This window comes from Puccinia triticina, chromosome 2A, assembly GCF_026914185.1.
Source record: "Puccinia triticina chromosome 2A, complete sequence".
Taxonomy (NCBI): Eukaryota; Fungi; Basidiomycota; class Pucciniomycetes; order Pucciniales; family Pucciniaceae; genus Puccinia; species Puccinia triticina.
The window spans coordinates 1,086,318-1,147,265 of NC_070559.1; the positions used below are offsets into that span (position 1 = coordinate 1,086,318).

A 60,948-nucleotide genomic window follows, 5' to 3' on the forward strand; every position below is an offset into this window, starting at 1 on the left:
TCTCCAGATCCAGAGGAAGGACGGCCCGCTGGCCAAAAACTATCTCGTAGGGGGAATACCCTGTAGTGCGCTTGGTCGAGATGCGGTTGGCGAAGAGAACCAAAGGGAGAAACTTCCTGCAATTCTTGCCGCTTTCCCCAGCTAGCTTCACCAGCGCGGCTTTGAGAGGACCGTGCCCGCGCTCGACCATGCCCTGCCCCTCCGGGTAATAAGGTGTAGAGACTCTATGCTTCCCTGGCAAGGCTCGCAGCATCTCCGCTAGTGCGCCGCCGAATTCGGAACCTCCGTCAGTCGAATATGCTTGCGCCAATCCGTAGCGCATCGTTCAATGTTCCTGAAGGAAGGCGGCGACCGCCTCCGAAGTGAGATTGTTGATGATTTTCGCCTCAACCCAGCCCGAGAAATCATCTCGAGCGACAATCAAATACTTGGCGCCACTCGCCTTCAGGTGAACCGCATCCATGGATACTCGACCAAAAACCGTCGCCTCGCCCGTTGGGTAGCGTATCTCCTGAGGGCGTCGCAAGTCCTTCTTCTGACACGCTTCGCAAGTTTGACACCACTTGACCACCGCTTCCTTCAGCGAAGGCCACCAAAAACGCTCGGCCACCCGCCGGTACGTTTCTGTGGAGCCCCTATGGCCCAATTCCTCATGAAGCTTCATCAGTATTTCGTGCTGCTTTGACGGGATGGTCACCACGATTCTAGGCAGAGGACTTCCCCTCTTCATCAGACGTCCGGCTTGTAGAAAGAAATCCGCAGACCGCCGCTTCAGCGCCCTAAATTCTTTGGGACTCATTCCCTCTGGCTTGAGCAAAGTACCCAGAAAACACTCCAGATCGCGCCAATACCCTTGCTGGTATCCATCGTAGCGACCATCCTTTCCCAGCGCAGAGTATGAATGCCTTGCCCGGATATTGGGGGCCTCCTCGTCGAAATCCGACGGCGGGTCTGAGTCACCATCCTCCCACGGACGGCGCGAGAGTCCATCTGGCATAGTGAATGATTTTCCCGGTTTGTGGCCGATTTCGAAAGAAAAAAGCTGGATAAAGGCTACCCAACGAGTCATGGGGGCGTTGGGAAGACTAGGAGCATTGATCATTTCAATCAGTGAATGGGCATCCACCTGTAGTTCGAAGTGCTGCCCCCATAAGATCGTCTGAAGCTTCTTGAGCACCCAGGCGACGCCGCACAGCTCGAGCTTGGGCTGAGAATAGCGAGATTCCACGTCCGAAAAGAGCAAAGATTCGTAAAGGGCGGGCCTGTCTAAGCCGTTCTCATCTTCTTGGGTAAGTACCGCACCTGCCGCGTGAAAACTCGAGTCCACGGCCAGCTTGATCTTGCCCGCCTCAGGCCCGTATTGAATCTTAACCAAAACTATATCGCGGCCTACCACAACCTTAAGCTTCTGAAATGCTGCTTCGCACTCCGCCGTCCAGTCCCAATCAGCGTCCTTGCGCGTCAATCGTCGTAACGGCAGGCAAGTCTCAGATAGAGACAGGATAAAAATTCGCACGTAGACTACGACTCCCAAGAAGCCCCGCACCTCTGTCGCGTTTACTGGGGTTGGCCAGGAGAGAATCTTGTTAATCTTCGCTTTCGCCATCCGTCTCCCTTCCTTGCATACTACATGCCCCACAATGTCCAATGCTGGCACACATGCGGCCAGCTTCGACGCCGAGACCGTCAACCCAGACTCTTCGATACGAAAGAGGACCCGCTCCAGTGTTGTTGCGTACTCCCATATAAAACGCCGAATTCCCGGGTGCCAATGGAGCCGCTCATTATCATAGTCAGACGGTGGGCCTTTGATGCCCCCATCGTCTATGAAGATTCCCGCATGATCTGGAATCTCCTCCTGGAGAATCCACACCATTTGTGCCTGGTAGACGGCTACGGAGTTGGTGGCTCCTTGAGGTAGACGCGTGAGCTGAAATCGTCCGAGTGGCGTATCAAAAGTCGTGAGCGGTCGAGAAATCGGGTCCAAGGCGCGCTCATTGTAGCCACCCATTATGTCCCCCAAACCGTAGCAGGATCTTCCCGCAAACGACTCCACAAATTCCTCCGTAGCGGGTGGAACGCCCGCGTCTTTGACAGTCACTTTATTAAGGGCTTGGAGGTTGTGTACTACTCGAATTTTGCCGTTGCTCTTCAGAACACAAAAGACCGGACTTGTGTAGCTTGAAGTGGATTGCTTGTACAAACCAGTCTCGACGCGTTCCCAGATGACCCGAATGTACTCTTCCAGCTTTGCGGCCGGTATTGGAATGCGTTTCTTCTGCCAGGGTAAGTGCTCTACTACGGGGATGATGTAGGGTAACCCATAAGAGTCCTTTAACAACCCCCGCTCTCGTTCCGTGAATGCTATAGCGCCGTTCCTTTCGGCTAAGACGTTCTTGATGACGTTAAGTTTGTCCGGGTATAACCACCCATCGGGTCCAAAGTTCACGACCCGCAGACGCTCCTTGGTTACGCGTCCCTTAGGAACAAAAGCTCCCGCCATTGATCTCGGCAGTTTGCAATACGGGTCCCGGGAAAGTGGCGGCCTGCGAAGCAGCGGGTTAATTTCCTGGGGCATTGGTTGGTTGACAGGCCGGACTTTGCGAGCTACCGGTTTATATTTGGCCGCAAACACCAGGAATTCTCCCGCCCTCCATGAGTCCAGCAACGCCAACTGCTCCTGATAGCGCAGTCCACTCTCCATCAACGCCCAAGTTCGATGCTCCCTCCGATCTTCAAACGGCGATTTATCTGAATAGGAAAAGCCAGAATTTTGGGGACCGCTCACGACTGTGGCACGTGATAGTGTCTCGAAAGCTTTGGTAGCAAGTACCCTCGGAGGTGCATATTGGTAAGAACTTACTTCTATTCCAATGTCTTTCCGCGGCAACCCAAACTCCAACCTTCCTCCTTCACAATCCAAAACCAAGGGCGCTAGTTTACCCTCTTCGCGGAGAAAGTCCTCGACCGCCGAGCCGGGCTCCGCATCTGCAGAGGGTACATGGCAAAAGCGTCCAAGGCTCACATGTGTGGCGACGTAATGTTTTCGACTTGGTGTAGAAGGACCCTTGGAGGTGCATAACTGGGAGGAACTTACTTCTAGTTCTCCCAACCTCCGCGCCACTACTCTTCCCTCCTCCGTCGTTCCATAATTCGCTAGTTTCACCTCATCGCGGAGGATCTTTAGTTTTCCCTTGTTGCGGAGGCTCGGGAGTTTAGACTCATCGCGGAGTATTACTAGATTAATCTCATTGCAGAGGACGTCATAGGACGTATCTAGTTTATTCTTGTTACGGAGCCGTGAAAGATCTGAGCCTGACGATAGTTTTTCCTCATTACGGAGGCGTGAAGTAACGGCTAGTTTATTCTTGTCGCGGAGACTCGTGGACAGAATTGCCAAGCCATCTAGAGGGGAAGAACACGAGGGAAAACCGGTGGGGCTCACAACTGTGGCGCATGGTAGAGTTTTCGACGACAAGGTGGCATCTTGCCCGGAGGTGCACGATTGGGAGGAACTTACTTTTAGTTCTCCCTGCCTCCGCGGGCACCCATTCTCCTCCGCTACATCCAACATCATTAGACCTTCGCGCAGAGACCCAGAAACTTGAGGAAACTTAAGAGAAACTTGGGGAGAATTGATTGAGAGCGCTGAATCGGCCGCAGGAAATATTTTTGCTGAGTTTTGAGTGATTTTTGAATGTTTTTTGAAATTTTTGGATTGGTTTTCTTGTTGAACATGGGAAGAGAAAGAGAAATAAGACCTGTGAGTTCCTTGAGAGAAAGTTGATCCAGCGGCAAGATTTCGGAACTCTAGATTAGATCTGCCGCCTCCCGAATCAACCGCATCTACAAAAAATGACGGCCCTCCAAAGGGTCATCGCGAGCCTTTCCCTTGTGAGAAAGAACCGCCTTGCGCCCATGGCCGGGAAAGTCGCGCTCCCAGCGTCCGGAATCCACCGAGCATAAAGAGACTTCGATCTTGCGGCCCGTCGAATCCGGCAAGAGGATCCGCTCGCCCACTTGGTTGTCGAAATTCAAGGTTGCATTGAAATCCATGAGGAACGGTCGGCCGAAAATAAGGGGCCCATCCATACGTGTGATCCAGAAATGACACGAGCCGACAATTGTCTTTCCCACTCGAATTGGGACGTCTTCCGCGACCCCAACGAGTTCACACGCCTGGTTTCCGAGCCCGTACACCGCAGAACTAAAATTTACGCAAGGACTAATGTTAAACTTATTAGCCATGGCGTCCAAAATCAAATTTAACTGGGAACCCGAGTCGATTAACGGGAGGGCGTTACTCTCCTTGTTGCCGACCAAACACGGCATGTAACCTAGTGGACAAGAATAAAGCCTCATCCCGTCGATCCGCCCTTCGCCTTCCGAGTCCTCTGCCAGCGTTCCAGATGACACCCTCATCTCATCCGCCCCGACCTCGACGCGCCGTCGTGAAACCCACTTCTTCATACCTTCGGCTACTGACGGGGCCACGGCCAACAACTCGGATACAGTGACGTTCGGCACGTTGACGTCAAACATCTTCTTGAGTATCACGTCCGCCGCATTGGGGTGGTCCTTGGAGATACCACGCTCAAAGCGCACCTTAGGGGTCGGCGGGATTGTCTTGGACGTCGACGGCGCGGCGGGACTGTCCTTCGGCGTATCTTCGGTAGGGGGAGCCGCAGGCACCCGCTCAAACAACTCGGATTCAGCATCCATTCCATCTGTATCTGACCCTGATTTCGGGGCTGGAACCGTACGCATCGGTCGCCGCGCCGCAGAGGGAGGGACCGCTGGAGTCTTGAAAGGCTTGGGAGCCTCATGCTTCTTCTTTGCGGGATCAGACTGATACGTTCCCGAGAACGACTGAGAGGAAATAGAAGGTGGTTGCCACGGGTCCAGAGAACCGCACGCCGCTCTAAACTCCTGATCTGGGACGCTAGCCGTTGCTGCCTTTGGGTTGTACGAGGCTACCACATGGCGGATCGGGCGCGATGAATCAACGGGAATAAGCGCGCCATTGGGGAGGAAGAAACTGCCCCCCCTCTGCTCCACCAACTTTTCTTCCTTGTCCTTCTGTAGTTCGACGCATCGGCCAAGACCGTGGCCCTCCCTATGAAAATAGTAACAGACTATAGGGCTGCGGGGCGTCGAAGGTCTTGCCTGAGCTGCAAACTTTTGCTCCAACCGCTGTTCAAAGGACTGGAGCATACGTTCGATTTCGTCCACCGTAGCGGGCGCCCTTACTTGACTCGGGGCCTCCTTAGGACGTCGATCAGACTCCATCTTCTGCATTACATTGTTTGCTTGCTTGAAGGAGCCGACTAGAACGGGAACTTCGGCACGCGAGCCTTCGAACGTAAGCGCCGTCTGAGTCTTCATCACCTCCTTGACGGCTTTCTTCAAGATCTCGAAGGTCGGTAACTTAAATCTATTATCCTGAGTTGTGATCATGGTCTTGTCCTTGATTAGCTGATCGCGAATCCTCTCCTGAACGCCGGCCGAAAACGATTGATAGTAGAGACGTTTGATTTCTTCTACCGAGTCAATATGGTCCTTGCGCAGTAGATACGACTGGATCGGCTGCCAGGTTTTGCGAAATCCCTGAAAGTCCACAACTGACGCGACTCCGCCCTTGGCCTTCCATCCCTGAACCAACTCCTCCAGATCCTGAGTCGTAAAGCGGGCCGTATCAATCCTGCCCCAGTGAGACTTCATAGCCGCCTTCAGCAGTGCCCAGTTTGGCGGCTCGAAACCATCAAGAGTCTCGACAATGTCCTTGACCTCAGCTCCTCGAATAAAGAAACGCACTTGTTGCGCCATGTCGAGCTCAGAAGCGCCATCGAGCCTAGCCGCCAGCTGATAGTCGGCCAAGAAACGTTCTACGTTGGTGCCATTGAAACCCAGAGTTTTATCCTGGGGTTTGATCTTGATCATCCTGGAATCTTCGGCCATCGAGGGAATCCTAAAGAGACAGGGGGAGTTTCTGGCTCACAGGTGTGGCGGCGTAATGTTGCGACTATAGTAGTGAGAACCCGGGAGGTGCACAATTGGAGGGACTTACTTCTAGTCTCCTTGCCCTCGCCGTTGAACCCTAAAGAAAAAGAAAAGAAACCTTAAAGTAAGAACAAAGACCGCCAAGCGTCTCGAAACCGTCCAAATCGGCGAGACTGTAAATCTTGAGGTCGCTGGTTTGATCCCGGCTCGGGGGACCAAATATGGAACTCTGGCCGGTGCTAGGCCGGCAGCAGTTCGAGGAGGGGAAAGAAATAAAAGAAAAGAGACTAAGGAATATGCCCTCCGGGTGTTTGGCCGATAAAGAGCGCCGAGATTCGTGTAGCGTTGGGGGGGGGTTTGATTTTACGACGGCTAGAGATGCACGTCGGCGATTTTGTTTGAGAGAGGAGCCGGGGATACTGCCGGCGGGGTTGTGATCTAAACCAGAGAGTTGGAAGAGATCGGCGTTGCGGGGAAATTGAACTTTAACGAGCTGATACTTCGGGCAGACAGTTGCCAAGACTTATAACTTTGAATTTTTGATGGAGAAACTGAAAATTATGGTTCAGAGTAGGTCCATGCCGCTCCAAAGCCTGAGTTCAAACTGAACTCAAACCTTGGAGTTGGTGACATGTAGCAGACATCTCATCACAACCTAGCGCGCACGCGCGCGCAACAACAACACGAGACAAAAGACAGAAACAAACCCAAACAAAACAGAAACAAAACAAACCAACCCTCCTCATACAAAACCTATCCAACGCGCGCAATGTGAAAGAGGAAATAACAAAACATGATGAAAGATAAACTTAAAAGAAAACAGGACCAAGAAAGCCAAAACACAAGGAAGAGGGGGGGGGGAAGAAGACCTGAAACGCCTCGAGGATGCGCGCCACGCCGCGCCGTTGAACTTGAGGAGGCCTCGAGGGCTGAAAGCTGAATCTTGATGTCTTGAGTCTTGACGTCCTCTGGCGCGCGCCGTGCGCGGCAAAAAGCTTGATTCCTCCGCGTGTACCAGATTGCCCACCACAGCGTGTGGATGAAAGGGTTGCTGCAACATGTGCCTTTGTGCCCGAGGCCATCCAAGACAACAGCAAGTATGCAAAGAAGTGAAAACAGAGAGGCCATCTTGCAACCTGACGGTGAAGTATCTAGATGGCTACAGAGGCCCCTAAACTGTGAAAAAAATTCAAGAAACTGCTGTCAGTTGAAATCCAAGTTTATTAAAGCCTTGGATTCACAAAACAAAAATTCAAGGGTTTCCCCTACAAATTTCCAAAAATCCCCAAAAAAATCAAGGGTTTCCCCTCTACAACTCCCAGAAAAAAAAAATGAAGGGTTCTCCCTCACAAATACCAAAATCAACACAAAAACTAAAATATTACAAAAACCAAAAATAGAACAATAATCTGCACCCAGCCACCTAAAAACAGCAAGCTGATGCACCGTGGCCCACCATCCATCCCTGTCTAGCAGGGTTAAAAATGGTGAGAGGATGACCCCCAGCGCGCCGCATTGAAGGCATTATGCAAAGGGGGCCAACGAGTTTAGCCCCTCAAACTGCGCAAGTGCAACAGCGGAGGGGGTGAGGACAAACGGCACACTGGAATTACAGCGGCAGAGGACGCCCTGGCAATTAATCAAAACCACAAGGACCAGCTTTTATATCCAACTTTGGTTAGCCTTGCCCTTCCCCTCGACTCCACCTATGGTTGATAACCATCTGCAACCGCCCCACCGCATCCGCCACTGTATGTTCGACCCACATGGCACTGACTACATGTATGTACATCAAACCCTGACAGTGGATTGTCCAGCTTACTCTCTCATCATCATCTTGCTCTACAAGACCCTTGGTCCGACAGTAGTGAAGTACTTAAAATTTGACTGGACCGCTGGGGAGGTCACCAAGGTCTAAACACGCCTAACTTGCTGCTGGTTGCTCATACCACTGTGACTTGCCACTGCCTGCCCCTCACCGTGTCTCCACCTCCTTGCCCGTGGCCAGTCTCTACCGCCACCACTTGTTTCCAATCACTACTCAACTAACTAACCGCTTTGTTACCAATTCAACCAATTCAGCCCTCACCACCGCCTTCCAATCAATATCAAACTACTTGCCAATTGTAGCTCTTGTTTGAGACAGGCATTTGCGAGGTATCTTTCTGGATAATCAAAGCATGGCCCGTTGGCTCTGGTTGACACAAAGTAAGAAATTACACTCCAGAAGACATCATGTGAGAGACTGAATTGGTTTGATTTTGCTTCTCTGTACAAAAAGCTTGGGGGTGATCCTGCAATCAATGATGGGAAGTTACATACGTTACGATATCTGAAGCGATTTTCGTAACGTAACTTTTTCCGTTATCTTCTCACCAGTTAAAGTTTTTTTTAACTTGAAGCAAGACCGGGCTCAGGAAACGTAACTTATGATTTTTCATTCCTCCTGAGCCCGGCAGTAACTTAACTTTCTTTTGACAAAAAAAGTGAAATAACGCTCTGGAGCGAGCTTGCTGCCGTCAGTTCAGTGCGCTGCGGCTGTCCTGTCGGATTACACGTAAACCGACAGTACGACTGCGGCGCGTACAAACCCAGCTCGCTCTGGAGCAAGCTTGCTGCCGTCAGTTCAGTGCGCCGCGGCTGTACTGTCGGATTACACGTAAACCGACATTACAACTGCGGCACGTACAAACCCAGCTCGCTCTAAAGCGAGCTGGCTGCCGTGAATAACGTAACTTTTCTAAAAAATAAAGAATAAAAAAAACCAGATAACGTAACTCAAGTGAGAAAAAAAGAAGGAAAAATACACCTAACACAACTTGAAAAAGTTAGAAGAAACTTCAACGATAACGTGCTTTTTTTAGTTACGTTAACGTTACTTTGCATTATCTATAACGTAACCTCCCATTGTTGCTGCAATTGATGAATCTGACGGCAATCTTTGGCCAGACCTTGGTTTTGGGGTTGATACGTCAAAGCCAATATACCAATTTTTAGAACAACAACAATGGAGGAAAGAAGGCTAACTAGGTTGTCTTGTGAGGTTTTTTCCATCACACTCATTGAAGACTATTGATTCCATATTATTAAGCTTGATAAAAGAAAATCCCTTTTTCCTCTCTTTGCAAAGATGGAAACAATTCTTCAACTAGGATCTGTTTCTGTTGATTGATCCAACTGTTGACCTGAAAATTGAGTTCCATAACAACTATCTTTCAAACACTAACCAATTGATCAACATTGGCAACTTTGTTCCAAACTCAAAAGTAAGCCAAGTCTCCACTACTTCTTCAAATATTGATAACAATATAGCTGGTTTAATAATTCAACCAATATCTATTTTTTTCCTGTTGATAAAATGTTCAGTCCACAAAGCCATCAGTCATCCAATTAGTGGCCCCAAGTCATCCATCCCAAGCCAAAACTATACATGCTTGTTATGGTCAATCACGGTTAGACTCCTCTACCTCTTTTTCTCAAAACTTTGTTGATTCTTATTGTCATCGGCAGGAAAGAAAACTGAAGCCTATCTTTTGTACACATGTAGATGTTCCCAACCCTTGTCAAAATTGCTTGTTGAATTCTTTCTATAATTGGTTGATCAGGTAACATATAGTTTCACAAAAACTGAAACAAAATGTATTGACAATGAATATTGGGGAGAACCCTGCTGACATACTGCCAACAACCACTATGCCACAAAAAGCCTAAACCCTCTCTGAATCCAAAATAAATAAATAAATAAAAATGGGGATTAATGACAGAGCCAATTTTTTGATTCCGGCAACATCAAATGGCAATCTAGACCTAACAACGGAGAAAGGAGCAGACGAAGAGGTGGAGTTTGTGGGGCCACATCCGGCGCAAGGCTCCGTGAGCCACTGGTACACAATCATGATGTTTGAGCAAGCCGGACCGATCAATTTGAGTGCCAATCCAGACCTACCCAACCGCGCTGGGTTCTCTTTATGCTGATTCAGTTGCCAACTTGACTTGAAACCTGCCGGCATGACGCCCGAGATGCTGAGGCGATCAGCTCTATCTATTTGAATTAAAATCTGAACAGCCTAAAGTTCAAGCAGACCGTCTTGGATCACCATCTCCACAATCACCACCGGACCTCTGCCTCTTCCTATGAATGCACCAGGAAAAAAAATAGTCACTTGATGGCAAGTGACATGATGCAGCTTTGGTTTCTGCTCCAGAGCTACTCCAGCGCTGCTCCAAGTCTGCTCCACCAGCACTTGTAGAGCTTGCAGGACTGCAAAAGAGCACTCAATGTGGCACAGTCAGCTGATCCTAATTTTTTTCCCAGGAAAAGCTGATGCTCATCATAAGCTGAGCAGTAGGCATTGACTGAGCCTGGGCCAAAGCTGAGCATTGGCTGAGCCTGGGCCAAAGCTGAGCATTGGATATTCCAAGCCTGATACAAACTCAAGTGTCAGCTGGACCAAGAATATTCCAAATCTGAGCATCAGCTTAGCCAACAATGGTCCAAAGCTGAGCATCATCTTGGAAAAGGCTTGTGCAGAGCTTAGGATCAGCTGGGACAATACTGTTCCAAAGATTAACACCAGCTGGGCCAAAACTTTTCAAAAGCTGAGCATCAGCTGAGCCAATGCTGGTACAAAGCTGAGCATTGGCTGAGCCAAGGCTGTTCTAAAGCTGAGTATCAGATGTTTTAAGACTATTCAAAAGATTAATATCACCTGAGCCAAGGCTGTTCCACAGCTGAGCATCAGCTGAGCATCAGCTGAGCCAAGGCTGGTCCACAGCTGAGCATCAGCTGAGCCAAGGCTGGTCCACAGCTGAGAATCAGCTGAGCCAAGGCTGGTCCACAGCTGAGCATCAGCTGAGACAAGGCTGGCCCACAGCTGAGCATTGTCTTAGCCAAGGTTGGTCCACAGCTGAGCATCAGCTGAGCCAAGGCTGGTCCACAGATGAGCATAAGCTGTTACAGGAGTGGTCAGACTCAGAATCTGAGCATTGGCTGGGCCGAGATTTATCCAAAGCTGAAAATCAGCTGAGCCAATACTGGTCCAAAGCTGAGCATTGGCTGGGCCAATGATAGTTGTCAGACACTGAGACACTAAGTTCATGTGTCTACAATGCACAATACATGTCTTATAACCTAATGGTTAAAGACTGCTTTAATAATTGACTCATGTACATGAAGTCAAGAGTTCAATTCCCTGTCATTACATTAAGTATGTACCTTTTATTCATATGTACTATTATTATGTACTCACTACATATTTCACATTCTTTTGAATATGTAATTAACCTTATTTCACACTGATTACATATTTTGTACATACAGAGAGAGATAATCTTATCTCTCTGTGTATTCATCCTGATTAAGCTCAATGTATGTACAAATGGGGAGATTACATACCCATTTATGTAAATCCCCTTCTGAATTCCGTGATCACTCCTCCTTGGAGTTAAGGATCCCTCAGGACCTTGACTCAAAGGAGGGAGCTGATCCCTGCAATATAAAAAGGGAGGTCTCTCACCTGTAGAGATTCTCCCACCCAGATTATTGCCATACAAACCCGTGTACCTTACTGAAATTACAGTGAGTAAGGTTTTACATAATCTACACTAACCTTTTTCTTCCCTTACAGCTCTTCCTTCTCTTCGTGTATCTTCCCCCTAGGTACAGGTGTAGTTATCACACCTGTAACCTAGAAGATAAGTGATCTCATCCTTATAACTCAACGGCGCTTGGCTTCATTTTCGCCGCGTCCCCTTACATATGTAAGGGTGCCAGTCCCTCCGCTCTTCGGCGTCGAGTAGGACTTCTTTCCACTGGCCTTAGGCTATAGTGTGACCCAGAAAAAACCCAACTCCGCTACATAATTGCGGCAGTTTGTAATCTAAAACCCATCAACGCCTTGTCACATAAGAGACGGGCGCTGACAATAGTCCTAGTATGAGTCTAAGATGAGCCATGAGTGGAAAAAAGCTGAAACGCAGCTGGGCCAGGACTGGTTCTGATCTGGGCAACAAAGCTGAGCATGAGCTGGGCAACAGAGCTGAGCATAAGCTTGGAGCTAAAGCTGAGTATCAGCTGACCAGAAATGGGGATCAGTGGTGCCCATTGAAAACTGAGGATCTCCTGTGGAAATTCTGAAAGTGGTTAGATGGTGGGTAGATGTTGGGTAGATGTTGGGTAGATGATTGGTAGATGGTGGGTAGATGATGGGTAGCCCGCTGGAGCTGGCATGATTTCACTTGTCATCAAGTGACCATTTTTTTTTCCTGGTGATGGGGTCCACCTCTGGTCGGATTCCTACTTCTCAACTGACAGCCGGTACAATATCATCATGCCACTTTCTAAAGTGCTGAGGCCCTTTATCTCCGCGGCAAACTCTTCACCACCGGCACCGAGGCCATCTACCTCTGCGGAGACATTTTCACCCTTCACCACTGGCGCCGAGGCCATCTACCTCTGTGGCAACCTCTTTGCCACTGGCACTTTCCCCTCCTATCACCCCAAAGACCCCTTGTTTTCCTTCAGAGATTTGAGAGTGATGCACTGCTTGGCTGCTATCTTGCCTGGTTCAGGATTGGCAGGGAGTAAGAGAACTGCGAGGACTGGAACCGGGTCGTGGGTGCCCACAAGTTCTGAAAAATGTGCCTGCGTTTACGTAAGTCTTGTTGATCTCACAAATCAATCTCCCTCTTGACTGATATTTTTCCTTTGTTCCTGTAGAGGCTGGGCATGTCGTAAATGCTGGGCCAGATGAACCTGCCTGTCAACATGGCCCAGTCGATGGTCTATCTGAAGATGGCAGCCCAGTTAGCGAACAAAGCGCCACTGCCCGCGCCCGACAAGCTCGCCTGGGAGCCCTCCGGCGTCCGTTGCCGCAAGACCATTTGCAGGGTTGACCAGGCCCATCGAGCCACCAAGCCCCAAGCCCTTGTATCCAATAATAACACAGGAATACTCTCAGGCTGTATGGTTTTATAAAACTTACTATTTTACAAGTGATAAAGATACTTTGATTTTGTCTTAGGCATCTTTTGTTGATCTGTCTCTGAAGTTTTGTGTGGATTTCTGTAATCCAAAGCATGTATTCAATTGAGATGAGAAGTGTGGTTGATATTTTCTTACAAGAATCATGTTATGCAATTAATCAAAGCTTAGTAAACCAGTATTTCTGGCTGATGCAAGCAACACTCTTGACATAAAAATTGAAAATGTGAGTTTGGAGTCTGAGTTGAATCGTTGAACTGGAGGCACATAATTTTCTCAGGGTTCTAGCATTATATTGAGGAAACTGTTTGGGGTAGGTTTTGATGTGTGGCTGTTTCCCCTGCAGCGGCGTAGCCGCCTTGGCCTCTAGTGCAATATTACAAAGGCCCCTTTGTAATATTGCATATCAACTGGCAGCAGTTTCTTGAGTTTTTTTCACAGTGCTACCTCCCCATGGCCAGCGTTTGAGAACTTTGGGGGTTCAGCCCAAACCTTGCCGCAGTGGATTTGCTCTGAGTAACAGTTGGTATCTCAAAGGAATCCGCGCCTTGCAGTACTGGCACTAGGCACTTGTTCTATTGATGACAAGAAAAATGTGTTAGACTTTTATTGCACTTGTAAGGGTAATAATATGAAATTGTAGGTAGTATATAATTGGGAGTAATGTGGAGTGATATGGTGTGATGAGGGGGGAATAAATGGCTGGATAGGGGCCTCCTTTTATACCCATGGGTGAGGGATTTGAACTCAAGGGGAACAGGCTCTGGTGGGCTAAATAGCTAATGGGGTACATCCCTACAACATATAGTTTGACAGCACAGCCTCAAAGGGACTTACCCTAAAGAAAAAGGGTGCTACCTACAACTGAAAGGGTACAACCCCACAGGGTATTATAAATACAATCAAAAGTATGCATATTTATTATGCATATGTAATGCAAAGTCAGCTTGAACAAAAATAAGTAAGATAAACATTCCTCATGACAGGTTGAAATCTGTGTAACTCCTAACACCAGGGGAGATATGTTCCCACTCCCCAGGGAGTGCCAGAGCTGAATTTTATGTGAGTTTTGGTCGGATGTGAGCCTGATGTGGATTAGTAACTCATCCCCAAAATAGTAAATTGGATGGAGAAGTTAGTGAAAAGTCAGTCACAATTGATTTGCAAGTCAACACAATGTTGTGTAGAATTCTTTTGTTTTCTATGTACAACTGTAGGAAGAAATATGATGAAATGATATTTCACCGAAGTCCAACTCATCAATTGCTCCTGTTTACTGATTTTTAAGGATAGCAAAGCAAAATTCCCATTCTCAAAAGTAATTCCTCCGAAAAAATGGGTTTCTTGTAATTCACATTATATGCCCTGATGTACAAAATTAAACTAAAAGTTGACTTGGTATTATTGGGTTTAGATTTTTGGAATGTGGTAATGTTGCAGTCATTGAAATTGAAACCCATTTTCTTGGAAATGCGGGAATTAATTTGAATTTGGCTGATAAAAATGACAAAAGACTGTTTTAATAGGGCGAAAGTCTGAGTTAAGTCAAGGTTGGATTGCGGTGCCAATTCACTTTGGCCATATATCCTGTCCTCCTCACGAAAATGATCTAGTGAATTTTGTATTTTTTTGCTTTTCAAAATTCACATGTGCACATGCAAGTTAACCTTTTTGCACTTTTCTAATAGTCACCCGGATGTACGCGCGTACATTGAGGTGGAAATATCACAGGATGGGCCTTTCACAGCCACATGAAAAGTAAAAAATTTGTTTTGAGACACCAATTGTCCCCCTGATGTACGCGAGTACATGAGGGGGAAAAAATCACAGGCTGGGCCTTTCACATCTCCATGGAAAGGACACACTGGTCATGGAGCCAAGAAAGGACTATATTCTGGATGAGTTCTGGATGAATTAAAGATGAGTTCTGGATGATTTTTTGGCAAGTTATGGTTTATTTCAGGATGATTTCCAACTGATTTCCACGCTGACTTCCATTCTTGTTCATACCTATTCAATATTGCTTTACCAAAGGCCTCCAGCACAGTTATGGAAAAAAGTTACGGTAAGGCACTCCCTGGGGAGTGGGAACATATCTCCCCTGGTGTAAACCAGTGGAGATAGAGGGGTCATTCCAGTGGATGACTATGGGTTGATTTGTGTGAAAATTCCATTGCTGGGTTTAATTTTACAATATCTTTCAAGTATAAATAATAAAAGGAAATTGTTATATTTCTCTGTATAGAAACACAGGAATAAATAACACATTGGCAGAGAGTTTCCTCTCTCCCAGCTAGGTGAGCCCTTTTCCGTTTCATTCTCTCTTTCTTCCCTTCATTACTAGTTGTAATTACTCAAAGTATTTTCCTCTCTCCCTGCTAGCCCTTGAAATCCAAAGCCCCACCGTTTGGAACTTGAGCTTGTTGGCTCCGGCCCATCCCAAGTGCTGTTTCCTCCTCTCTGCAGGGAGGGTCCACCGGAAACTTACAGCTTATCCCATCAGTATGTGTTTAAATCACTGCTAAGGGGAAAGAGAAATATGAATTACTGAGTTGGAGCGGAAGGAGTTGAGGGAGAAGGGAAAAGGTTCAAAATAGCCCCAATTGTTGAGTTTGGGGTTTGGCCAAATGCAACAATGGAATTAGGTGTGGTAACTGATCTGGGGGACCTGTTCTTGGGTAAAAGGTCCCTTTTACTCATACCCCAGTTTTAGCTGGGCTGACCTGTGGTCTGATGACAATCTGATGGCTCAGGTACAATCCCCTGGGAACCACATAGATAATGCACAAGGCAAGGGCTAACTCAAGAGTGGGAAGTGGGGAAGTGTTCACACAAGGAATGTTCTCACTCAAGACCAGTAGCATTTGAGGCATTCAGGCAGAAGAGGAATCCCTGTATTTGGCCCAAGAGGTCCGGCCCAAGGCTCGCTATCCTTTGTAGCACCCTGCGGATTTTCAGTCTCTGTGCTGTCTGGACTAGCAGATGGCTGACATCTACCATCAAAATCTTGAATCCATTTTACACCAATCTGGCCCTTTGCCACCCAAGTACCAGCTGCCCCATGGCTAGCCCAGCACCCACAAGTAAAACCAGCCACCTGGAGGAGTTTTGACTACCTGTACAGTGAAGGTTTACAGGCCTGTGGATGGAATAAAGAAAGAAAGTATTTTCAGCCACACAAGCCTGCAAGCTTTGCAGGCATGGCTGTACTCAATTCTTGCCAAAGTGCCCAGTGAAACCAAATCACAATCTTTTGGAGTGTACAGTTGTCCACACTCCAAGGAGATTGGATTGGGAAGAACTTCACTTCATTGCCACAGCTCCAAATTTTGTTTGCACAAACAAAAGTGCCAAAGTCAAGTTCTGTATACTCCAATTTAGCCCACTGTTTGGAGTGTATGTGTGTCCTCTTGAAATAAGATTGGAGCAAAAAAAGGTCCACCCCACAAGCCTCTCTGAGATACAGAGACCTTTTGGCGCCTAAATTAAGTCCCTCTGTTGAAGAGGGGATACTGGTGGACTTCCCGCCAATCTGGAAACCCAGATTTTCCCAGATTTTGCAGGGAAATCTAAGCAGATCTAGGATTTGGGACAATTGAGCCCAGATTTCCCTGCAAAATCTGGAACAATCTGAGTTCCCAGATTGACAGGAAGTCCTCCACTGTCTCAAACGGATCCTCCAAAGGAGGGACTTACTCACTATGTAGACCCTGAAAGGTTAGCAAATTAGCCATTTTGGTGAGGATTTTTTTAAAATAAAACTCACACACACAAGTGTGTTGACATTTTTGATCTAGTTTTAATGTCTTGGATAGCCCAAGCTGTCCAAATCTTTTGACTATTTTTTAAAATCCTCACTCCCTCTTGTTGACCTGCAATCAGAATTGTTACATCATTGGTTTTGGATTCTGTGCAGTAAAAGATGTGTAATAAGTGCCTGTACCATTGGTTACAATCCCCAAAAATAAGGTTGACCGTGGGCAACCAATGTAATATTGGTCTCCCAAACCAATATTATATTGGTGGGGCCCACCAACACATTATCCCTTTGTTGTAATGTATTGCTGGGCCCTGCCAACATTGGATTGGTTGCAGAGACCAATATTATATTGGTAAACCTTACTGTGGGGGTTCCAACCAATACAGCCCCCTTCACAGTGATAGGGCAAGGAAATTCAAATTTTCAAAATTCATTTCTCACAAAATTTATGAGAACTCACCATCATCAAATGGTAGTCTGGACTTGGAGCCCAAATGTGAAGAATTTCAACAATTGACCCCTCCCCTATTCTTCACTTTTTGTGTAAAGCACCAGAAAGTTAGCCATTGGAGGACTTCCTGCCAATCTGGAAACCCAGATTTTCCCAGGTTTTGCAGGGAAATCTATGCAGATCTAGGAATTGGGACAATTGAGCCCAGATTTCCCCACAAAATCTGGAAAAATCTGAGTTCCCAGATTGACAGGAAGTCCTCAAAATTGAAGCCCATGGTAGGATGAAGCAGAACACATGTCAGTCATAAAAAAGAAATTCAATTGTCACTCAAGGCCCTGAAAAACAGCCCTAATGGAGGACATCCTGTCAATGGGGGAGTTCAAAGTTGACTCCTGCACTGTTTCAGGACCAAAATTCAGGAAAAAAAATGGACCTGAATTCCTTCCTGCAAACCCGATTTCCTTCACAAGGAGGGGATGCAGAAAGGGCCTTCCTGAATCAGGGGACACCCCAAATTCCTGAATCCATGGCCTCCAATAGAGAAAAATCTCTTTTGGACACACCTCATCAGATCCATGGCCTCAACTGACCGTTCATCGAGTCAATAACAGATGCAGTCCACAGAATACTCCCCAGTACACCCCACCCAATGACCACAGCTCACTTTAACCAATCCCCACCACTCAATGACCCGATGACCCGACCGGGTCATCGAGTGGTTACTCTCCACTCGATGGCCGGACCCGGTCAGCGAGTGGACACCCGCTCCACTCAACAATAGCCTCGGCCATCAAGTGAAGTGGGTATCCACTCGATGACCGAGTCAATCATCAAGTGGGTGTGTATCCACTTGATGACCCAGTCCGGTCATCGAGTGGATACAGACTCCACTTGATGACCGGATGACCGGGCCATCGAGCAGATACACACCCAACTCAATGGCCCGGTCACCCGGTCATCGAGTGGAGTGTGTACCATCAACTCGATGGCCCGGTCACCCGGTCATTGAGTTGGGTATGTATCCGCTCAACGACCGGGTGACCGGGCCATCGAGTGGATGGTACACACTCCACTCGATGGCCCGGTCACCCGGTCATCGAGTGGATGGTACACACTCCACTCGATGGCCCGGTCACCCGGTCATCGAGTGGATGGTACACACTCCACTTGATGGCCCGGTCACCCGGTCGTTGAGCGGATACACACCCAACTCAATGGCCCGGGCACCCGGTCATCGAGTGGAGTTGTTGACCGGATGACCGGGCCATTGAGTTGGGTGTGTATCCGCTCAACGACCGGGTGACCGGGCCATCGAGTGGAGTGTGTACCATCCACTCGATGACCGGGTGACCGGGCCATTGAGTTGGGTGTGTATCCGCTCAACGACCGGGTGACCGGGCCATCGAGTGGAGTGTGTACCATCCACTCAATGGCCCGGTCACCCGGTCATTGAGTTGGGTATGTATCCGCTCGACGACCGGGTGACTGGGCCATCGAGTGGATGGTACACACTCCACTCGATGGCCCGGGGTGCCGGGCCATCGAGTTGCAAGCCCGTCTGGGCACTCACCAAAGTTTGGCCAAAAAAAGGCCAAGCGCGCGTGGCCGACGCTAAAGCCCGCTTGGCCGATCCTCAAGCCCACCTGGCACACTCCCAACCCCCGCTTGGCATATCGCAAAGTGGGCGGGGTTCGGCACAAAGCCCCGCTGGGCCGATTTCAAGCGAGGGTGCCACGCACGCCAAACGGAGTGCCGGCCATCAAGGAGAGAAGTTTCCCTCCTCAATGGTCGGTCTACAAACCGGTCATCGAGAAGGGAAGACTCCCTTCTTGATGATCAATACAAGTATTGTCCACCGCGAAGGGAGTCTTTCCTCCCCGATGACCAGCCTACAGACCAACCATCGAGAAGGCAAAGCTCCCTTGTCGATGTCCGATGTGCGATGTCGAGAAGGGAGAACGTTTCCCCTCCTCGAGGGCACATTTTCCTTTCCTGTTGAGGCAGAGACGAGGGCTGGTGTCCCATGACCGGCGTGTTGCCATTGGCCCAGAGCTTGATCTCGGCCAAGTGGGACTTGGCTGTGTGCCAAGCTGTGCCCCCCGCGCAAGCTGCCCGATCAAGCCCGCTGGGCACATACCCAACCTCCGGAGGCACTCGGCCAAGCGGGAGTTGGGTATGTGCCCAGACGCGCTTGCAACACCATACACACTCCACTCAATGGCCCGGTCACCCGGTCATTGAGTTGGGTATGTATCCGCTCGACGACCGGGTGACCGGGCCATCGAGTGGAGTGTGTACCATCCACTCAATGACCGGGTGACCGGGCCATCGAGTGGAGTGTGTACCATCCACTCAATGGCCCGGTCACCCGGTTGTCGAGCGGATACACACCCAACTCAATGGCCCGGTCACCCGGTCATCAAGTTGGGTATGTATCCGCTCGACGACCGGGTGACCGGGCCATCGAGTGGATGGTACACACTCCACTCGATGGCCCGGTCACCCGGTCGTTGAGCGGATACGCACCCAACTCGATGGCCCGGGCACCAACCTCCAGAGGCACTCGGCCAAGCGGGAGTTGGGTATGTGCCCAGACGCGCTTGCAACACCATACACACTCCACTCGATGGCCCGGTCACCCGGTCATCGAGTTGGGTATGTATCCGCTTGATGACCGGGTGAGGTATGTATCCGCTCAACAACCGGGTGACCGGGCCATCGAGTGGATGGTACACACTCCACTTGATGGCCCGGTCACCCGGTCATTGAGTGGATGGTACACACTCCACTCGATCGCCCGGTCACCCGGTCGTTGAGCGGATACACACCCAACTCGATGGCCCGGGCACCCGGTCATTGAGTGGAGTTGTTGACCGGATGACCGGGCCATCAAGTTGGGTGTGTATCCGCTCGACGACCGGGTGACCGGGCCATTGAGTGGAGTGTGTACCATCCACTCGATGACCGGGTGACCGGGCCATCGAGCGGATACATACCCAACTCGATGACCGGGTGACCGGGCCATTGAGTTGATGGTACACACTCCACTCAATGACCGGGTGACCGGGCCATTGAGTTGGGTGTGTATCTGCTCGATGGCCCGGTCATCCGGTCATCAAGTGGAGTCTGTATCCACTTGATGACTGGGTGACCGGGCCATTGAGTGAATGGTACACACTCCACTTGATGATCAACCCGGTCATCAAGTGGAGTCTGTATTAACCCAAAGACTGGGTGACCTGGCCATCAAGCACTCAATGACCGGGTCAGGTCATTGAGTGGTGGATTATTGGTTAGCCACTTGTGAATTGACGACCCGACCGGGTCATCAAGTGGGGTTTATGTACAAATGGACAGTGTTGACCGGCCATCCAATGCAATTGATGGCCGGTCTGGACTCTGGGCCAGCCATTGGTGAGATGGGCAAGTTTTGGACTTACCTTTTTTCCTGCTTGTGTGGGTCCTGAATTGAATCCCCCAAAATGGGGGATTCAAAGTTGCAGAAAGTTCTGGAGATTTTTGGCTGGGACTTTTTTTTTCCTGAATTTAGCTGCTCCTGAAACAGTGCAGGAGTCAACTTTGAACCCCCCCAATCTGGGAACTCAGATTTTTCCAGATTTTGCAGGGAAATGGAGGACTTCCCGTCATTTTTGCATAAATCTGGAATTTCAGATTTTGCAGGGGAATCTGGAATTTGGGACTCTGGATGGCTTTGGGGATCTTCAGGGACCTAGATTTCCCTGCAAAATCTGAAATCTGGCGGCTTAGATCTGACTTTCCAGATCAACAGGAAGTCCTCCAATGGAGGACTTCCCATCAATCTGGGAACCCCTTCCAGACCCAGATCTGAGCCAAATTTTGCAGGGAAATTTGGGCTTTGAGACTCTGGGAGGCTCTCAGATTGCTCCCAGATTGCGACGGGAAGTCCTCCAATCTGGGCTCAATTGGCCCAAATCCTAGATCTGCCTAGATTTCCCTGCAAAATCTGGCAAAATCTGGCAAAATCTGGGTTTCCAGATCAGCGGGAAGTCCTCCAATACAACACTGGGTCGCTACGCTATTTCAGCGCTACGCGTTAGCGTAGCAGCAAAAAGCGCCCATCTATTTTGCATAGCATTAGCGAGCTGTTAGCGCCGCTACGCTGCGCTAATTTTCAGCGGCGCTAACAGCGCGCCAATTCTTTGTTAGCGTTAGCGCGCCGCTACAGTCGCTACGCTACGCTGCGCTGCGCTACAGCGCTTTTAGCGGAAAAAAGCCCTTTTTTCCCGCTAAAGGCGCTGTAGCGCAGCGTAGCGCGCGCTCTTTTGCGCCCTGCATGTGTAGCGTTAGCGCAATTGCGCGCATCTGCGCTAACGCTACGCTATCAGCTAAAATAGCTGCGCACCGTGTGCGCGTAGCGTTAGCGCATATGCGTGCAATTGCGCTAACGCTACGCTAAAAAATACCGCATTTGCGCTGCGCCACGCTACGCTAACCGCTATGGTTAGCGTAGCGACCCAGTGTTGTCCAATATATACAAAGATTCTTCATGATCTTGTACATCTTGTGTTCCCACAAAGCTTCTTTTCCCAGTGGCAAATAGTGTGTCCAGAAAGGATTGAAAATGACATTCTTCTATTTCTCTACCCTAGCGGGGTACACACCACGCACAAGTCCCTTCGAAGGACCCTGCGGGACGACATCCCCCTCCACCAAAACCACCTGAAGCAGCCAAAGGCAAAATCAGCCTCACTTGTGATGGCCGGACCCCGACACTGCCAGGCAATGCCTCGGTGCCAAGAATTGGTACCCAATCGGATCTCGTCGGGTAGATCCGAAATGGCCGGGTTCGGAGTACATAGTTGTATGCTTGTAGCATTCCCCCCCGTGGGAGCTTTGGTTGAGGAGCGAATACCCGGCGTGTAAGCACAGCCCTCTGGGCCCGGGCCGTGGCGTAATCAATCCCAGAACCCAGCACTGAACCACGACGAGCACGATGGCCAACTTGCAACAGAGCGAACAGCATCAGCACATCCAGCCACTCTCAGCATCAACCCATTCTTCTTCCTCTTCTTCAGTCCTTGCACCTAGCTCAGGTCACTCCCCATTCGCCCGCGCAGCCGATTTCAACCATGACTCATACTTGCCAAGCTCAATAGCCAACTCCCGATTCGCGCCTTCTAATTCTGCCTACAACTTTGCTTCCTTACTCAATCCTGCATCCTCACCGAATCCCGCGACGCCAGCCAGCTCTAATGGTCACCTTCCTTCTCCCTACCCTAATCAAACTCACTCGCCTTCTGCAAACTTGAATCACACGCAAAATAATCTCGCTCCAAATGTCCCCGCCCATCATCCCAACCGATCTCCTGCGAACAATGCCGCCAGAACTGGTCAAACTTTAGATGAGATGTATGCTGTCCCCGAAAACTACTTAGAGATCGAAGTGCGGAATCCCATGACTTATGGTAAGTATCATTCTTTCAACGCCAATCGCGTAAATACACAGACAAACGCATTAATTCACAACAGAAAAGAATAAAAGAAACTGATGAGTAGGTGCTTTCTTTCATAATTTAAATCAACTGATTTTGAACGCGGTGAAATCTAAAGATAATATCCGAAAGCCGTACACAGATTATGAGATCACATGTCGAACAAACATCCCAGCGTTCAAAGTAAAATACTCATCGGTCCGACGAAGATATTCTGACTTTGAAGCGTTCAGAGATATCTTAGAACGAGAGACCACTCGAGTGAATATTCCTTCCTTGCCGGGCAAAGTCTTTACTAATCGGTAAGTTTCAGCCCCTCCTGATCATCAGAATAAGCTACCAATTCAACCATATGTAAATCTTTCCACTTTTCACTCTGGGGGAGAAAAAATGAAGTTTCAGCGACGAAGTGATTGAAACAAGACGAGAAGGACTCGAAAGGTTCTTGCAAATCGTAGCTGGCCATCCGCTTCTACAGGTATGCAGACCATCGGTTCCATTTCAATATTCTTAAACGTCGAATGATTAAAAATTGAAGCTGACTTAATCTGCTGGTTTTGTGCAACAAAAGACCGGATCGAAGGTCCTTTGTGCATTCTTACAAGACCCCCAATGGAATCCACACAATTGGTGACATCCCTGTTTTATGAGCCGGTGACTTCAATTACCTTATTTACTCCCTACCTTCCTTTCTATAGTCCTTTTCCCCTGCATTTCTTTGTGATTTCTCACAATTCCAAAGCATTTTTTGCCCTCGTGTATTCTATCTTAGAGCCTTGCTTTAGCTCTCCCCCCATTTTTCTTTTTTCCTGATTGAATCATGAAGTTGTTTTCTTTTTTTTTACTTATCTCTGATCTTGTCATCATCGTGTCTCTCCCCCTTGACGACCGGTGTAGACCGGTAATCGAGGTTATTGTTGTGTTGGGTTCCTATGTATTTTTGTTATCGAGGTCGGAGCCCCGGATTAGAATTTTACCGCCCCGCCTTACTATTTATGTAGGCGGGTGGGGGTTGAGTTTTGAGCGCGGGGCTGTAAAGTGCTGCCACAGCCGCATTCTCAGCCCGCGCTGGAGATACTCTTAGATCAAAAAGAGAGCAATGGCTTGACCACGAGTGCAGTCTGACAAGCTTAACACAAGTATTCCTCTGAAGGAGAGACTTGCCTCTAAAGTGGCATGTCTCGCCCTGCAGAATTGAGACAAATGGCAGGGAGGATACCACATTCCCCCATTTTCCCCACCATCTCCCCCTAGACTTCTGATTCTCACTGTGCCTTTGACACCATGAAAATCACCAGGTTCTTAGCTTATTTTCACCCATTTCAAACTCCTAAATATCCATCCCCCCTGGCAAGAAACATCCTGTAAATGTTGTTACATGATGGATGTCTGTAACCAATCCACCCCCTTTGAGCCTGTGCAAGCTCAGGGAATTTCAAATTTTGAGCTCAAAAATGCCCCAAAGACCCCTTCAGAACCAGTCCAGAGTATGTGGATAGGGCTAGTAGTTATGAGGGGCAGTAAGTTGAAAAAAATCAGGGAATGAAAGCTGAGATAGCAGGCTACAAGTCTGTGTTGGATTTTCATCTTCCTTCTGCCTCACTCTCTCTTCCCAGACTTCCTTGAATCCTTGTATCCTCACACTCATGCTTGTCACACTCACAGTGGTTGTCTTTTATTGCTTGGTCATGCTGCTTTTCTTGCTGATAATTTAGACTTTGATCCCTGCTCAGATTAGACTGATAGCTTTCCTTGATTACTGCTTTCCTTGTGTGTGCGCGTGCTCTGCCTGTGACAGATACTAGTTTCCTGTGATTTTCTTCTCTGAGATTCTAGATTGTTTAATTCATTTCTAGACTCCTGGGGTTCTCAAACTCCACCTCTCACCGCAGCTGACCATCTCCACCACATCCCTGTCCCCTCCCCATCCCGGCTGCTGCATTGTGTGTGCCAGCTGGCATGAGATTTTGTCAATCCATGGATGGTTGCATATATCCAATGCACACTTTCAGATCATCCAGTGGATGCTCAGAGACCATCGAACAGATTTATTCTGGGGAAACGTCTGGGATCAAGCAGTTAGAATTATATCCCACAGATGCTCCCTGCAGTGCAAGAGTGGTAAATCAGAAAATATGTCCCAAAGCACATCCAAATGATGTCTGCCACAACCCGTGGTGTAGCTGGTATACACTCTGTCCATCTGAGCCCCTGCGCACCCTAGAGGTTGTGTGTTTGACTTGGGCTGCCCAATCTCCACTCTCCTCACCAAACCTCTAACCTCTCCTCCTCCACCCCCACCACACCCTCCATGTGAACCAGAAACCTGCCCCCTGCTGCATTGGCTGTGCCAACTGGCCTGAAATTTTGGAAATCCAAGGATGGTTGCATATGTCCAATGGACACTTGCATACCATGCAGCAGACTCTTGGGGATCATCTGGGGGATGTATTCTGGAGAAACATCCAGAATCAAGCAATTATAATTTTATCCCGTGGAGGCTTCCTGCAGTGCAAGAGCAGGAAATCTGTGGAAATGTCCAAAAGGAATTTCAATTGACATACACCACAACCTGTGCAGTGCGGTGGGCAGACAGGTTGGTCCAACTAAATGAGAACCATTCATATATACCTGTCTGATGGCCTTGTCAGACAGCACTACAAACATTATGTACTTTACATGCATATATAGCAGTTCAATGTCATGGTATAGCGGTTCAACATACAGCGGTTGCATTTTTTTTAGTACTACACACCAGGGGAGATATGTTCCCACTCCCCAGGGAGTGCCAGAGCTGAATTTGATGTGATTTTTGGTCGGATGTGAGCCTGATGTGCATCAGTAACTCATCCCTAAATGAATGGAAGTGGATGCAGAAGTGAGTCAAAAGTCAGTCAGAATTGATTTGGGAGTCAACACAATGTTGTGTAGAATTCTTTCATTTTCTAGGTACAACTAGAGGAAAAAATATGATGAAATGATATTTCACCCAAGTCCAACTCATCAATTGCTCCTGTTTGATGATGTCAAAGGATAGGAAAGCAAAATTGCCATTCTTGAATGTAATTCCTGTAAAAAAAATGAGTTTCTTGTAATTCACATTATATGCCCTCATGTACAAAATTAAAGTAAAAGTCAACTTGGTATTATTGGGTTTAGAATTTTGGAATGTGGTAATGTTGCAGTAAAATTAGTGAAACCCATTTTCTTGGAAATGCTGTAATTAATTTGAATTTGGCTAAAAAAATGGTGATAAACTATTGTATTGGGGTGAAAGTCTGAGGTAAGTCAAGGTTGGATTGCAGTGCCACCCCAGTTTGGCGACATATCCTGGCCTCTTCACAAAAATGATTGTGTGATTTTTTTTTTTTTTTTTGCTTTTCAAAATCCACATGTGCACATGCAAGTGAACTTTTTTGCACTTTGCTAATAGTCACCCTATTGTACGCGCGTACATTGAGGTGGAAATATCACAGGATGGGCCTTTCACAGCCACATGAAAAGTAAAAACTTTGTGTTGAGACACCAATTGTCCCCCTGATGTACGCGAGTACATGAGGGGGATAATATGACATACTGCACCTTTCACATCCCCATGAAAAGGACACACTGGTCATGGAGCCAAGAAAGGATTATATTTTGGATGAGTTCCAGATGAGTTCTGGATTATTCCTTGGTAAGTTATGGTTTCTTTCAGGATGATTTCCAACTGATTTCAAGCTGACTTCCAGTCTTGTTCATACGTATTCAATATTTCTTTACCAAAGGCCTCCAGCACAGTTATGGAAAAAAGTTACGGTAAGGCACTCCCTGGGGAGTGGGAACATATCTCCCCTGGTGAAAAATGAAAATTATTGAATTGAAAAAGAATTTGACTTGGTATTGTTCAAAATTTACAGCTCATTAAGCACACAATGCATCTTTGAAAATTTGCCATTAGCAGGATTTTGCTCCATTATCTGGAATATAAGTTGGTTTGCATCAGTGTGTAATGCCACAATCAGTGAGGAGAGTGTTTTTTATGAGATAATATTCAATCAAGAACAATTGGGGACCATTCAATTTACATTTGCAGCATTTTTCCACCCCAATGTGCATGCTTGCAGCCTAAATAGCAGGATTTTCACCTGTTTTTGCTATTTTACACCAGTGTGTAATGCCACAATCAGTGAGAGGAGTACTTTTTATGGAATATTATTCAACGGATGTACTTTGCGCACTGCGAAAAACTTGTCGCGCACTGCAGGGGGTGTCCACTCGACGTCCCGGCCACAGTGCGCGGAAGCTCAAAACGCTTCACGCACTGCAAATGAAAAAGCTTGAAAATCCCCTTTTTTTTTTCTGCCAGCCGGCAGAGGGGATTTTTCTTGCCCCTCCTTCATTTTCTTGGGGTATTTGGACCCCTCAGCATGACGTAGAAAAAGGATGATAAAGAAATACAAAAACTAGGCAGAGCGCCTCCCCGGGGCGCACCCCCCCTGAATTTTCAACCTGCCAAAAGTCCATGGATCGGGTACAAAGCCCCTCGAAAACAGAGTTCGAGGGGCAGAAGTACATTCCCCATGACTTCGCCATGCCAATGGCCGGCACAGGTTGGTCCCGGAGCGGAGTACAACATGCAAACTCCCCCAATGACCGGCCAGCACCCAGGGGGAGTGCAAATCACCGGTCATTGAGTGGATTAAGCAGTCCTCTCGATGACTGGAACGGTCCCGGTCATCAAGAGGGCTAAATGGTCATCTCGATGACCGGGAACGTTCCGGTCATCAAGAGGGCCAAATGATCCTCTCGATGACCAGAACCGTTCCAGTTATTGAGACTCAGAGAATTAAACCCTCTTCTTGATGAACGGGTCCATTCCGGTCATCGAGAGGAGGAAACACTCCTCCTCTCAATGACTGGAACAGACCCAGTCATCAAGAGGAGTCTTTAATCTTCTCTCAATGACCTGGGGAAGTAAAGAGCCCGGTCATCAAGAGTGATCCTCCTCTCAATGGCCGGGTCTGTTCCGGTCATTTAAAGGAGTAAAGACTCCCCTCGATGACCGGAGGGAACCGTTCATCACTCCTCTCCTTGAACAGTTCACTCCGGCCATTGAGGGAGTGCTTCTCCTCTCGGTGACCGGAGCAGACCCGTTCATCAAGCGGATTAAGTTTTGATGACCGGGTCTGCTCCGGTCACCAAGAGTTTCTCTTCTCGATGACCGGGACTGTTCCGGTCATTGAGAGGTTTGTTTACTCTTCTCGATGACTGGGACCATTACGGCTATCGAGAGGTGTGTTTACTCCTCTCAATGACCGGGACCGTTCCGGTCATCAAGAGGTTTGTGTACTCCTCTCAATGACTGGAACGGTCCCGTTCATGGAGAGGTGTGTTTACTTCTCTCAATGAACGGGACCGTTGTAAGACTCAAAAGGTGTCGTGAGACCCTTTTGCTGAATGGCAAAAGGTATGGATGAGGTGCAAGCTCTGCCTTTCTGTATATCAGAAAACAAGACCACCAAGGTAAGCTTGGCAATTTATTTTGTGATAGGATATGTTCGAAGATGAGATATATAAGAGGATTGTTGTTGATGTCCGAGGTTGATGGGGTTACTGATGTATGTGATAGGTGACGGTGACTTGATGTCTCGAGTGGGGGTTGAACCTAGGTCCTTGGCCTGAGGGTATATAAGTTCAGAACGTGAGGGGTGATGAGGGTGAGAGGGAGCTAAGCTCAACCAGGAGTGGAACCAGGGACTGGTTACTGGTGAAAGGTGTGTGACTGAGCGGTGATATGAATTTCAAATAAAGTGTGAAAGGTATGTGAACTGAGTGGTGGTGTGAGCTGATAACTGTGATATGGATAGATAATATGAGTGATAAGTGAGTAGGGAATATAGACCGCCGGATGGCATGAGGATCTGAGGGGGAATGTCCCCTGATGGGATGAGGAGAAAACAACTGGCAGGCAGAGGCCTCCTTATATAGACAATGATGAGGGAATTTAGCTCCAGGGGAACAGCTTTGAGGGAATTTGGCTGGTGAGAAAGTACAACTGAGGGAATTTAGCTAGACTATTTACAATGCGTCCCTTTGATATGCAAACAGGATCATATATATTCATACAAGGATTTTCCAAGATCAAAGATATGCAAATGGGAAACAAACATATGCAAGGGGAAATAGGAGGTGAGGCCTGATAAAAGGAAGGAAGAAAAGTAATTCATGTGCCGTATGCATTATGCCAAGTATGGTAGCCAAGAGTTGAGTCTGTGTGTGAACCCACTCGGACTGGTGCGTGAAAGGGGTGATTTGCGTATCTTCTGATCCGGTAGAGATATGAGGGTGGTTTCAGTGGGTGACTAGGGGCTATTTTGGTCCTAGATTCCATTTCTGCTTTCCAGTTGGCTGTATCTTGAGGCGTTTTGTGAGTACACATAAAAGTTTGAATTTTCCTCCTACAAACACAGGAATAATGACCACACCGTCCCAGTCATCGAGAGGACTGCTTAATCCACTCAATGACCGGTGATTTGCACTCCCCCTGGGTGCTGGCCGGTCATCGGGGGAGTTTGCATGTTGTACTCCGCTCCGGGACCAGCCTGTGCCGGCCATTGGCACGGCGAAGTCATGGGGAATGTACTTCTGCCCCTCGAACTCTGTTTTCAAGGGGCTGTGTACCCGATCCATGGACTTTTGGCAGGTTGAAAATTCACGGGGGGTGCGCCCCGGGGAGGCGCTCTGCCTAGTTTTTGTATTTCTTTATCATCCTTTTTCTACGTCATGCTGAGGGGTCCAAATACCCCAAGAAAATGAAGGAGGGGCAAGAAAAATCCCCTCTGCCAGCTGGCAGAAAAAAAAGGGGATTTTCAAGCTTTTTCCACTACAAACATTTATTATTTTGCCCCAAAACAAAATAAAAGTCAACATGAAAAAAATAAAACCAAAATTTCACTCAGGGGAACAAACTGAGCATGCTGAGCCAAAAAAATAAAATGTCCCAAACTGAGCAAAAATTGTCAGACAATGTTTTGGGATGGTTTTTTTTCACGGGCCTGGTGGGCCCAGAGCGGGCTTGAGCGGGCCTTGAGCAGGCCTGAGACGGGCCCGCCCCAAAAGCACATTGGGTCAGTATTAAAGGAGTTTTGCCTTGCCCTGGGAGCTTCTGGGGCTTTTGATGGGCCCAAAGTCTCAACATGGGCTTTTGGTGGTCTAGAAGTATCAACCTGGGCCACTGAATAGCCCATGGGCCTTTGAATTCACAGAAAGCCCACCATGAGCCCTCACATAGCTAATGGGCTCTTGGTGGCCCATGAAGATCACTATGGGCCAACTACTTCCATCATGGGATCCCATGGGCTTTTGCTTCCTTTCTGGGCCCCAAAAAGCCCATGGGGAGCTTTTTGGACCACCAAAAGCCCATGAGGATATCTGTTGGCCCATGGAGATTTTCATGGGCCACCAAAAGCCCATGAGGGTATCTGTTGGCCCATGAAGATTTTCATGGGCTACCAAGAGCCCATCAGCTATGTGGGGGCTCATGGTGGGCTTTCTGGGAATTCAAAAGCCCATGGGCTATTCAGTGGCCCGGGTTGATACTTCCAGACCACCAAAAGCCCATGTTGAGATTTTGGGCCCATCAAAAGCCCCAGAAGCTCCCAGGGCAAGGCAAAACTCCTTTAATACTGACCCAATTTGCTTTTGGGGCAAGCCTGTCTCAGGCCCGCTCAAGCCTGCTCCGGGCCCACCAGGCCCGTGAAAAAAAACCATCCCAAAACATTGTCTGACAATTTTTGCTCAGTTTGGGACATTTTATTTTTTTGGCTCAGCATGCTCAGTTTGTTCCCCTGAGTGAAATTTTGGTTTCATTTTTTTCATGTTGACTTTTAGGTTTTTTTTGGGCAAAATGCTAAATGTTGGTAGTGTTCATTTGCAGTGCGCGAAGCGTTTTGAGCTTCCGCGCACTGTGGCCGGGACGTTGAGTGGAGGCCCCCTGCAGTGCGCGACGAGTTTTTTGCAGTGCGCAAAGTACATCCGTTATTCAATAGGGGAGTTCACAATTGAAATTTACAAAACTTTGGGACACATTTTAAGGTGTTTATGAACATTTTTTAAAAAAATTGATAAATTGCACTGATTGATCAGTCTCACCTACTTCTGTGCATTTTCCCAAAATTTTGAAACTTTGTTCATAAAGGCCTAAAATTTGGCTCCAAAGTTTAGTAAAATTCAATTGTGAACCCCCCTAATGGAGAACATTTGGGCACCATCTCATTTACAGTTGCGGCATTTTTCCACACCAATTTGCATACTCGCAGCCTGAATAGCAAGGTTTTCACCTGTTTTTGCTGTTTTGCACCAGTGTGTAATGCCACAATCAGTGAGAAGAGTATTTATTATGGAAGATTATTTAATGGAGAACATTTGTGCACCATTTAATTCACAGTTGCGGAACTTTTCCACCCCAATGTGCATGCTCTAAGCTACTTCTATTCCAGATGATGAGGGAAAATGCTGCTAATGGGCCATTTTCAAAGATGCATTTTGACATGAAGATGTAAATTTGAAAGTATACAAATTCAATTGCTTCTTCAATTCAACAATACAATCTGCATTAGAGATGGCCATTTTGCACCTGCTGGCGGGTACCCGCCAACAAGGCAACTGTGCACCCTTTCAGGTACCCATGGCGGTGTGAGATGTTCAATCCTAGTAAAAATTCAAGGAATTCACTCCACAACAGCCCTGGGTACCTGCCAGGGTACACAGTTGCATCCTGAAAGGTGGTGGGTACCCGCCAGCGGGTGCAAAATGGCCATCTCTAATCTGCATTACTTTAAAAAAATGCAACCGCTATACCATGACTTTGAACTGCTATACATGTATGTAAAGTACATAATGTTTGTAGTGCAGGTTGGCTTGTCCACTCAGATCACCAACTGTCTGACAACCTTTCAGAGAAGCTGACACTCATTCCCCAGCCGTTAGAACCATTGGCTCAATCCATGCTTACCAGTGCATTGGCATGATTGGACTGCCCTTCCTGTTGGGGGTGGTGTTTTGGTGTCAAGTTAGCCCAGTCTGACACTCTTGGAAGTCCAATTTCAGGCTTGGTTGGCCCAACCATAATCCAATACAGGAGCAAACAAAATTTAAATCTTGTTCTACAAGTGGAGATGTAGTGAAGCATTGCGCCCATTGACTTGGATCAGATCACAACAATCTCAGAACGCTACTGCTTCTTATATTTTCATTTGATTATTTTCTCTTTTCATCCAGAAGAGAGCAACTTTGCTACTGCTCTTAGGTAAAAAAAATTCAACCAATTTCACAGAGATTAATTGTAAATACATAGACACCTCAGTATTACAAAAGTACATAATAAATCTTAGTCCTTTGAAACTTTTCAGGAACATCATAGAATAGGGAGGCTCACAATGGAAATTGGCAAAACTTTAGAGCCCATTTTGAGGTGTTTATGAACATTTTTTCACATTTGATAATGTGTAAGGGACAATGTCAACCAGTGAAATTGATGGACCTGAGGTAGTCAAGAAACTTCAGTCTTGTTTGGTTTGTATTTTAGCACACTCCTAATAACTGAGTGAGATTTGCCACACTCCAAATAATTGAGTGTGCCACAATTACATTCTGGGAGCAGCAGTGGGAGGATATGCTACATGAAGCTTTTTTTAGTTATCCATATTAATTACTTCAGGAGAATGTATACTTTTTGGCCCATATAACCATATCATAATGTAACAGTTTTGTTTTTGCCGTTATTTTAATTTCCAGGTAATTCAAATGTGCTTTAATCTAGGTGAACACACCAGTGGTACTTCATGGCAAGCAGGTTTGTACCCTTGCAGGATTCAGCTGATCTGTGGAACTGACAAGGTTGGGCTTGGTAAGCTTTTTGGTTCCAAAAATTGGCATCTTTTCCCAGTTGGTTCCACAAAGCGGCATTTGGCCTCTATGGATTCCACAAAACAGATCCCTTGCACCCTGCGCTGCAAGAAAAAGTCAAGCAACTGCAAGCAGTTGACACATGAGAACTCCAAGCAAGCTTGTGGTATTACACAAGCCTTTGTCAAGGCTTACTGTGGACCAAGCCTCAATGCACAGTGACTGTGCAGAAAAAGCTTATGTGTTTTTTGGTGGAGCTAGAACATCAGTTCCACAGCATTAACACACATGTCAACTGCTAGCAGTTGAGGGAGTTTTTCTTGCAGTGCTGGGGACCATGTTGGTTCCATGGCATCAGCACCATTTTCAACCTCCAACCAGGATGAGCTCAGGCTAGCCCTGACATGTTGAACGCTTGAGAAAAGATGATCATGGAAAAAAAGAAAGAAAAAAAAAAGTTGAAAGAAGAAACTTAAACAAAAAATGACATAAGATACCAAAAGAAAGACAAGTAGGCATTTATGTCCTTGGAAGGGAATCCAGTTGATACAAGCAAGGAAACACCTACGGGAGGAGGAAGGCAACAAACAAGGTTTTCAGCCCAAATCCAAAAACCCATCAAGCGGGCATGTTGACATAAGGGGTAGGCCTCCACCGTTGTGGACAGCTCCGCTGTTGGCTCCCGCTCCCGCCTGTGAGGTCTAGTAAGCTTGCTATCCCTTCAAATAGCCAGCACCCAACCCACTTTGTGTTATCCCCCCGCAAACCGTCGCAGGACGTCCGGCAGCGGTCGTGGGAACGCTGACTGACTTTTGGACTTGTTTCAGCCACCCCCCAAAAAAATTGACACTGGAAATTCCTTGCGCTCCGGCTGCTGCGGGCTGAAGCGAAGCGCCTTCGGAGAGTGATCCGCGCGGGATCCCCCGGATCATCCGCTCGAAGGGCGCGAGGTTTCTTCCCGAACTTGACACAAGTCCGGAGGTTTCGCACTGCCTCGGAGGGGTTTATGTAAGCTCGATTTTTTTCCGGTCCGGGCAATATTCATCTAAGATCTGGTGGGCAAAGATGGCCTGCACAACGGTAGTCGAAGACCAGCCGGCGACGACGACTGAAGATTCCCCTAACGGCCCGTTTGAAGGACCGGAAAAGTTGCTCGAACTCTGGTTTGCTCCCTCGGCCGACCAGGTGCCTGTTGACTCTAACATCGGCAAAAGATCTGCGGTTTCGAATGGCCCCAAGCTCTCTGGTCTTCGTACCGTCACCCACGATCTTTGGCGTGGCATGTTGGACGAGGTTAAGTGTAAAGTTCTCAGTGTCATCGAATCCGACGAAGTCGATGCTTTTCTGCTTTCGTAAGCATCTGCCCAATCCTTTCTATTTATGGAAATAAGTTGAGCCTGCCATCTGATTGCAATGTATGAATTCAGTGAATCGTCGATGTTTGTCTGGCCACACAAGATAATCCTCAAGACATGCGGCACCACTGGATTACTTCTGGGCTTAGATACCCTTCTGAAGATCGCCAGAGAAGAATGCGGATTTTCCGGGGCCTGGCGTTGGTTTTATAGTAGAAAAGCATTCATGTTTCCTGCCCAGCAATCAGCTCCACATACCTCTTGGGAAGATGAGACCAAGTTTTTGGATCAAAGATTTGGTAGGTCTGCTCTTTAATTATTATTATTTTTTCCAGCATCAATCCAGCCATTCTCCATATCTAGCCTGGCAGCTACTAATTGAGCAAATATTCTATGATTTATTTTGACTAGCTCCTCATGCGACGGCCCAAGTGCTAGGAAACAACCCTTGGTATCTTTATCATAGAACAGCGCCACCTCGATCCGGCAACGCACCACAGTCAGGTGTGATCTTATCGACCCCCGCCCACGCAGACGTCACCCAGTTGAACGGATCTTCTGAAGCTATCGAGCCTGATCAAGTTGGGCGCCTGGCCGAAAGAGACTACACCCTGGAGATTTTGATGACAGGCTTAAGCCGACAAGCCGCTAGTCACTTTGAGTCAAGCGATGATTTGGGTGAAGGCCATGATCCCGGGATGAAGATTGCGACGACGCACCAGATCGATGCTGCTTCGTTACTCGGAGGTGGCGAGACTGATGCCTACCTCTTTTCACCCTGTGGCTTCTCGGCCAATCTGGTCGGTGGTCCAGACAAGAAGCGATACGGGACGATCCATGTGACTCCTGAGCCCTCACACAGCTTTGCCTCATTTGAAACCAATGTGGATTATACCCATCGGCATGAAGATCTAAAGAAAGTGATCTCTCGAATCCTCAAGACCTTCGAACCAAAGAAGACGACGATCACTCTCTTCAACTCTCATTCTGAAGATAGCTCCAACCACGACTGTTCGCACTCTGATTTAGACCAAAAATTGGACCAACTTCTTGAGGAAGATCTAAAAAGTTTGTATCGACTTGGTGAACAAAAAGATCATGAACTTGATGACTATAACTTGGCTTATATCAGCTTGGAGCGCCGAGAAGAATTCCCTGAAGATTGACCCGATTTTCTTCGATATTTTATGGTCTCCTTTTTTTTCTCTTCAATTTTTCTCATTCGGAAAGGAGCTTCTACTTTTAATAAGGATTGTAGGTCTTACCTGTCCTTGCCTCGAAGTTAGTGTTTGTTTATAGATTTTCCCAAGTTATACAAGAGTTGGTGCATTGATAAATAGTCAAATGAAGGCAAAGATACACACTTGATTTCAACAAACTTCAAAGCAAGAAGCAATCACCAAGATATACGCAAAGGCATCGTGATCCGGCCTTCTCTATCAATGTGTCTCAGTAATATTGGATAACATCTGTCCTACATCACATGAAATGAAAAAACTCACACATAGATAAAAACAAGTAGACGCAATTACATCATGTTGTAATAACGGGGCTCACAATAGCACTTTAGAAAAATGTTCCTTGTTTTGAGCACCAGTTAGAGAGACTTCTGTGTTGAAATGGATGTCACCGCTTATCGAACAAATTGCTTCCTCGCTGAAATCGAAAGTACCAGCTCAGCACTCACGCGCTTGGCGGTCCCAGCCTACGGTACCTATAAAGGGCATTAAATCGAAACGCATGCTGGATGGGGCGATCATGTCCCAGTATTCCAAGGTCGATTATCACATTCAAGATGTTCTGGTCCCTTTCGACCTTGAGGAGAGCCAAAAAAGAAATCCTGCTCTTGACTTGGCCAAATACGTCTGCGAAGTCTTCCGAGCTCAGCCCACCCGAAGCTATGTCCTTGGGTTTACAATGTGCGGGACCTTGGTGAGGCTCTGGCAGTTTGATAGGTCCGGAGCCATTGGTTCCCAATCACTCAACATCCAAAGCACCAAAGAAGACCTTGACAAGTTCCTCACTCTCATTGTGATATTTTTAACGACCAATAAGCAAGTCCTTGGCTTCGATTCGACCTTCGATTATACTGACGGGCAGGATTCAATTAGCACCCAGCTTGGTCACAAATTCGTAATAGACCGCCTTATCTTCCGAGCGCCCGGAATCTGCGGACGTGGGACGACCTGCTGGCAAGCGCACCTCCTTGGAGATAAGGATCAAAAATTTCTGATCAAGGATTCCTGGCAACCTGACCACCACACAGAAGAAGGTCTTATGCTCCGCAAGGTGACAACACAAAACGCTCGCAATGTTGCAAGATATCATCATCATGAAGACGTCCACGTGGCTAGCCAGCAAGTCGACATAAGATCCTACGTTCGAGGGGGCGCCGATTTCGAACTCTGCACCAAGATGCGACTCACTAACGAGTCCCACGATCCACTAGTGCCAAATAAGTTTACCAATCGGGTTCAAAGACGGTTGATTCTCAAAGACGTGGGGGAACCCATCTATCATGTCGATTGTCCGATTCGTCTGTTGGAGGCCCTCGAGGGCTGTATCACAGGTCACAAGGACTTGTTGGAGGCGGGTTTTCTTCACCGAGATATCTCTACTAACAACCTCATGATCAATAGCCGGACAGACGACCCCGATCGAAAATCCTTCCTGATCGACCTAGATGTGGCGATTGACTACTCTATCCAGAATGCTCAAAAGCGCCACGCCAAAGCCGGCACCAAAGTTTTCATGTCGATCCATTTGCTTAACGGCAAGAACCACGATTTTGTTGATGATCTGGAATCCTTCTTTTGGGTTTTGATATGGATTTGCATCCATTATCCTGCCGAAGAAAGGATACCATCTAGTGTAACAGGATGGAATCAGCAGAACCTAGACACCTTAGGAAGCCTCAAGTTTTTTGCCATCCACAACCCCAACAAGCTGACAAAGGATTTCACAGATACATACGCCGATTCTGCTCTCATCGACTGTGTCTGCCAGTTTGCCGAAATCATGCGCGATCCCAAAGTCAGAGACAAAGATCATTGGCCAGCTGAGAAACTTTGTTGTATGATATTAGAAACTCTGCGAAACGCTCGAGAAAAGCTGGAGGAACGACCGAGCCATTCATAAGCGTAAGTAGCTCCACTAAATTACTGAAACAGTAGTTGTCTTTCCAATGTTGTCCAAAAAAGAGCCAGAGAAATGTCTTCTCTCAAATACATACCTGTTGTTTTTCACTGATCGTGGTTCAACGGAGTCTGAGATGATCAGCTCTCTGCTCAATGTTCTTGACCTCAGACTAACGGCCGAATCGCCGATATATTCACACAGCTTGGACAAGGTTGAACGGATTCGGAATCCGTAGGTTTGGTTACTTTCGCCAATGCCTGGGATGTAGCTTCCGGCGTCGAGGATTGAGCTACGCGCGATGAATTGGATTGAATATATTGTTTAGTTCACTTGAGATGTTCAAGAAAATTGGTTAGATTTTTTTTACTGACTGGGACCGCGAGGGAGAGAGAAGTGGAATGCATCCAAATTTTTTGGGACCTACTTGAACACTGACATCTGCCCTTGTAGAGGGTGAATCAAGTCTTTGGGGAGGGAATTTCATCTAAGATTCTGACAACAACCAAATCTGCAAAAATCTCAGCCCAAAATTATCTCTGGATTTGGAAAGTTGTTCCATACCCCTGATTACATTCAAAATCATATGTAACATTAGAATTCAGGTATAAGGTAGGAACTCATTGTCAGAGATAAGTAGAATAAGGGGAGTATCACAAATGAGTTTTTTTTTTGTGCTGAGATCATTGGATGAACAGTGCTTGTAATGGATTATATTAAACATGAGGCAGGAAGGTGTAGAAGAAAGGGATGGTGATGCAGGGCACAATAAAAGCTTAGGAGAGGAGGAAGAGTTGAGGCTCTTGATTTTCTGCTGCCGCCACTAGACACCAAAGTTAGAGAGATTCAAATGTGGGATCTTGAAGGATTGTGGGTTCAAACCTAACTTAGATAATTAGTTCCTCCTTGGGGAGCAAACCAACCTCTAGAGGAGTGACTTACTGGCTATGTTGACCCCGCAGCAGTAGAGAATTAGCCCTTTTGGTGGTGAATTTTTAAAACCAATCTCCTGCATGAGTTTCTGCATCTTTTTTTCTGTGATTTTCATTTGTGGGATGGATCAAGCTGTTCCCATCTTTCTGCTATTTTTTCTCATCCTTAACTCCTCTGGTTGAGCTGCAATCAGATTTGTAACATCATCAATTTCAGATTATGTACAGTGCAAAATGTGGAATGCACAGCAAAGCAGGCACATTCTAGTCACAAAAAAGGACTTCAAGGGCACTACCAGCATATTTGGCTGGGTTCAAGTCATCCTAGTTTAACTGGGTTGCACTTCACCAATTTAAAATGGGTTGATCTCAACCAATCAAATATAAGCCCAAGGGCTTGGATTTACATTTTGTCAGTTGAGATCAACCAAGTTTAACTTGGTTGAGTGCATCCCAGTTGAACTGGGATAGCCTCAACCCAGTCAATTTTGCTGGCAGTGGGGGCAGCCAAGGCCCCAAAAAATCTGGGAGATATGTAGAAAGAAAGTCTATGATGTTGTTTTTTCCCTCAAAACATTATTACCCAGTGGCAAATGGTGTGTCTAGAAAGGATTGAAGAATGGCATTTTTCTAATTCTCTACTGCTGGAGGGTTGAAATATCACACCAGTCCCTCCTGTAGAGGATCCCTGCGGGAGAACACCCCCTCAAAAAGAGGGACTTTGTGAGAATTCAAACTAAATTTGAATGACTTGACCCAGTCCTCCTGAAAGCGGATCAAATACCAACAAGCATCCTAAAACTTCACTGTCTCTTCTTCTGATTGGTGATAGTTCAGCTTGCCACTTGAAATTTAATAACTTGTGCAGCCGTTTCCTTTTGTCCATTTGGTGATAATTTCTTCAATCATGAATGGCCTTCTTGGTTGTTGCAGGATCATTTATCTGAGCAGCAGGAGTTGTCTAGAGATGGCCCCTGGTACCCGTTGGCAGGTACCTACCAACTAAAGCAGGTAGCTGCACATGGATTGCGGGTACTGGCAACATGTTTTTTTGGCTATCTAGCAGCAATAATCTTCATAACAAGCAACATGTGGTACACTTTTAATTTGTTTTTGCAAAATTAATTTCATTTAATGGAGTGCCAAAAGTTCAAGTTTTTGTTCATTTAGGCCTTGAATTTGCAGCCAAAGTTTTGTAAAATTCAATTTTGAACAACCCTAATACCAGAACAAATGTTAATATTACATCAGCAGTATGGGTACTGTTGATTTTTGGACTTGAGATGCACAGATACAAAAAACAGATGAGCTTTACAAGGAGGCTCAAGGATGGGTGGTGAGGATAAGAGTCTCACCAGATGTAGCTCACGGGTGGGGTAGAAAAGAACCAATGGGACTTGATTTTATGTAAAAGGATACTAAATATAGAATAAGTACATATACTAGAGTATAAGGCGGCTGCGCCGCCGCACCTCCAGGGTCACTGTGTTAAGCCCACCTGCCCCGCATGCCACCAAGGCCCAAACACCTGTTGCCAACATAAACCAAGTGACTAACCTCATATTTACAAATAAGGCTGCTGTTATAATTTGGAGGTCAAATTTTCAGCTTCTCCTTTCCCAGTGCTTGCAGATGTGTAAATCAAATGAGAAAAATGAAATTGGAAAGATCAAAATGAAAGAAGATAACAATCATACTTCTCTTGATTAATTCAGCTTTTTGACAGGAGCTTGCTTTGATGAACTTCAGTATCATACACGTGCTCTCATTGAAGGCTTTATTAATCTCCCTCATTCTCACAAGTTCAGTTTCACTTCAAAAAAGAGGTATCTGGTCAGGCGCAAAATTCCTCTTTTGTGTTCCCTCACTCAAGAAATTGTTCAAATGGGAGGGATTAAAGTTGAATTAAAAGTCAATTGGTAGAAAGATAATTTAAGAGGCTGGCAATAAAACAGAGCAGTGAAAATCCCCAATCATTTGTAGCAGCCCTTTAGCTCTTCAGGCAGGGAGACTCAAAAGAAAAGTAGTAACTATCCAACACCCCTTCTCACATGACCATAGTATTTTGCTTAGCAAAATTCAATCATTTGCATTTGCCCCTTAGTAGCCTGCTAAACCCAAGGAAACAAGCTCTTCTCACTTCGCCGTTGCTCTTGTCATCACTTGTGAACGGGGGTGGGGGCAAGGAGGGCTGCGGGGTGGGTGTGTTGGCTGGCGGCTGGGGCGAAGAGTTCCGTTGGCACTTTGATGTCAAGGGTTGGACCTCGCAGCCAGGGCCCAAAATGTTCAGCTTGGCCCATACGGTCATCTGGGAAAGACAGCCACTCAACCAGTTTGTTATTGTGGGCTTTTGATGTCCATTCACCTGGAAATTTAGTCAAAACCTTCTCGAGAATCAGATCCGAGCCGGCTCGTCTCAGACCTGTCCAGCCACTGTCCAATCTCCAGATTGGGACATAGATTTTTCAAGGCCACTGATGGTTCGCCACCGTTGCCTCCTTGGTACAGAGTTAGAAATTGGTGTGGTTAATGAAAATTGTGCTCCTTGTTGGTCGGTGGCGCAAGGAGGCATGGGAAAAAGTCAATGAAACGATTCATCATAACTTTACAAGTTCAAGCGTATGAGCTCATCTTTTGTGAGCAAGGTGCCCGGTTGAGTCAAAGCGGGGCTCCAGGGCCTTCATGGGCAGCGAAGTGGAGATTGCGCAGCCTTGAGAGGCAAGCCTATTGGCAAGGCCTTAGATCCGGTTGTAAGGGAAACAACCAAATTTTTGCGCCAGGGAGGAAGTAGAGAGGCTGGGGAGAACACAATGGAGACTTCCAATGCCTACATACCGGGCTCCCCAATCAGAAACCCTTGTTTCTGGTACAAGAAACCTTTTACCGTTTGGTCGACCGTCGAGAGGGTTAATTGTTGGAACTGCAGGTTTCAAGAGGAATTACATGACATAAGCTGCAAATAAATGAGACGCAAACACCTTAATGAGGGGGGAAGAACACATACTGAGACAGGTTCCAAGCTTCAAAGATGAAACTTGTACAAAAATGGTTGAGGCCTCCGAACCAAGCATGAGGAAAGAATGAGCAGCGGGGGAAAACATACATATAAGCTGCCCCCCTCTCAAGAATTCAATCCCACAGCTCGGATCCCCTGTTGCAATTGCACAGGTTGAACCAAGCTTGTCCTTGCCCCCTCCACCATTGCACTTGCATAGGTTTGAGGGTGAAAAAAATAACCTTTGAGTCCAATATTGCGCTGCCTCTGGCTGGACCTCCTTGCATCAACCCCCTCCATCAATTTCATTTGAAGTTGACCCAAGGCAAGAAAGTTCCCCTGCTGCACTTGCGCAGGTTGAACAACACCAAAAAATCTGAATTAAAAAACCTTGAGGGCAAGCCCAGGTGTCAATTTTTGCCCCCCTCTGTCCCCTTGCATTTGCAACAGGCCCAAGGGGGTGAAGCCAGCCACTTTTCATCCATGTTTCATGAATTGGGAGGCCAGTCCAAGGCATTTATGTTTGGGGACTTAAAACAAAACTTTTCACGGCAAACCAGTCAAACATACTCTTGCCTGAAAAATAAGGGATTTTGGGAGATTTTCAGAAAGGGACAGGGGAAACCCTTGATCCCAATTTCCACAAAAGTGTGGATTTAATATACTTAGTTGATAAAGCCATGGCTGTGATAAGATGAATATTAATAGAAATGAATCAAAGTTTCTGGAACTCTGAGAGGAGATTTCAAAGGGCACTAAAACTTTCCCCAACAAAGAGCGCACACACAGGAGCGTAATCAGTAATAATGGAAAGAAACAGTCTATTCTAATCAGGGAACAAGGTCTACAAAATCAGTAAGAAAATTACATGACCCATTGACCAAGAATAAAAAACAGAAAAGTGTGAGGGGGCTCATGAGTGTATAGAGATGGCCTCTTGCACCCGGGTACCCACGGCGGGTGCGGGTACCCGCCTGAAATTTCACAAATTCTCAACACCCGCACCCGCACCCGGCACCCGCCGGCGTGTGCTTGGCAGGTATACCGGGTACCCGCTCTGATATACTCACTGCTGGTGAGAAATCTCTCCCGGTCAGCAATGCATACACTCTCTGACCAGGGGGGGTTTCCCACAGTCAGCAAGCTCATCGATGACCGGGAGGGAGTCCTCCCAGCCATCTAGTAGATCAATGACCGGGAAGGAATCCTCCCGGTCATCAATATACTCGCTGACCCGGGGGTTCCTCCCGGAGTCCCGGGGGTGTAGTACCTCCTTGACCGGAGGGATCCCTCTGGTTGAAGAGCTGCACAAGCTTTTTGACCTGAGGGAATCCTCCGGTGTAAGACTCAAAAGAGGTTGTGAAACCCTTTTGCTGAATGGAGAAAGGGATGATGGAGGTGCAAACTCTGCCCTTCTATACTATCAGATAACAATACCCACCAACCTAAGCTTGGCAAGTTTTAATCAAGTGATAGGTCTGGCCTAGTTCCAGATGAAGTTGTTCGATGAAAGGTATGTGAGATTTGAGAAGGTTTATGATGATGGAAAGGGTGAAGGTTGACTCGATGTTTCCAGTGGGGGTTGAACACAGGTCCTTGAGAGAGTGATATAAAAAGTTGAGAAGAGTGTCTGGACTGAGAAGGGTATATGTCTTAGTCAGAGGGACTGGGTAACTTGTGACAGGTGTGTGATATGCAACCAGGAGATATGAGAGTATGAGAATATGAGAGTGAGCTCAGTAGTTATTTGCAAATATAAGGGTTGTAGTGATGTGTGGTGGTGATGGTAAGTGTGAAGGTGGTATGTAAATAACTGGGGAGTACTGAGCTGAGGGAAAAACAGCTGGGGGAGAGAGCTCCTTATATAGACAAATGTGAGGGATTTTAGCTACAAGGGGGACCCTGGATGAGGGATTTTAGCTGGTGGGCTGCAAACAAGTGGTGTCAGAAGATACTAAATACAGGCAAAAAGTGGGGTGAGAAATGAAAGATGATATCATACTAATGCAAGGAGCGCATAAACGAAGCGGGGAAAGGTCAAATACAGCGGGACCTCATGCAAGGGGTGCATGAATGGTGTCAGACTAATGCAAGGAGTGCAGAAATGGGGTCAGAAGACTGCATGTAGCTGCCAGGGGTGCGTAAACGAAGCGGGGACATGTCAAATACAGAAGAAATGGGGATGGTCCCCTGCATATGCAGTGGAGATAAGAGGGATAGAAAAGAGTATGTGTTTGGCTGTATGTGTATACCTGGGAAAGGTTACTTGAGGGGCGTGGCAGGCCATGTCCATGAGGGTGCAAGAGGGTGTAACTTCCAATCCAGCGGGGTTCCAGTGACACTTCCAGTGGTGAATAGGGGTAAAATTGGCCGTAGAATTCATTTCTGAGGTCCATTTTAGAGATGGCCATTGGCACCCGCTGGCGCGTACCCGCCACTCTTTAGCAGGTAGCTATCTGCCCCTACAGGCAACCATGGCGGGTGCAAAGCTACATGCTTGACTTTTTTACCAAAATTCAACGCCCCAAGCCTGCTTGCTGGCACTTACCAGGGCATAAAGGACCTGCTGAAGAGTGGCGGGTACCCGCCAGCGGGTGCCAATGGCCATCTCTAGTCCATTTGGTGGTATATTGAGGCCTAGGGTGAGTAAATATATGTATGAGAAAAAACTTTTGATTTTCACTTTTCCATCTACCACACCGGTCAAGGAGGTGTACACACCTCTGGGCGGAGGGATCGCTCCGCTTGAGTTGGTATGTACACCTCCCACCTCTTCAAATGGAGAGATCCCTCCCATCCATCTGGCCCACCAAGATGGGAGGGTACCTGTTTTTTTCCTGCCCAAAAACTGAACACTCGCACCCGCACCCGGCACCCGCCAGCAGGTGCTGAGCGGGTGTTCCGGGTACCTGCTGGCGGGTGCCGGGTACCCGCAAACGGGTACCCAAGTGCCATCTCTACAGCTAATTAGCTATAGCAGTCAGCTAATTGGCTGTAATTTAGCTGTAATTTAGCTGTAATTTAGTGTTAGCGGAGCTTAGCGGAGTTTAGCGGAGTTTAGCGGAGTTTAGCGGAGTTTAGCGGTTTGATATTACAGCTAAAGCTATCAGACTGAAAGCTTGAAAACTATCAGCTACATTTAATTTTTAGCCAAGCTAATGTAATTTAGCGTACTATGTGTGGTGTTGTGTCAAACCATGAATGTGCAGTTTATGAAATGTATGTGCTAGCTATGTAAATGAGAGCCCATGCTAAGGCTCAAAACAGCACTGCCACACTACAGCGCTTTCAGGTCAAAAAAAAGGCAAAAGGCCTGTAGCCTCCTGTAGCGCAGTGTAGATGGCACTTTCTTATGGCCTGTACACTTAGTGTTACAGCCATTCCAAAAATGCTTGACTGAAGGAAGTTTCCTGGAAATTACTATTGGAATTTCCCACTTGTGTGCATCCCACAAACAGGTTGGACAGATGGATATCCATCCCTGCAACCTCAGTTGCTTACAGGACCTCAATTTAAAGCCATTTGGTAGCAAAGAAAAATTAAGGCCACTGGAGGGAATAATTACCAGAACTAGGTCCAGCTAGGGCTGGACCCCATGGGGTCCCAAGAGCCTCTGTCCCTGCTGTGGTGATAACCGTTGGGAATACCCATGGAGAAAAACCAAGTTTTATGATCCCATGCAAATACCCATGGATAACGGGTTGGGCACATGGGTAAGTATGGTTATTTTTCGCGGAGGGTACCCACCAAAATTCCCACTTGTTGTGAGGTATACCCATGGGGACCTGGTCTCTATGAAAAAAATGCCCAGTAAGACCAAGTGATTTACTTCATATGGGATTGTATTTTTTTTAATTTGCACTCTTTCAGATGTGTCTTCATCCATGAAATATCCAAGGAAGCCATCTCAGGCTATTTCTATTTGAAAAAATACCTGTTGGTCCCCACAAGATTGCCTGATTGTCCCAAATTTTATACCCAAGAATACCCAACAGGCCGTATTTTTAGAATAAAAATCTTCCAGCACTGGGCCCATTGGGTTGGGTAGCCTTGTACACATACCCATTAGCCATGTCCCTGTGGTCCAGACCTAGGTCCAGCACATTTACACCCAGGTGTGTTCATCTGCAAGGACTCTGGGGTGAAAATTGGTCAAGTATTTCAATCCTGAAACCAAAATAAAGAAATAAATCAGGAATTCCCTGATCAAGATCACCTGATTGAAATATAGGCACCGCATACATAAATGATGCAGTCATGAGTATCCAAATGTCTGAACTTGGCACTGTATTTCAAATAAGGTTGGAAAATCCCATGGGACTTTCCCACAGAGAATGCTTCTAGGGAATCCAACACTAAATTGTGCAACTGCCATCAGTTGACATGTGCAAACTCAAAGGCAGAAAGTGGTGTTTAGCTGAACCTTTGTCATGAGTTACTTCAAAAAAGCTTCAATTCACAGTCACTGTGTGTGATGCACAAAGAAACATTGTAATTTGTATTTACTTTGTTGGAGTTTGAATGGCCATTATTTGGGAGCATCTTGCATGTCAACTGACAGCAGCTTTGCCTGACTTTTTCCCGTACTTCAAGCTTCTCCAGAAAGGCTGTAGCACAAAGCTGATAGAGTTGTACTACACTAGTACTACACCAAATTGTAGTAGAATTCTGCTGCACTACGCTAGTGTTGTTATTGGCATTGGAACAGGCACAGTACACCTGGGAAAAATGATTTTTTGGGACCATATTCAAATATTGTTCACTTGCATTTTCCAAACCAATGGGTTTTTGCTTAGTGAGGAGAAGATACTAGTCAGAAAGTTGTATATTGTGTATTCTAGACTGCTAGTTATACTTTAGCAATGTTTACTTTTGAAGTTGGGCCATCTTGACAAAAATCCATTTTTCTTCTTGGTACGACAGAGGGGACGAATCACATATTTACAATATTCCGAGCAATGTTCAATGTTGAAAAAGGAGCAAGAAAGCTATATACATAGTTTGAGTTGTGGTACCTTGAATTGATCAAGGTAAAGGTAATTCAACTACTAACAACTCGGGCTTGTGTTTACTGGCATAATTTACCACAGTTGGCGCCTTGTCCTTAGCTGAATTCTTCACACCATCAGCGTTTGAGATAACGCAAGAGGTCCCGCAATAGACTGCTTCTGCTCATTTGGTAGTTTAATCAATTCAGTTTGGAAAATACATTTTATTAAGGAAAAGTCGGTCAGTTCAAGAGCATTTGGCGGTATCCGGATGGGAAAAGAATGACGAATTATATGCTTTGCCTACCACTTTCAATCCCAACACGGTTGCAAATTACGCAGGAGCGGTTTTCCAATTCCCAGAAGGGAGTGCAACGCATCTCCCAATGCTTCAACTGTTCGGTCGTCTCGGCTGAACTCTTACCGATTTCGGTCCAGTTCGGGTCCGGTTGGGGACCCAGGTCGAGCCAAGCCATACAGCATAATAATAACTCTGCGTTGTTCTTGGTCGCAAATGAACTTAACTCGTATGCTTCGAATGGGGCTTCGAATCTGTCGGGACTCAACTATTGGCTCCCAAGAAAAAGAAGAAGCAGAAACATTAGTTCTCTCATGACTCAAATCTTGTGCGTTATTTTAGAGCGTTCCTTGAAGAGAAGCGCAAAAAAGTACTCAACATCCATGCAGATTCCAATGCAACAATTAACTGGCTTGCCTCGCTGGCCATCGACTCGCGCAATGTTCAAATCCATCATCGAAAAGCCTGCACCTGGTCTAGCCCAGAGTGGATCGACGGGAGGATAAAGTTGAGTCTTGTGGTAAACCTTGATCAACTCGCCTTCATTGGAAACAATCCCCATAGCATTATAAATCTGTTTCACGTCCGGTTCTTGGATTTTTTGTGGAAAGCCGATCATCACATGGCAGTTTAACTGTTTGGCTGATGAGGTGCAGGAAATTGAGTTGTGTCATGGTTGGTTTTCAGCTTCGTTGTGATGACCCAGAAAATCATTTCGAGTAAATTGTGCAGCTAATCCAAAAGGAGAACAGAAACTTACCGGTCTTTTTCGCCCAAGTTATGGTAATACCATCAACCTCAGACTCGATGTAGGGCTCAATGTCATCAAAGGATCGAAAATTATAACCTATTGATTAATGAAACACATTGATCAGAATCATTCGGGCTATAATACCAAGTATATTCAGTCGCATGCCTCACCCGTGAAGGCCATCTCAGGAAGAATAAGCAAATCGATATCATTGGGCTTGATCCTACAATCGAATTAGATCTTTTAATGATGACTTTTGCCTCAGAAGAGAAGAAACAACAATCACACACGAAGAGATAAAGCTGTCGGCTCGGTGGATGGATTGTTCCGGTTGCTTGAAGACAGGCTCAAGCTGAAGAAGTGCTATCTTCGTTGTGCGGACCATTATGTTCGCAAAGATGAGTAAGTCTGATCGGCTTGCAGAAGTTATGGAAAAGGCCAAATCAAGAAATGATAATCAGGTTGGGGGCTGGTATTTGAATGGACCGGTAGGTGTTTATTTGGGATGGTGCGTTGATTGATAATGAGTATGGGCGAACGCAAGATATTTATGTGCACATCCACAAGTCACCTCGCGGCCTCGCCCGGTCTTGAGAGGGAAACTGGGAGTTGCGAAGCTAGTCGGACTAAGTCGGGCCACCCAGGGCCACCCTACCACCTGGTAGATCCACACGTGGAAGAATATGAGAGTATATCCAAGTTTGTTCGATCGGCGCCCATCGGCGCGCCTCAAGATTCAAACCAGAGGCAAGCCAATCACGAGCATGGTGGAGTCTGGGGTGCTGCACCGCGTTTGGGAGATCAATTGATATACCAATTGCGCGTGTTTCGGCGCCACATAAAGCTCGGCATCATTTAAGGTATGTATCTCGACCGGCTTGTCGGCCAAGTTCTACATTGTTACAGGCTCTTGGGAACCACCAAAAAACTAGGATAAAACCAACTATAGCAGTCGTGAATGAGTCATTTTAGCCTACTCCAGAGCTATAATGACAGGGCCCTTGACTCTGGTCGCGTTTTCCGACCGGCACTTGATCTATGCAATCAAATTCGAAATATTGTACCACCGCGCGACGTGGGCCGGATCACAGCAACCACACATGGTTTGGGCTGTACGCTTGAACGTGATGGGAGAGGATGGGAGCTTGTTAACTTTGCATAGTGTCGTTTTCAATTTATATTGCCTTCAACCAAAGATATCAACTTTCCAGGATGAGGTGTGTTGTCTTCCTGCACAATAGATCAAGGAAACATGTTTCAATCTCCACCAGTTTTTCGCCTCAGGTGTTCATTTTACATCTTGAGTTCAACTTCGTCATTAAATTCAGTCAAGGGCGGCTGTATGTTTTGAAATACCATTTGTTTAGGCTGTATGGGTGACGGGTTTGTTTGGACGTGTTTATATACTTATGGGTATAATGGGTTCGCAAAATGATTCATCTGGTCTCTGTTTGTCTGGCAACCGATGCCAATGTATTTTGTTCAAAGACAAGCTGAAAATAAGAGAGGAGCAACCGTTGATAATGATCTCTCTCCGGTAATTCTGATGGATGAAGGGGAAGATGCTGGTCATAACTAAGTTGGTTGAACATGAAATTGGTATGGAAGGGAAAACGACACGCTAATTGTTTTTCCCCAATACACGGATTCAAGCATGAGAAAAATGACCCAAAGGCAAATGGTTTCAAGTGCGTGCGTCTGACAAACGCATGACAACATTCTACGAATGTCTCTGAAGGAAGGACTGCAAGGTGCTTTATCAGCCAGGAATCTGCATGGTGAGAGAATCAAGAGAGGTGGAAGGGACGGGGGGCGGAGAAAGAAACCCAACGCTTTGAAATGAAATCCCGAGGAGAGGAAAAAAAAACTGAAATTATTTCTTCGGCTTTTTACGCGGCTGTAGAACATTGACTTGGGTCCTTTTTTGCTGATTGGAAGAAGGGCCCGATGACTTGGGACCATTTGAACCACTCTCGGTAGGATTGACGTGGTTCATGAGAGAATTATCAACAAGGATAACCGAATAACAATCTTCAAAGTGGGAGGAGGAGGATTGGGGCCTTTCTTCTACCGGCTTGTCGTGCTTATCAGCGTTAGGTTCGCAGCCACCATTGACCTTGTCTTGTTTGAGGTTGGTTCCTTTTTCTTCAAGTTTCCTCTTCTTTTTTAGATTGTCTTCTAAAACTGCCGAATTTATACTCGATTTTACATCGTCTATCCAACCCGTATATGCAGTCGTCAAATTTTCTAGCGTCCCATAATCTTTGTTGTGAATCTGTTTTGAACGAGAAATACAAAAAAACCATCAGTGATTATTCTCTCGTCTCTGAAACTTCGTAAGCTGAGATAGCAATCAAAATATTTACTTTGGACCATAGTGAAACCCAGACGTTGCGAGGAACTCCAACGATTTTCTTTTGGGCTTCGTCAGAATCAGTCAATTTAACAGGTTTTATACCATTATCCAAGTTGGATGAAACACTCTGGCTATCTGCTTGATGAGAGGCAATGTCTGCTGATGCGTTCTTAGTTGGTTGGGTGTGGACGGATGAAGGAGGGCCCGAGGTAGGAATTGGATTTGATCGAGTTAGAGCAACGACGAAAAACGCACTAACACGACCGTCGCAACATTCTTGACGACCACCCATCCGATCCCAAAATTCATCAGGCGAGACTTGATTGATTTTCGTACGTTCGCGATTCCGATCACTTTCCAAAGCAGCCGAAGACCGTTCAACAATCGCATCGTCCCAGTCACCTGGCTCGCCCGAAGGAGTCGTTGAACAATCTCCAATCGAGTGCAGGAATCTCGCTTTCGGATCATCGTTGAATGCCGGGATTAAGTCTGATAATAAGTAGCCTCGCGGTCGGTCGGCACCAGGATGGATGTTTGAGGTCTGCGAATGATGATTGGTTGGCGCAAAAGGCGAGGCGATTTTATGATACGGATGTCCATAATTCCATAATGCTTTACATTCAGATGAAAGTGGCAAGACTTCAAGGGACTCTTCATGATCAAATCCAGGTAGGATGTAAAAACATTCCAAGGGGTTCTTAGAGGTGGTAAGTTGATGATATCCAATCGTAAGTTGAGATAAGATTTTATGCCACCATTTGACTAATTGCTGATCATCCAGTATTCGTTTCCCTGCCGGCCGTTTGTAGGGAAGAGCCGTGACAGAGTCTTGGGTGGAGTCGTTTTTTGAAGCAAATTTAGCACCGTCCCCATTTCCATTTGGGCCGTTTTCGGCACTTGCCGGAAACAAATATTGGCCTTCTCTAGCAGCGCGAGCGAAGATGTGAATCCTAAGACTATGGATCGATTTTGGCATATGTTGAAGGAAATGAGTCAGAAAGGCGATCGTAAGTTGGCCAGCAGGCGCAGGTAGAGGAGCAAGTCCGGTTGTGTCGATCTTCGAAATGTAGAGAAGTTGGACGGAAGTAGTTGGGATTGTGTAGAGAGACGCCTCAAGTGCGAAGACAGGGACGATGACTTGCGGTGGGGGGGATGTTGGGCTAGGCGTGCGGTAATCTTCGAATTTTTCGGCCAGCATGATCAGATAGTCTGTCCTCGTGATCGAGATCCTTGGGTCGAGCGCATGTGGAAAAAGAGTATACGTCCGAAAGGGTTTGGTACACAGCGTCATAAGTTCGAACGTGCGTGGGCTGGCCTTCTCCGTCGGTACCGATTGAAGGGCCCGGTACAGCGATTGGTGAAGGGAAGGGCGTGAGGCCATTGGACGAGCAGTCGACAGTTTTCGGACACAGCTGAACTCCAGACGCAAGCGCAACCTTCTAAAATCTCGGCTATCTGAATGCGACGAGTGTCTCTCTGAGTTTATCGAATCAAAGACAATGAGTCCCGAGAAGCTTCAATAACGCGCATTGGACAGCTTACAAGAATCCTAGAATTACCACCGCACTATCCTTAAGAGCGAAAACCGATGGTCAGTTATAGACTGTGACAGGTCAAATCAAAAGGATGGTACATTTTATGAGACTTACACTGCACGCCGGGACAACGAATCTAAACTGTGCTTTATTTCCTTGTTTCTTTGACGGAAATTGTTTACCTTTGATTGATGAGTCCTGATAGCGATGTGGTGAAACATCACCTACCGTGGGAGGTGGCACAGTCGCCCAGTATCCAATTTGCTCGCGGCGCGTGCGCATCTTTCAACCGCGTCATGTTGTCTAACCCTCTTTTAAAAAACCATGGCTTGCTTTGGATGGCAAAGTGCAGGTCTTATCCCAGCAGCCTTATCCACAAAGCTTGCAGCTTCCTCCGTTTTTTTGCATCTTTGTTGCCTCCTCCCCCCCTCCGGAAAGTCTTTTTTACCCACCGAACACCCATGGACTACTTCCCTCGTGTAGCTTGCGGAATGTTATGATTGTGAAGGGTCGCATGCAACATTTTCTAAATCTTGCTTTTTGCAAGCCCCTGTGACAAACTGCGGATTGGTGGTCCTGAACATTATCGCATCAGCTTCTCATGGTGCGTCGGTCGGCTAACTTAACCACCTGACTGGTCCCTATAAACCTTCCCCGAAGCATACATCGCGCGCGAGCGAGAAGCCTCCTTGAAGGGTGAAATGCGGGTATTTCTACAGCATGCCGAACATGCGAGAGATGGCCGACATATCTCCGCTTCCGGTCCTCAAGTTCGCAACTCACCCACTCACCCTTTCATTTATAAGACCCTTACAAAAAGACTTACACAAAAATAAAGGGTCATACAACCCACTGAATTATTTCTCACTAACCACACATCCACTCATCGTTTCGGTCCTGTTGAAACAAGCTCTCAACAACTTTGCTTCGGTCCTTTCGAAACAACCCAATGCCACTCGTTGAGTAAGTTTCTGCATATTGGTGCCCGATTTCTCCATCAGGACTTTTTTCCAGTTTTTTTTTTCTTGTTCAGGTTCGTTTGGCCTCACGTGTATGATTTGATGTTATAGATTTAATTCTTATGTATAGCTTAATCTAACATGTGAAATGTAATAAATCAGATAATACATGTGAACATCTTTGAGAAGATACAGCTGATTGCAAGATGGGAAGAAAGTGAGAGGTTGTTCAACAAGAAAACACAATGATTATGCCTTTTACTATGCAGCTTCATCTGGCCCATTGTCCGCGTTCTCGACATTTTCTTGACCTGACCCATTTTCCCCGTTGTCAACATCTTCGCGACGTTCTTCGATTTCATTTTCTTCACCCTCTTCGATTTCATTTTCTCGATCCTCAGCTCCCTCTGGTTCGACTTCGTTCTCCTGAAAAGTCAAGTTTTCCAAGGCATCGTCAATGCCCCCAAGATTTTCTCTTGTAAGTCGATCCTTAATGGAACCAATCGACTCAAACCAAGTGTGATTGGCCTTTGTGTGCCGGGTGCGAGTCTTAATCCAGAGTGTTTCAACGTCCGGCATCCAGGAGACCATTAGCTTCTCGTGTTTGTGCAAATGCGACTTGAGTTCTGCATGAAGCACGCGCAATTTTGCCTTCATTGGAAAAGTCGGCAGTATTGCGGCAAAGCGATTGTTCAAATCAAGTGGTTCTTCGTACTCGGATTCAATCGAGGCAAGAGTTGACATTACCAAGTTCCAATAATCGGTAGCCCAGCTAATCATTCGGTCGAGTTCTTGAGTGAGCAGGGCAATTTCTTCTTCTACTCGATCAAGGAACAAGACTGACTTGATCCCCTTTCTGACAAGAGGATCAAGAGCCCATGGGGCTCGAGCATGGTAAAAGTGGCCGTCAGTCCAGAGGGGGTCGTCCAAGTCCATGGCGAGAAACTCTGAGAACGAAAGGTCCTGATTCTCGGGAAGTAACAGGTCCGGCGGACGAAACGCAGTGAGATATTGCCTTCGACGCTGGTTGAAGTTCTTGATTGCCTTTTCCACAGGACCTTTGCGACGTTTGATAGCCGCTAGAATCTTTTCCTTCAAACGAGTACCCGCAATGTTTCCAGGCTGGGCCGTCAGGAGAGGCTGCCTCTCAGCTCGAACTTCGATTGCCTGAGCATAAAGCTCCGATTTAGCCTTCCACAATAAAGTCAACATTCCTATTTCGCTCGTTCGATCTGCACAAAGCTTGTTGTAATCCTTGCCGAGTGAGAGAGCTAGTTTGCGCTGGGCTTCCTCTCGCTTCGCTATACCATCCAGGACTTCGTCAAGTTCGGCTAAAGTGGCTGGCAATTCACCATGTAGAAGGCGATGCCTGTAAAAATGTCAAGAATGTCAGACAATCTAAATTGGAACCAATATAATCTGATTCACTTACTTTAACGAGCTTATAACCTCTTCATTCTCAAAAAACTCGGCCAAAAGCTTTTTTGAAGCTTCTTCGATGTCTTCCTGCTCGAGCCCCACACGCACCTGATCTTCCCACTGCAAACGGAAAAATAAAATGGTGTAACATCCATTGCCGATCGGATTTTGCATCTGAAGTAATTCAGTCAACACTTCCTTCTCGGTATCGCGGCGGGCAAGTGCCTGATTGAACTTGCGCAAAAGCCACGCAGCTTATGTTCCAAGAATCAGTCAAATATTCAACAAGTTAGTTGGAAAGAAACTTGAAAGACTCACCTAGTTCGGCAATACTCTGCTGATTGCGGTATTTGCACTTATGGTCAAGTGTTCCCAGTCGATTGTTCCTTGACGCGTACCTCAGGGGACCAACCTGTGGTGAAAGAGACGACCAAAGCCGCTCATTTGACTCGCCATCTGATAATCCCCACCCCTTTTGATATCGGGGGTTGTATTTGAGCTGGCACGGCCATTCGTGAACGTAAGCGTGGAAAACAGAGGTTCCAAATGAAAGTCGTTTGCGCAATTCTGGGAAGATGTGAAGCTATCCCTCAGAAGGAGAAGAAAGTATGAGAATAGAATTGAGATGGGAAAAAAATCTAAATAAATAAAAAAGAATTACTTACCAAGTTCATGTACTTATCTAATGAACACCCAAGATCATATAATACACCTACGGGTCTCTCGGGACCGATGTTGTCCAACAACCGTTTGATTATAGCCAATGGAAGAGCACGATTCTCGCCGGTCCCATGGATGTTTGCTAGATACACCACCGAGTCGTGACGACAGCAAGAGCCCATGAGTCCGGTGTCGTCACAAGATTTCCAGGTGGTTTCATTTCGGTTATCGTTCCCCGCTTTGTGGCTATCTGCACATTTGTCGGACTAAGTCACAAAAATGATCAGGCTAGAAAATCAAAAGTTAAAATAAAAAATATCTAGACCTACTTTTTTGCGCACTTTGTGTACCCTTTCTTGGGTGGCGATGTAAGTTTTGACACCTTCCAGATCGCTTGGCTGAACAAACATGTCGGGGGTAATCAGGGGAACTGCATTTCTTGCAGCCAGTTTTTGATGTCGATGTTGAAAGTTACCGTCGACCGAAATAATCAACTTGTTGTTTACGGATTCAATTCAATCAATGCCTGTATTTGAGCTGGGTCCAAAGCAAGCCGGACATGTCCCCGAGGCCAATTTCTGAGTATTCGTGAGATTCAAAGTTTTTTGTATAACGTCGACGTTCATATCGAGTAGTTTCCGGTAAACCAAGATTGAAGAGGATAGGCATTGCGTGAGATCTCTCCCCTGTGTTCTAATAATCAGCTCTTATGTTTTTACACCGTCAAGACATCTAATTTACTCACTGCTGTATTATTTTTATTCCAGAGCACTTGGGATCGCTCTTCGCTGAAGATCCTTTGAGTTTCAGTGAAAGGCTGCATGCGGACGTTCGAGTGCTGCCAAGAATAGTAGTGGTAGGTCAGGAAGCGCATTGAGAACCCTGTCGTTGGATTTACTGGAGAGCTGGCGAGAAATCCAGTTGCAAGTAGCTGCACTGAACGCGGCATGCAGGGGCAAAAAGCATACTTCATCCGTTGCTGTCCTGAAAGAATTGAAGAGACAAGACATTGAAAAAGAGTTTATTTACTTGAGCTTCAATAAAATTATTAGCAAACAGAATTGATATGAACTACTGACCTGTATTATCGACAAGATCAACAAACTGGTTGAATCGCGGAGTGTCATCGTTGCACTTGCAGAATTTGGAGGTAAACGAATCAAAAGAGCAAGTCGCCGTCCAGTTCCGGGTTTTTTCTTTGAGCCACAGGTATGATGAGAACAACTTTGACATGCATTGATCCCAGTGATTGACTCGAGAATGATGAAAATTGTTTCGGTCGTGTTCGCGGATCGCAGCAGTGATTGTAGGATCAAGACGGAGGCCTCCAAATGGTTTGGGGACGGTGCTGGGAGCGATCACATCCCACGGTATTGAATCCCAAACGGAATTGAGGTCAGGAGAAGCCATGAAATCCCCAGAAGGCCCTTCGAGCTGAGAATCATCCTGCTCGACATCGCCGTACGGCCTGAAATTGGCGAGATTTGTCGATTTTGGCAAGATGGCTGGTGGTCGAAAATTCCCGGTTTTCAACGATTCAATTGTTTGGCGGGATAGAAGGTCGCGATCCTTGTGTCGAAGCCTTTTCTTCCTCTCCCGAACCGTTTCGTGTTTGAAGGGATTTAACTTGGCGATCCGCACCATCTTGAGTTGAAAGATCCTAATGTTCTTATTGGTGGTTTTGCTTCGGAAATGCAGTAAAATAAGCTCGAGCCAAATATGTAAATCTATGTAAATGTATACATGCAAACTATATAATTGGATATGTAGTGCATAGGCCATATTCAGCACACCGGTGATTCAGTACCGGTGCAAATGAGCAGATCAATTCACAATGTCAGGTGTTTGAGTACCACGCCAAGGACATCCAGTCAGAAAGAGGCAAAATCAGATGTGCTCTTTCATATTCTGAAATAAAAATTCTGGCATGGATCATTTATTGGATTTTTTGAAGCATTAAAGTGCTGGTGGAGCTGATAGTTAATGGCAGGAAAAAGAGTGCAGAGTATGTACAGTTTGTTAAAGTTAATATTTACGGGTGATCAGTAATAAGATGCAGAGTACAATTTCAAGTTTGATAATTGTGATTATGAAATTAATATCACAAGAGTTGTTTCTTTTTTGGAAGTTATTTCAACTCAAGCAGAAAAAAGTACTCATGACTGCTGAAGAGTACTATGTAGCCAGTTGGAGTACATGAAATCCATTTGTAAAAAATAATAATAATAAGCTTCTTTGGAGTATCATGAGGGCAGGCATGATTTGGTTTTTAATCATGTAAAGATGTTGCATGTATTCCAATTAGCTGGTGGCCATTGGTGGTGTGCTCAGATTTCAAAGACTTGGTTTTCATCAATGACCACTAGCTAGTTGGAATGCATGCAACATCCTTACATGGTTACAAAACACTTAATGTGCCCTCATCCTTTGTTGTTGTTTTTTGGAGCTCAGGGTTTTTTTTTCAAAATATGTTTCACATATCTCAATGTGCTGTTGAGCCTTGGTTCATATTATATGTGTTCAGATTACACAAAAGTATTTTTCATCAATGGCCACTACTCTTACCAATTGACATGCAGCATCCATGATGGTTACAAAACATTGATTTTTTTCCCTCATGCTTTATGAAGAATTGTAAAGTCTTGTTTTTGTCAGAGTATATCTGATTCTGTCCAACTGGCTAATGTTCATGCTCCACAGTCAAATATACCATATCAGCCAAAGTCATTCAAATGTGACCACTTCCAATTAAGATAAAGTCTGGAAATATTACTTCAGATTCCAGTTTCACCAACTTTAAATTATATTCTCTATCACAATCATCCTCAATCAAACACTTGAACTCACCATAACTACAGTCTACGCCTGAATGGCTTTTCCTGCCAGTAACTGTTAGCCTCATTCAAACTTTCAATCCACCAGAAATATTTTACTATTATTTTTTCCCCAAAATTTACCCAAGAATATGAAATAGAAAATATGAAATTCTCTCCTATCAACTGTAATGCCTTGTCTTGGTTCCCAAACTCCTACAATTTACTTCCACAGCAAGATGTACCCTGCCTACTATCCACAGTACCAGAACTTCAAGCCTTCATAATCTTGATTCCATAATTGATAAATGAAATTTTGTTTCAGAATATGAAAAAAACACATAGAATTTTCCCTCCTCTCAGCTGGAAGTCCTTAGTGTGGCACCCATACCTTAGTGTGGCACCCATACTCCTTCAATATAATTCCATTTCAAAACATATCCTACCAAATATCCACCACGCCATCACTTCAATCCTTGATAACAATTAATCCACAATTGGAGGACTTCCCGCCAATCTGGAAACCCAGATTTTCCCAGATTTTGCAGGGAAATCTAGGCAGATCTAGGATTTGGGAACATTGAGCCCAGATTTCCCCGCAAAATCTGGAAAAATCTGGGTTCCCAGACTGACGGGAAGTCCTCCATTGTTTCCTTGGATTTCATTTTAGAAATTAAACCTTTTATGTTCTTATTCAATCTTTAGAAATTAAACATTTTATGCTCTTATTCAATCCAGGTTTTAATCGAATTCATGTTGAGGAGCCCAAAAAGGGGTTACACTGGAATATACACGTAACACTTGTACGTGTATGTAACACTGTTCATTTATTTTCTAACCCTTACCTCTTCAGTTTTCATCAGCTCCATCGCACCATCCTCATTTTTAGGCGGTTTAATTGCTTATCTCCACGCTGATACCTCCGCCCACTCGACCATACATCTGATACATCTGATATGGATACGTTCTCATTCAACTCCGGTTTCCATGGTTCTCACGACGGCAGTGTATCCGACCAAGCCGATATTCCAGTTCCAACGGTATTTCAAGGCCAACAACACGCCCTAGGACAGCCAACCAACTCTGATAATCACAGACTAATATCCGAAACAGGTTTGTCCAAAGTCGTATCGGTCTAGTATTAATATCTTGAGGTTTCAGATTCTCAAATATTCTAATCCCTTTGCAGCCTCCGACGAAAGCCTTCATGGAACGATGGCTGATACTGAAGACCCAAAAGAAGCGCGTCCGGGTCCAGACAAATCTAAACTTACAGCTACTCAGATGGCACACTTTCTAACGTTAGATCCCTCAAGCCTTCGTGCATCTGCGGCTTCCTACGCCACTCGGAAACGTATGACCGATGAGATGAAGGAGGAACTCGAAGAAATGTATTACGAGTTCCAGTGTGAAGTTGCCCGGCTAGCTATCCAAAATCGAGTCGGATCTCATCTCTACTTCGATCACTTGGGTCAGACTCGAAAGGTCAGAGGTGGCACATCCTGGAATAACTTCCAGAAATATGATCCTGAGGCACAGAAGCTATTTGATGAATGTCAGTAACCAATTTCACCTCTCTTATGTACGGAGAAAACTGAATTCTTTCGTGTTCGGATTTTCTAGTTGGTTGCGAGCAGGGTCGTTCAGAGGTATCTGCTCTATGGGCCACCAAATCCTTGCCGCAAAAGCTTCGCTATCGAGACATGGATTATTTGAAAACCTTGCGTGAGGTATCAACTGGATCAGCAAGCTCTAATGCTCCCCATCTCAAAACTGTACTACACGCCCCTCTAGATCAAGAGAATGATCAGGTACGTTTGAATGGACGAATCCAAGTTTCCAAGGTCTTGTTACAGAAAACTGCCTTGTTGGTTTCGGAGTGGGTAAAAAAGACCCAAAGTGATGTAAGTTCATTCAATCTGGAAGATTTGTAACCACATTCTGACAGTCACTTCTCTGCAGTTGGACTCTTTTGCATTCTTCCACCAAGTCAAGGGTTTCGTGGTCATTGCTTCGTGCCATCCAAAGAGCCCGATTTTTCATAAATTTGGATCTCCGGTCGGCAATCGGTTTCTAAGGATGTTGGCTCAACAACGAGAGACGGACGCGGCCGCTGAGTTTCATACCTGGACGGCGGCCCAAGCCATTCAAGTTAGTAAAGGTTGTGCCAGTGGGGCAGGTGTTCCACCAACAGGCCATACCAAGATTTTTGATGATGTTTCTGAAAAGTTCCGAGTTGGTAAGCACCATCATTTTCTTTTTTTACTTGCACCTTTCTCACTTGTATTGAATGGGCTTGCAGGTAAACATAACAAAAATATTTCGGCTATCCGTCACAAGCTCAAGGATTTGATCTGTGAGTATATTTGACCGATCACTTATCATCTCCCTCAGATCCAACTGAAATATGATTTTCTATCTACAGATATTGCTAGTGGTCGTAAGATTCGCACTTCATGGCCCGGTGAAGACACAGATTATGACTTAAGACGCCTGAAGATTTCACTCAAAATCAACCACAACGAATGGAGCATTGTTCCAGAAGATTTGAAACAGCCATTGGTGAAATTAAGTTCGGGGCAGGCAATGGGAACCTTGGCTTGGTTGGGATTGAACAAGATTCACTTAACCTACCATCCTGACTGGGAGGATATACCGCCCCGCCCCCGCCGAAAGAATAAAAAGAGGAAGGACGTTGGCGAAGGCAACAATGATACGGAACATACTGCCCACAATCATGATCATCCACCTCAAGGCAAGCACCCTTGCGTCCGTGACAGTTCCCCAGCAATTGACGCTCCTGCGACTGATCTGAGAAACGGTCTGGCCGATCTGACAAATTGTCCTTCTGCTCCGTCTAACGCTCCCGCTCCCGCTGCGACTGCTCCGTCTGATTCTCCAGCTCCTGCTGCTCCGTCTAGTGGCCCCGCTGCGTCTGACGATCCCGCTGCTCCGTCTGACGCTCCCGCTCCCACTGCTCCGTCTGAAGCTCCTGCTCCCGCTGCTCCGTCTGACGCTCCCGCTCCCGCTGCTCCGATTAACAATCCCGCTGCTCCATCTGATGCTCCCGCTCCCGCTGCTCCGTTTAACGATCCCGCTGCTCCGTTTAATGATCCCGCTGCTCCGTCTGACGCTCCCGCTCCCGCTGCTTGGTCTAATGATCCCGCTGCTCCGTCTGATGCTCCCGCTCCCGCTGCTCGGTCTAATGATCCTGCTGCTCCTTCTGACACACCCGCTGCTCCGACCAACGTTCAAAACGGTTGCCCAGCTGCTTCCACTAACCGTGCTGCTGTTAATGATCCCGCTGCTCCGTCTGACACACCTGCTGCTCCGACCAACGGTTGAAGCAGTTGTCTAGCTGCTTCCACTAACCGTGCTGATGTTAATGATCCCGCTGCGCCGCCTGAAACTCCCGCTGCTCCGACCAACAGTCAAAATGGCCGTCCAGCTGCTTCCACTAACCGTGCTGCTGCTGCCACTAACGGTTCTGCGGCTCAAAAGAAGCGTGTACGACCAATCAAAAAACTCCCCAAGAGCAAGTCAACCACCCCATCTGCACTGCAGGCTACTGTAGACCCTGCTCCGTATAACAATCCCGCCGCTCCATCTATCAATCCCGCTGCTCCGTCTATCAATCCCGCTGCTCCGTCTATTAATCCCTCTGCTCCGTCTATCAATCCCGCTGCTCCGTCTATCAATCCCGCTGCTCCGTCTGACGCCACCACTCCCGCTACCGCTGGTGACAATGTGGTCCCTCCTCTTCAACTTGTTGGCCTTGAAGCAGCCATTGACCCTCTCCTTGAAACATACAGCCTGAGTGATCTTAACTTCTGAGCGCTGCACATGCTGGTCCTGTTATTCTCTATTGCCTTTTTTTTGACTGTTGTCTACTTGCTTGATCTCTGGTTATTTTTTTGTTTGAGCCCCTCATTTATTTGCCCGGTGGCTCTGGAAATGCTTTGATCTCCTCTCTAATCTCTCGCGTAAAACTACTTGAATGTTTTTGTCCTTGTCTTTTTGATTAACTATACACGTCCATCAGTACATAAAAATTGATGAAATCTACTGCATTTGATTAATTTTGACTAAAAGGCAGTCGCTGTGACAAGTTTGAGCTTTTCAATCATCTTAGTCCAACAATGTAGAGATCACAAAGCCTTTCGGAGTTACCTTTCATGTTGAGAATTGAAACAA

General features: G+C 46.5%; 8 protein-coding genes across 8 annotated transcripts; 4 read left to right on the forward strand and 4 right to left on the reverse strand.

The window, feature by feature from the left end:
* Positions 1-12,329: 12,329 nt before the first annotated feature.
* On the forward strand, positions 12,330-12,736 carry PtA15_2A118 (uncharacterized protein; the record flags this gene model as incomplete). The annotated part of the gene is made up of 2 exons (XM_053166106.1): positions 12,330-12,653; positions 12,719-12,736. 2 exons carry the CDS (start codon positions 12,330-12,332, stop codon positions 12,734-12,736), a joined length of 342 nt encoding a protein of 113 aa, XP_053017361.1.
* A 9,435-nt stretch (positions 12,737-22,171) lies between these two features.
* On the forward strand, positions 22,172-23,304 carry PtA15_2A119 (uncharacterized protein; the record flags this gene model as incomplete). Its single annotated transcript, XM_053166107.1, has 4 exons — positions 22,172-22,643; positions 22,789-22,972; positions 23,067-23,148; positions 23,242-23,304. The coding sequence occupies 4 exons, from the start codon at positions 22,172-22,174 to the stop codon at positions 23,302-23,304; spliced, it is 801 nt and encodes a 266-aa protein (XP_053017362.1).
* A 10,319-nt stretch (positions 23,305-33,623) lies between these two features.
* On the forward strand, positions 33,624-35,079 carry PtA15_2A120 (uncharacterized protein; the record flags this gene model as incomplete). The annotated part of the gene is made up of 3 exons (XM_053166109.1): positions 33,624-33,910; positions 33,986-34,212; positions 34,325-35,079. 3 exons carry the CDS (start codon positions 33,624-33,626, stop codon positions 35,077-35,079), a joined length of 1,269 nt encoding a protein of 422 aa, XP_053017363.1.
* A 10,921-nt stretch (positions 35,080-46,000) lies between these two features.
* On the reverse strand, positions 46,001-47,397 carry PtA15_2A121 (uncharacterized protein; the record flags this gene model as incomplete). The annotated part of the gene is made up of 6 exons (XM_053166110.1): positions 46,001-46,143; positions 46,271-46,529; positions 46,641-46,903; positions 47,022-47,108; positions 47,183-47,235; positions 47,303-47,397. 6 exons carry the CDS (start codon positions 47,395-47,397, stop codon positions 46,001-46,003), a joined length of 900 nt encoding a protein of 299 aa, XP_053017364.1.
* A 1,488-nt stretch (positions 47,398-48,885) lies between these two features.
* On the reverse strand, positions 48,886-50,749 carry PtA15_2A122 (uncharacterized protein; the record flags this gene model as incomplete). The annotated part of the gene is made up of 2 exons (XM_053166111.1): positions 48,886-49,287; positions 49,379-50,749. 2 exons carry the CDS (start codon positions 50,747-50,749, stop codon positions 48,886-48,888), a joined length of 1,773 nt encoding a protein of 590 aa, XP_053017365.1.
* A 70-nt stretch (positions 50,750-50,819) lies between these two features.
* PtA15_2A123 (uncharacterized protein) lies at positions 50,820-51,185 on the reverse strand (the record flags this gene model as incomplete). The annotated part of the gene is made up of 3 exons (XM_053166112.1): positions 50,820-50,844; positions 50,911-50,939; positions 51,018-51,185. The coding sequence occupies 3 exons, from the start codon at positions 51,183-51,185 to the stop codon at positions 50,820-50,822; spliced, it is 222 nt and encodes a 73-aa protein (XP_053017366.1).
* A 938-nt stretch (positions 51,186-52,123) lies between these two features.
* Positions 52,124-55,585, reverse strand: PtA15_2A124 (uncharacterized protein; the record flags this gene model as incomplete). The annotated part of the gene is made up of 4 exons (XM_053166113.1): positions 52,124-52,809; positions 53,215-53,231; positions 53,295-53,535; positions 55,021-55,585. 4 exons carry the CDS (start codon positions 55,583-55,585, stop codon positions 52,124-52,126), a joined length of 1,509 nt encoding a protein of 502 aa, XP_053017367.1.
* A 2,125-nt stretch (positions 55,586-57,710) lies between these two features.
* On the forward strand, positions 57,711-60,588 carry PtA15_2A125 (uncharacterized protein; the record flags this gene model as incomplete). Its single annotated transcript, XM_053166114.1, is given in 7 exon segments — positions 57,711-57,867; positions 57,944-58,309; positions 58,378-58,658; positions 58,717-58,993; positions 59,057-59,110; positions 59,180-60,094; positions 60,113-60,588. The coding sequence occupies 7 exon segments, from the start codon at positions 57,711-57,713 to the stop codon at positions 60,586-60,588; spliced, it is 2,526 nt and encodes an 841-aa protein (XP_053017368.1).
* Positions 60,589-60,948: the final 360 nt, after the last annotated feature.